The 67,122-nt window shown below is 33.9% G+C and overlaps 1 protein-coding gene and 1 long non-coding RNA gene across 7 annotated transcripts; one reads left to right on the top strand and one right to left on the bottom strand.

Moving 5' to 3' along the window:
- Positions 1-12,172: 12,172 nt before the first annotated feature.
- On the bottom strand, positions 12,173-26,079 carry LOC108468798 (uncharacterized). 6 transcript variants are annotated; one of them, XR_008271749.1, is made up of 6 exons: positions 25,771-26,079; positions 25,493-25,585; positions 25,333-25,397; positions 25,119-25,231; positions 24,485-24,627; positions 12,173-12,438 (listed from the first exon to the last, which is right to left on the bottom strand). XR_008271749.1 is itself a non-coding variant. In XM_017769658.2 (4 exons), the coding sequence occupies exons 1-4, from the start codon at positions 25,726-25,728 to the stop codon at positions 25,124-25,126; spliced, it is 306 nt and encodes a 101-aa protein (XP_017625147.1). In that variant the 5' UTR covers positions 25,729-26,079; the 3' UTR covers positions 24,859-25,123. The 6 variants fall into 6 exon arrangements, 1 of the variants encoding a protein (XP_017625147.1); XR_001868997.2 differs by lacking the exon at positions 12,173-12,438 and adding an exon at positions 18,020-18,289; XR_008271748.1 differs by lacking the exon at positions 12,173-12,438 and adding an exon at positions 18,733-19,097.
- On the top strand, positions 20,492-24,539 carry LOC128281526 (uncharacterized). The gene is made up of 2 exons (XR_008271751.1): positions 20,492-23,206; positions 23,887-24,539. It is a non-coding gene; the product is annotated as an uncharacterized LOC128281526 (long non-coding RNA).
- Positions 26,080-67,122: the final 41,043 nt, after the last annotated feature.

The following is a 67,122-nucleotide window of genomic DNA, read 5'->3' as shown; positions in this document are numbered from 1 at the left end:
TTCACAGCTCATGTGAGCATTAATGTAAAGGAAATATTACAGTTATGTGTAAAGGCACACTATGTGTGAGCTCTCTCGAGTATCCGATGTAATTCTAGATGGTTCAACGGGTAAGAAAATGAAAAGGAAATGGTAAGTGTGTATATGGAATGAATCATGATCTTATGACAATGTTGATGAATTAAGTGTTATGTTTCTATATGGTAAACTTCATATGTTATGGTTGATCGCATATGTATCATGAACAAGTACACTAACTTGTGAGTTTGATGATGTTGTATAGGCTTTTACTAAGCTTTTAGCATTGGTAATGGTTTATATTTGTCATATGAATTGTATTATTGAAATAGTAAGTTACGTTTTAAGTTTATATGAGCTTACTAAGCACTTGTTGCTTACGTAGTTTCTTTCCTTTGTTTTATAAATCATCGGAAGCTCAATCAGTTTGGAAACTCGTCGAAGATCTATCACACTATCCAAAAGTCAATTCGGTAGTTTTTAAGCATATTTGGCCAAGGTTTATAATGGCATGTATAGGATGTTTATAATGGTGCCTTAATATGTTTATGACTTAAAGATTATGTTTGGTTGGTGTACTTGAGTGTTTACTAAACTTAGTTATTTCTGGTCACTTGCTAAGGCTTGTAAATAAGGCTCTTTATGGTATGTTTAGAATAGTTTGATAATGGTCAATTTCTGGAATGTTTTGATAAGTAATTGAATTAGGTTATGATGCTTGAAATAAGGTAATGTTGACTTGTTTTGGCTTGTTTTGTTTTGGTATATTTGTGGTGCCTTTGAATGGCATGTTGGTTAGATAATTTAGGTTGTTTGAAATGACTTATTTATGCATGTTTGAATGGTGTTTAAAACCTATAAATGTGTGTTTAAATGGTTGGAATAGTTATGTATGAATTAGGTATGAAATGACTTGATTTTAGGAAAAATTTTGGGTTCACTCAGCTTGGGACATGGGCGTGCGACACAGCCGTATAAGACACAAGGCCTAGCGACATGACTTTGTGTCATCTAAGGATTTATTAGGGTTCAAGTCAATCAGTTACACGGCCTAACACACGGCATGGCACACGAGCGTGTGACGCTACCGTGTGACCCTACTTAGTGAGTTACACAGGTGAGGACACTGGCTGGGACATGACCATGTGTCCCTTGTTCGAAAGTTACACGGCCTGACCACACGGTAGTGTGACCCTTATTTTTTAATTTTTGTAGCTTTTTCTTAAACTTTCCAAACTGTTTCAAATTAGTCTCGAATTGCTTCTAAGCTATTTCTAGGGCCTTGAAGACTCGATTTAGGGACGGAATGTTTGAGAATGAATGATTTATGATATATTTAAATTATTGAATGTTATGATGTTTAGATGTTTTCAATTGTACAGTAATGCTCTGTAACCCTAATTCGGCAATGGAGATGGGTTAGGGGTGTTACATTATTACACTCCACAGTAGAAATTTCTCAAAACTCCTTTACCTTTACACCACAGTGTGGATGAACCACTAAATGTTGCAAATGAGCTGGTAGTACGGTGTGGATAAACCACTAATCAGTGCAGATAAAAGCTGCTAATACAATGTGTATTAACCACTAAATGGTGCAGACAAGCTGCTAACACTTCCTTCGATCATATCGTCTCACCCCATACAATGCAACATGACATGCTATAACAGATTAGTATGGTAGCATTAACATGCTTACAACATGTAACACCCCATACCAAGCCTAGATGTTAAGACCAAGTCAAGAGGCTGTATCAAACAATCAACCGAAAAGCAGGCTTAACTGTTTAAAGTTTAACAGTCGAAACTATTTATATAATCAAACCAATGTACAAATCCAAATTATAAACGGAAATTTGAAATAAAAACCTAAAAGGGTAAGTTCAGATAAAACATTAAGTAAGCAGTAAAAAGATGATCGAGCTGCTGCCATGCCTACCTGCTTGACCCACTTTAGTTTGTGGGTTACCTGCAATTCAGTTAACAAATAGGATGAGTTTATAACTCAATATATGTAACTAATATAAATGAAAGAAAACAATATAATTATAACAGTAATTTCCCAAATTCAAATACAGAATAAAAAACAGATGATACTCAATATTATCGTAACAGTTCAGATAAGATGTAGAACAAATCAATTATAGATGCAAAACAGATTAGAATCAAATGCAGTTTCCTACCTCCATCTGCTACACACCATCTCTAACCATCCCAACACATTATGTAGGGTATCAAGTACCCATCTAGCCCTACACACTAATTAGTGTCGATATGACACATTTCAGAAGGATTACAGACTAATTGTCAGATCTGTATGCGATAAATCGCCAGAATCATATACAGATTTGTGGCTTAGCCACTCAACTCGGCAGATCATTAAACTGTCATCATTTCCTTCTTTATACCATTCCCACCCAATGCAGATGCAGATACAGATATCATATATCAAGGATGTACATATAGTTATCCAAATACAATTCATAATTAGATAATGTAGATTATTATCGTTTAATAGTTATCATATTAATTATATGTACAAATAATTGATTATACAGCCTTAGAATATTGGATATCAAGTTATACAATCTAATCCAGATCATACGGTCCCTATAGTAGGCCTATGTTCAATTCGAACAACACTTATGACCTTACGAGAAATTTCAGTATTTTGGCCTACACGCCTGTGTGGATTCACATAGCCTGGGTGTCTAGCGTGTGTGATCTACACGGCCTGGAATATGCCCATGTGATTCACAACCCCTTAAACGGCCTAGACACACACTCGTGTGACCCTAAATCCAAAGCAGTCAGTTACACAACCTGTCACACCGTCATGTGGCTCACACGGCCTACGACATAGTCATGTTGCTTTGAGAGCCATGGTTTTCGATGCTCAATATTTGCAGAAAATTGGGTTTTTGTTACACACCCGGTGTAGTTTCAATGTAGGAATAGTGCAGAAGAATCTTGGAACATAAAATGACCATCCAATAACCAATTAAATGACTTAAACGAAACAATTTACACCAAAACACTATTAACCATTTATGTCGAAAACTTCGACGCAAAACCCCTAGAGCGAACCAATGCTTATCGATGAATCACAACAACCCCTCGTGCTAGATAGTTGGAGGAATGTTAAATGTCTCTTGGCCTTCTCCTACAATGTACGAAAGTAACCACAACAACAAAAAAAATTAAACTCAATTTCAAATGAACAAACTAACATTCGAACCATACATCTGACAATTACAGTCAACCTTATAATGATATAATCCGATAATGAACAATGCATAAGAGCAAAAGATGATTACACAAATGTAGGTGAAAAGAAAAATGCAAAGAAAAATAAAACAATAAAAAGAAACAGGGGAAGAAGGAAATAAAACGTAAAAAGAAAAGAAAAATAATTAACTAACATGCGAGTTTAACCAAAACTAACTAACCACCATACTGCACAAAATATATCTCATTGCTTACGTAGAGACTTGAACACATGACCAAAGGCAATATAGAAGCTTAACCATCAAACCATCAGGCTCATTCTTGACACAAATTTACATGAAATTTAATTTAAGTTAGAAAGTCCAGAGTAAGGGTTGAATCAAAATAATAACAAAAATTTCTAAATGCAGAACTTGAACCCTTGATCCCAAACACACATAAACAAAACACTTAGCCATTAAAGCAAATTCATGTCTATTGACATAATTTAACAAACAACAGTCCAAAATTTTGGGGCATTCCATAATAAGTATATACAATAGCAATTACCATGCTCATAACCGATCATAACAGTAGCAATAAATTTGCTTGATGTGGTTTTGGTTTAATTGTAACAATAGGTATGTATTTCATGCAATCAGTAACATAGTGGTATGGAAAACATTATCAGTTCATCAAAATTATAGTTGTAGTAAACAAGTAATGTTCTCATATCAAGCATGTACAATAATAATTTAGTCAATCAGATAATGGATTCCAACATTATTCATATTATCAGTGACTTAATTAAATGAAATAAAACACTAAGACAGTTCAGGAACCATTCAGGGACTAAAATAATCAATTCAAAATAATTGATGTTTGATTTATGGTATGTGGATGAGTGTTCATACGATGGTTGATAACACAGTGTATGAAGCATTTATTTTATATTAACAATGTTTAATTGAAGCTTACCATGGAGTGGATTGCTTGCAACTAAGGTATGTATCTTATGTGAATTAATTGGTGTTTGATAAGCGTGTAATTGGGTTTTAAATTTTAATTAATTCTTTCATATTTGTTGTAAATAAATTAAATTGGAGATGTGTGGATGTTTATGGTAAATAATTGTAGCTATTTCAAGTTCAGTAGGTAAGTAAAATATGTAAAATCGGGTAATTAAAACGAATATGTGAAAAAATAGATGCAGCGGTTTGCACATGGGCGTGTGTATTTTCACACAGACATGTGGGATTTTAGGGGTTTAATTTTTTATTTTTGTAATCTAGTAGTCTAATTTGCTTAATTTATAATTTAGTCCTAAAACTTGATTAGATTAATTGAAATCTTTAATGATAGGGAAACTTGGTAATATTTTAGGATTACACTTTTAACTATTAATATTTGGTAGAAACACTCTTAATTTTTAATTTGGAAAATGTACTAAAAGTTTGTAAAAGTTACGATTTAGTCCCTAATAATCAAACTTGAATTAGACATAGTAAATGAACTTGAATTAACCTGAAATTTTTAGGTCTTGCTTAATTTGACTAAAAGAAGGTTGGTAATTATTAAGAAATAAAATCTGGATAGTTTAACCTTAGGTGGTAAAATGACCAAAATACCCTTAGGTTTAAATATTTAGAAAAAGTTTTAAAATGGTTTACAAATTGCTTCCGCATTAATAAATGATAGTTAGTTAGCCATAAATGAGGAGTTTTAAGGTTGGGGTATGTATCTAATGGTCGTTAGCTGGAGAGTGGCTTCGGTGGCTAATGTAACACTTCGAATTCGGGTTGGTCTGTCCTAGTCAGGTTTAGGGTGTCACACAAGTTCACATATACAGTACTAGATACATATGAATGTGTAGACATAATATAAATCAGAGCAAAATATAAAACAATATGGATAAAGAACGCACTCGCTATAACGTCGGGGTCGTCTCTATCCTTGCAGCGCCTCGTCGCATATACCAGAGCAGGCTATCGTGCCTTAGTCTAAGCCACACCTCTGCCCGATGCTCTCTGACCTCTTCCAGAACTGTTACCACCCCTGGTCATACCACAACCTATAGGTGGTTGCTGAGCGGCCCTCAGTGGTGGAATAGGACCGGATCTGGAACTTGTGCAAAAGCTTGCACCTGATCAGATTGTTGGGGGAAATCCTGAACACGGTGCTCCATCAATCTATATTAAAAACAAGCCCCCAACTTCCTCCAGCACCCGCCTGGATGGCGTCTCCCACAGTCACTACAGACCCAAATCTCCGTTGATACAGCTGGTGCCTCGGTCCTCGGAGACCTATCAAACCTCTCCTATTTCTTATGGAGTTGAATAGAATGAGAGGGAACCAACTCCTTCTTAGCCTTACTTTGACTTCTCTCCCGATGTCTCCTCTAGCACTCAGTGCACTTCGCTTCTTCCGTTAACTTTGCCTTGTCAACCAAGACTACAAAAACCCACTCCCTCTGAAGAGCTATTAGAACTCTCAAGTCGTACCTCAATCCCTCCTCAAACCGAATATTCCTATCATAATAGTTCAGAACCAAACTGCAAGTATACCTACTCAATTTCAGAAACTCAACCACAGACCTCTCATCTTGAACTAAGCTCGTAAACTCACGTCTACAAGCCTCCACATAACTCGTCCCCACATACTTGCTCTAGAAGGCACTCTTGAGGAAATCCCATAAAACCTGTTCGGGTAGTCTGCTCTGCTCAACTGTTAACCACCATTAGTAGGCCTCGTCTCAGAGGAGAGATAGAACACCCCTCAATTTTTGTGTAGGAGTGTAGTAAATATCGTTTATAATATGCTCGATGGACTCCAGCCAGTACTCGGCCACAATAGGAGCGACTCTAGTGACACCTTTAAACAATTCATCATTGTTCAACTAGAGTCGTTCTATAATTGACCCTCAGTATCCGAATCCAGAATGGGTTCCAACAACCCTCTCCAACACAGGCAGTATAGCCTAGGACAATATGTCATCCCCGACCGTTGGAACCTAAAACCCATTCTCAACTGTAGGAGTACCAATGGTCTCGTTGGTCTTTAGATTAGGCATATTGCCCATAAAGAATGACTCTCTTCAAGCTTCTCCTTGGCGTCCACGACGCCTATTGGAACCACGTCCACGACTACCACTCGAACTCATTATAACCACTTATCTACAATGCAAGAAGTTTATAGATCAGTTCAGAGTTCTCATCAAATATCTTATTTCACAAGTCATATCACAATTTCTAACTAAAACTACAAGTTCAATCATTATAGTATCTTTTTCTAGCTAAATAGTATAGCTAAAGCAGAAGTACTTAAAGGTTTGGCGCTAGAGACTCGATGATTTATAAAATCAATTTTCAGAGTTATTTGAATAAAATTTTCTATTAAAACACATTTTAACAAAAATTGGATCCCAGAAATGCAACTCAAGTTTTGTAAACCTGGCTCTAATACTACTAAATGTAACACACCATACCCAGTCTAGATGTTAAGACCGAGTTAGGAGAGCTACATCAAAATGTTTAAGAAAAATCCAACCTTAAATATTAAAATTCCTTAATGGAGAACATTTAAACAATTAATTCATTAAGATAATTCAAACTTAACCACTGTAATCTAAAAAAAAATCGATAGTCTAAGTTTATATAAACAATAAAGATAATAAAAAAGGAGAGATGACCAAGCTCCTGACATGCTCTTAAGTCAATGGGTTACTTGAGTCAACAAACGAAATGAGTATAACTTAGTGTGTAACCAACGTACATATTCAAATCATAAGTATGTATAAAATATATAGGTGTTCATTTTCTCTTTATTCAGACATTTCTCAGTTTTGAATACGAAGTCAAAATTGAGGATATTTGCTACACTTATAGAACATAGTAGATATAGATGTAGAACAGATCAAATACATATGCAGTTTCCTACCCCATCTGGTACATACCATCTCCGACCATCCCAACACACCATATGGTATTGAATACTCATCCAGCCCTACATACCATATAGTGTCAGTATAACATGTTTCAGAATGAATACAGACTAGCTGTCAAATTAGTACACGATAAATTGGTAGAATCAAATACGGATTTGTGGCTCAGCCACTCAATTCGGTAGATCATTAAACAACTAGCACTTCCTTCTTTATATCATTCCCACCCAATATAGATACATATTACAGATGTCAGATATTAAGGATGTACATATAGTTATCCAAATACAATTCATAATCAAATAATATAGATCATTCAACAATTATCACATCAATAATACGTACAGATAATCGATTACTCAACCTTAAAATATTGGTATGAAATTATACAGTCTAATTCAGATCATATGGATCCTACGATAGGTCTACATTCGATGCGAACAACACTTACGGCCCTAGGGAAAATTTTAATATTTTGGCCCACATGCCCGTGTGGATTCACACGGCCTAGACATTTGGCCTGTGTAGCCTACATGGCCTAAGACACGCCTGTGTGACCCTCTTAATACCACACACGACTTGTTGTATGGCCTAGCACACGGCTGTGTGGTTTAAAGCAGTGAATTACACAATCTATCACATGGCTAAACGCACGCCCATGTGACTCCAATCTCAGAATAACACTCACGTGGCCTAGGGACACGCCTGTGTTTATGGCCTATGTGACACTAATTCATAAACAGTAAATTACACGACCTAGACACATGCTCGTGTCCCTAGCTCGTGTGACCCTAAATCACAAACAGTAAGTTACACGAACTGTCACATAGTTGTGTGGCGCACATGGCCTACCACACGGCCTGGTACATGGCCGTGTGGCATTAGCAACCATGTTTTTCGGTGTTTGAAACTTGCAAAAAAATTGGGTTTCTGTTACACACCTGATATAGTTTCAAAGTAAGAATGATACAGAAGAATTTCAGGACCTAAAATGACCATCCAATAACCAATTAAACAACTTAATCGACAAAAATTATACAAATCACTCAGAACTAACTATGTCAAAATTTTCTACACAAAACCTTCGGACGAAACTAACACTTATCGACGAATAAATGACAATTTCTAAAATTATCGCGTTGGGAATCGCTACCTTCAATATCTATGCCTAAAAATGAAAACCAAGCGATCGCTTAACAAATCATTCAAACAAATCAAGCTGAAACCAACTTCAATAGAAACGAATGGAAACAAATGTTTAACAAAAACTATACAACAACTTACGCAATAACCCTTCAAAACACAATGAACAACGTAAAATCCCCAATTAAACCTGGTAATAGTTTACGAAAACGAGCAAAAAGAAAAAGATTTGAAATGTGAAATAGAAAGGAAGAAGAAAAGAAGAAAAAGAAAGAAAATGATAGAAAAAAAAACTTTTGAAATAACCAAAAACTAATAGGCTTTTACAAATAGCATAAATATTTCCTTGACGCACAGATAGAGATTCGAACACAAGACCAGAAAGTAGACAGAAGCTTAATCACCAAACCAGTAGACTCATTCTTGGCGCAAATTTACATAGAATTAAACTTAAGTTGAGGATCCAAGGATAAGGTTAAACCAAAATAAACAAAAAAATTTCAAGAGGGAAACACGAACCCCCGATCTCAAACACATAAATAGAACACTTAACCACAGATACAGAGACTTAATTATTCATAAAAATTAACAAACAACAGTTCAAACATTCAGGGCGTTACATAGTATCTTCCAAATCAGATCTCTAAGACTTCAAAAACTTTCCCTTATTAACCTATATGCACTTTTAACCAAGAAGACCCCCGTTAAAGTACAAGCCCAATTAATTATATTTGTCCCTGCATCTGGATGAGGAGGGGGATGCTCACAATCCTTCTAACAGCCTCTTCTGGAACCCAAAAATGAAACAGATCTAGATTCCACATGCCTCTCTCTGTCACCATTCCACTAAGCAAACAGTCTGAAACAAGATTAGCATAAGAAAGGATAATATTATTCAATGGCCCCACACTTGGAATCCATGAATCTTTCAACATTGAATACTATTGCCATCCCTCACAGACTAAACTACATTATCACTTATCATGGACCATACTTTAGAGAGAGCTCTCTAAAAGAATGAGCATTTTCCCCTCACAATATTCTCAGGTAACCTCTCTTTCATACCATCCCTTGAATAAAATTATTAATAGGCACATGGTTGAAAAGTCATACATTGTAGTTGTCAACCTAACATTAATGAGACACTTCGTCAAAATATATATATACTAGTTTGGATTTTCGTGCGATGCATTGATTAATAATGTATATTAAATTTATAATAATAATTTTTGTTTAAATTTTTAATGAATTTCTTTAAAAATCATTAATAAATTGAAAAGATCATCGAATTACAAAAATACTTTTAAAAATATTTAACTAATTTAAAATCAGTTATATTAATGTTATTTAATTTTAAAAATATTTAATATTAAAATAATACAAAAATAATGATTTGAATATTAATATTAATACATTATAATTTTAAATAATATTATTAAAATTTTTACATGTTATTTATTTTATAAATATGTTGTAATTAATTTGTTTTAATGTTAAAATTGTTAAAATTCTATTTTTGTAATTCTATATTTATCTTTGCTCTTCTTTAATTAATGAATGTAATTAACTCTTATTATATTTCAAAAATATAAATATAATTTGACAAAAGTTATTAATATGTTTCTTTTTCTAAATTATATTTTAAGATTAACAATTTAATATTTATTAATTTTAATATTATAAAATTAAAATTTAATTCAAGTAAGTAAAATATTAAAATAAAAAGATAATTTATTTAAAATCGAGTTAATATTTAACATATAAAAATTATAAAGAAAAATATTAAAATAAAAAAATAATTTATTTAAAATTGAATTAATATTTAACATATAAAAAGTTATAAAGAAAATTTAGACAAAAAGCATGGAATAACTTAAAAAGTTAAAAGGCAAAGAATAAGAGAGCAATTTATCCAACTTATAAATAAGTGTCTTAAATATAGAGTACCATGTGTCAAAAACTATAATATAAAAATGCATATTGTAACATCGTATTGCTCTATATATGATTTGATTAATAAAAAACAATTTCATATTAAATTGAATCAACCTCTATGATAAGAAACTATTATAAATTATGAATTCAAAAAATATATATATTTAATTAATTTTTAAATTTAAAATATTAAAATATTTTTATAATTTTATACATTTTAAATAATTTTGATTTTTTACTTTTTAAAAAATATAATTTTTAAAATTTTAAAAATAATTAAATGTTTACATGTCATCCACATGGCAATTTACGTGTATCGTCAGCAAAATAAAAAAAGTTAACTTTTTCATCTATTTTGAGGTGATTTAATAAAAACACAAGTTTAAGAGCTAAAAAAAAGGAAAAATAAAAAACTAAAATGATTTTTTTAATAAAATTTGAAGGCAAACAAGTTATTATGCCTTTATGATCGTTAACATTTATGTAAACACTTATTTTGATTTATATCTGAGCATAAAAAATTAGTAAATAAAAATAAGATATCAGAGTCGAGGAGTGTTGTACGGTTTGTTGGCTTTGCCCAGAAGATGTTTTATATGCTATTAGGGATTGTTCTATGGCTAAAGGTGTTTGGTCACAGGTCATTCCTATTGACAAACAAAAACAGTTCTTTTCAGGGGATTTATAAGATTGACTTGAATCTAATTTGAGAAATCATCAAAGTATTTTTATGAGGGAGATCGACTGGCCGTGCTTCTATAGGATAGTAGCTTGGACATTCTAGAAAAACATAAATATTTTCATTTTTCAAGGATCGTCGTGGAGTGTAGATATTATTAAATACTTGCATAGTTCGGCTTTACAGTGCAAATCCATGCGCAAGGAATATCATACCAGAAAGACGAAGTCACCCACAAATTCAAGTAGAACTGATAACTGATCTGTTTATACTCATATGGAGCTATTAAAGTTGACTCTAGTGATGCTGCCGCAGGGGGTATTATTAGGGATCATAAAGGGAATTGGATTCTTGGTTTCAATACACGACTGGGACAATGTTCTATCTTTAATGCTGACCTTTGGGTTATTTTAGATAGCATGTCTCTTCTTCAGAGTAGAAAGTACGATTGTAACACCCCTTACCCGTGTCCGACACCGGGACAAGGTACGAGGCATTACTGGACTTAAACATACACATACATGCAAAAACTGGGGCATAAAATTTCTTTTTAATTCAAAACTTTTCATACACATGCATAATGTCCTATACGCGGGCCTACGATGCCCTAAACATGCATTGAAAGTAATCAGGGACTAAACTGAGAACCTTAGAAAGTTTTGAGAAAACATAGAAAATTTATTTCCATGAAACAGGGTCACACGCCCGTGTGAGCACAAGGACACACCCGTGTGCCTAGGACACGCCCGTGTCCTCAGGCCGTGTTAACTCACTGACTATGATGTCAACAACCAAAATTTAACCACATGGTCAAGCCACACACCTGTGTACGATCACACGGCTGAGACACACGGCCGTGTCTCTGCCCATATGGCTAACACTTAGGCTATTTTCCAAGCCTTTTGTTACCATAAATCTCTCACATCCTTTACATATCAAAGTTATACATCATGGCACCATTTTAATGATTTAGCAGACTTCACTAAGGTGTATTCTTAGCTTTAACATGCTATCATTCACAAGTTTCACATACTCATATAATATCAAGCCTAGACACATTAAGCCATATTCATTGACCTTGTCAAGTGACCTTATTTAAACATTAAGCATTCATGTTCAATCATCATCGTCTTATTTATATACCATACAGTTACTTCATGGCTATAACCATTTTAATTGGTCATAAAGCATTTATCATGCATACATGTCTTAAAACCAATCATGCATGTCCCACAAGCATAAAAACATCATCGCATCGCAAACAGTAGAACTTATCATGAATAACTTCGCTTACAAACCACAATCATTATAAGCCACATCTCATGGCTATATACAATGAATCAATATAAGCCAATACATTTGTCTAATCATAACAACATCTATCATAAAAACTAAGTCCCTATACATGCCACTCACTTGAAGGTGCTTAATACACATATGTCATTACTCGAAAGGTGATGGCTTGATAGCGTGATGCTGCCTCCGACGATCTCCAACCCTGAGCTAACCTGCAACACTAAAGAAATAAAAAGGAGAGGGTAAGCTTTATATCTTAGTAAGACCATATGAAAATAGTAAGCAATTTATCAACTTCCTTCTCAAGGTAATACAACCCCATTTGCATTTTTACTTATGTTCTAGTCAAGCTGTTTTCTCAAGTCATAGTTACTAAATTATTTATATATGGAGCTACCAAATTTCAAATTAAGATCCACAAATTTTCCCTAAAACTAGACTCACATATATTCTTACCATAAAATTTTAAGAATTTTTGGTCCAGCCAATAAGTACAATTTATTTCTTAAAATTACCCCCTTTTTTTTGTCTGATAGTTCCGACCCCTCTTTACTAAAAATTAATTATCTTATAATACGGGACTCGGATGATGTTCTTGCCTATTTTTCTTGAAAATAGACTCATTGAGAATTATAAGCATATAAATTATAACCCATAAATATTTTTTACAATTTCCAATGATTTTCTCAAATCAAAATAGGGGATTTTAAAATCATTCTAACTCTGTCTCACAAAAATTTATATATTTCATAATATGAAACTCTTTTTCTTACACTGTTTCTTCTATGTAAAACTAGACTCATTATGATTTAATTTCATATTTTATTAAGCCTCTAACTCAATTTCCACAATTTTTGGTGGATTTTCAAAGTCATACAACTGCTGCTGTCCAACACTATTTTGGTGTAATATAATGATAACTATCATAAGTTCACCTTTGACGAATCATGAACTCATCATTTCATGAATTCCATGTTCAAATGCACAATATAAGTTAACATGATATTGCAAAAAAATTTATAATCATAATTCATACATCTTAGCTCACCGATATCTCAACATTTCAAAGTCTCAATAATCATAAGCTTAGTGTACAAACCTGTACTCATTGTAATATATCATATAACTATACCTCTTTAACATGCCCTCCTCGAGACTTTCATCACATCTATTGCATTATCCGTTGAACCCTCGGAATACTATTGGATACACGAAAAAGTTGCACATAAGTGCCACATATATATACGTAGCCAAAGCTACCTCATAACATGTAACGCTCACAATGGAGCTACTCACGGGTTTGCTCATAAAAGCTATCGGTCAAGGTGTAGCTACACGGGCTGCCCACACAAGTTGTCAGGTATCCGACCAACTCAAGGATTACCTAGCCACCGACAGGACACACAAGACCATTGCCCGAAACCCAATTACATGTATCGCATCCATTATGAACTTGGACCAATTCAATGAGTTCAGATGCTCGCATCCATAATGAACTCGGACCAACTCAACGAGCTCAGATGCCTTATATATATCACGAACTTGGACTAACTCAACAAGTTTGGATTTTTTAATTCCTAGTGACATGTCCCTTGTACTCTAGACTATTCCTAAGGTTCAGACGGAATTTTTCGATACTCCATCTTTGTCGAACTTACTCGAAGTGTCGATCTCACTATCCATAGTATCAATTGCCCTTTCATAGCATAATAAGGCATAACTCAAATAGCAAATAATCCTTTAAGAATTTACATGACATATATCACTTATTGTATATATCACTTGTCATGGATCATCATTTTCTTGTGTTTCATGTAATATTCTTCCATGTCATATTTCCACATCATATACACCATTTCATCAAATTTTCCAATCTATATATTAAATCATACAATATATGCAATAATAGTAAAGAATTATAATTCAAACATAACATTGCACTATTATTATCATACGAACTTACCTCGAATGTAAATTTTGGCCAATTACTCCATTTTAGTCCATAACCTCGTACTTTTTGATTTAAGCCCAAATCTCAATTTCCTTGATCTACCATGATTAAATTCACTCATTTAATCATTACATTAATTAAAACATCCTATAATTCACAATTTGGAAAAATGACTGTTTTGCCCTTATACTTTACAAAAATTACGATTTTACCTTTAGGCTTGTAAATCGATTTTTATCAAATTTCCTCCTTTACCAAGCCTAGCCAAATTCTTTTTATAACTATAGCAACTCACAATTTCAATTATTTCACACATTTACAACTTAATTTACAACTTTATAAAATAGCCTTTTTTAAGTGTTTTCATGCAAACTTCTTTCACAAAAGTTGTTTATTACACAACCAAAACTCATTTTTTTTCCATAAAAATTCAGCAAAAAACATAAATGCTCTCATGGAAAAACCCTAGACTTTCAACCATTTTTGTAAAATAGTGCCCCCATTAGCTAGTTCATGCTATAAGGGTCCCAAAAGTGTAAAAATCATCAAGAAAAGTCATCAAAAGCTCTTACTTGCAAGAGAAATAAGTGGCTGAAAGCTTAAGCTCTTAAAACCCTCTTGTTTGCTGCCATTTTCGATGGAGAAGAAGAAAGGGAAAAATATGATATCTTTTCTCTTTATTTTATTTTTATTTTAGTCAATTTAGTCATCAAACCTACCAAATTTTGACTTTTTGACCATCTTTATCTCCTATGGCCGGCCATGCTTCTTTAAAGAGTCTAACTGCCCTTTAAAGACTCCCAATTTAGGTTCTCTAGCTGTTTGACACCCTTAGCTATCAAAATAGGACTTTTTTACTTTATGCGATTTAGTCCTTTTTCGCAATTAAGCTCACAAACGCTAAAATTAAATCACCAAAATTTTCATGCACCTTTATAAACATGCCATCACATATGAAATAATATTAAAAATAATTTCTCCAACCTCAGGTTAGTGGATCCGAAACCACCATTCCAACTAGGCCCAAAATCGGATTGTTACAACGATAAAGTTTGGATTCGGCTATTTAGGAAATTCAAGCAGCATCTTCAAAGACATCACATTCAATTCTAGTAAGACGCATTCATCAACTTCTATTGGAAACAGGTCTTTGAGAGTTCGAACATATTCCTTGAAAAGAGAACATAGAAGCAAATGGTATCACTAAACTAGCTTTTGACAGGAATGCAAGACTACAGTTGTTTACAGCATGTCCGCTAAATATTTCTAGATAATTTTGTTAATTTCTTTTATTTATTTTACATAAAAAAATTACTGAGACACTTCATTATATATATTAGTTTTTATTCTCGTGTGATGCACAGGTCAATTGTGTATATTAAATTCATAATATTTTTATAATATTAGTTTTTTTAAAAATTTTAATAAATTTCTTTATAAACTCATTAATAAATTGAAAAAGGCACATAATTATAAAATACTTTTAGAAATATTTAACTACTTTAAAATCAATTATAATAATATTATTTAATTTTAAAATATTTAATATTAAAATAATAAAAATATCATGGTTTGAATATTATTATTAATATATTATGATTTGAATAATATTATTAATAATTTCTTACATGTTATTTACTTTATATATATTATTTAATTGTCACGCCCTAATATATAGGGGTTAATTGAAATAATTAACCAAGAAAATGATTAGGCTTGATAATTAGGTAGTTATTACACTCTTTAGAGATCCTTTTTTCAAGTCATTTCTCTTCCATTTTTTTTCATTTTAATTTCAGCAAACTAGGATGAACACCACCTTAAAACAAATATTTTTGGAAGTAAAAACTTATCAAGAATGGGCAATAGTCCAAATGGTTAGTCATTCACTTCTTTCCACTTTCGCAAATTGTGTTTGAGCCACCCCTTACCCATTTCCATTTCAATTTTTTGGCAAACTAGGGGAATTTACCATACAACTCCTTAAGGTCTAAAAACCCTAACTATTTAGTCCAAAATTTCCCAATTAGACTTATATTATGATTTCTCTTCAAATCCTAATTAGAATTTCTCTTCTCTCTCCATATTTCTTCTCATACTTCTTTTCCATCCTCTTCTTTTCATCAAATTTTCTTCCTATTACTGAAATTATTTTGCTTTCCATGTCAAAACAATCCCCGATAAATCGATTCTCTAGTGATTGTTGAATTCATCATTGATAGCCTCCATAATTCCATCAAGTTTGGTAAGTACATCTCATTCTAAAGTTAGGACCCCAAATTTCATAGAATTTCTATCCTATACTAATCTTTCAAATCAAGTAATCAATCTTCTACGGTTCTTGACAAATCTTTCGTTAAAACCATTAAGTCTTGATAAATCTTGGAAATCAAACGTTAATTGTGTGAAATTATCGTTTGAAGGACTCGTTTTAGGTGCATTAGACCAGATTTAAGCATAAAAAATGTCAATCGAGGTCCCGGTAAAATGTGTGTGTTTTTTACAAGTGAATCAAGGCAAAATCGTTCCTAGGATAGGCCCACACAGTTTGCCACACGGGCATGTGGACCACATGGCCCCTCACGCAACCATGTCCCTTTGAAACCCTAAGATAGTTCAAATCACACATGGCCAAGAACCATTGACATAGCCTACCACACGATCATATCTCCCCTATAGGTTGATTTTGCAATTTCCAATCAACCTCAGTCTATTATACGATCATGTAACCCCTCCACACGATCTATAAAATCCCATATGGCCGTGTGCCCCTGTTTTCTCTTCAAATTTTACAATTTTTTCCCCATAATTTTATGTTTTGTTCAGTTTAGTCCTTGGATCATTATTGAACTATTTTAGTGTCTTAAATTATTCAATTAAGTCCTTAATGATATGAATAATATTAGAATCCATGATCTAATTGACTGAATTAATATTATATATATTTAATTGAATAGTGATTAATATGTATGTTTATCTGTATTTGAGATTCTAAGTTCAATATACCTTATATTACTGTGAAACAGAACACATGATAAGCATGCTTTTGGCTACTATATCGAACTATTATAAGCCTAATATTTGTCATTTGTATAGTCTTTATTATAGGCATAATGGCTGCTACATTATTGTTCTGTTAAAAGCCCATTAAATGCTACAGTATTGATATGTTTTGAGTATGCCATATTGCATTGTATGGGATGGGACGTTATGAGCAGAGGAAGTGTTGTCAATTTATCTGCATTATTTTGCTGTGTACCTGTAACATCCCTTACTCGTGTCCTATGCTGGGACAGGATACAAGGTATTACCGAACTTAAACACAAACAATCATGTAAAATCGGGCCATAAAATTTCATTTAAATAAAAAAAATTAATTATATGCATGCATATCGTCCCTTATTTGGGTCTATGAAGCCTAAAACATACATTGGGAGAGGTCCGAAACTAAACCAAGAACTTTGGAAAGTTTTAGGAAAAATTTAGAAATTTTTTCTCATGAAACAATATCACATGCCCGTGTGGACACAAGGGCAAGCCCGTGTGTCTTTAACACGTCCGTGTCCTCAGGTCGTGTAACTCTCTGTTTATGATGTCAGCAAATAATTTGAACCACACGGCCAAGCCACATGCTCGTGTGCTAAGACCGTGTCCCCTACACGGTTGAGACACATAGCCGTGTCTCAGCCCAACACTTAGGCTATTTTCCAAGCCTTTAAGTTACCCTTAATCCTTCACATATTTATTTTCATATTACACATTTAATTCATGGCCATGACCATTTAGATTGGTCATAAAACATTCATCATGCACATATTTCATAACACCAACCATATATGGCCAACAAGTATAATCACATCACAAACATTAGAACATTGCATAGATAGATAAGTTCACAAACCATAATTAATATGAACCACCCTTCATGACCATATACAAATAACTCAATATAGGCCATTACATTTGGCTAGTCATGTTAACACATATCATAAAAAAAAAAAAAAACTAAGTCCATATATATGCCACTCACTTGAAGACGCTTAACATATATACCAATATTCCAAAGGCGATGGTTTGATAGTATGGTGCTGCCTACGACGATATCCAACTCTGAGCTAACCTGTCAACACTCAAATGCAAAAATAGCTAATCATTCCCTTTTTGTCCTAAACTACGTACTTTCTCAATTTAAGCCCGAATCTCAATTTTCTTGATTTGTAAGGGATATAAGTTGCTGATATTTTTGAGCTTTCAAAACCTCCTATTTGTTGGTATTTTCGATGGGGAAGGAGAAAGATGAAAGATGATACCAATTTTCTTTATTTTATTATTTTACTAGTCAAAATAAGTCACCAAACTCACCTAACCATTGAAATTTTTTATCTCTTTGTCTCTATAGCTGGCCAAGCCTTTCTTAAAGGTCTATTTACTCTTTAAAGACCTATAATTATGGTTTTCTAGCTATTTAACACATTTAGCTAGCAAAACAAAACTTTTGTCCTTTATGCGATTTAGTAATTTTTCTCAATTAAGCATTCAGACACTAAAATTAATTCACCAAAATTTTCATGTACCCATATAATCATACTATAACACCAAAATAATATTAAAAATAATTTCTCAACCATCGAATTTGTAGTCCCAAAACTATTGTTCCGACTAAGCCCAAAATCGGGCTGTTACAGTACCCATAGCCATAAGCATATTTCATCTACGACGGTCTTGTTGTGTACCCACAACCATAGGTAGATCCTATCTATGATGTTTTTGTTGTTCATCCACAACCTAGTGACAGTTATTGCCTGCAAACATGTTGTGCATCCATAGCCAGTGACAAATTTTACTTGCATTATTTTGTTGTGTATCCACAGCCATAGGCAGATTCCATTTGCGATGCTTTGATGTGTCCACAGCCACTGACAGTTATTCTATAAACCATTGGTGGTTAAACCACAATTTAGTGTGTTGGTGGTTGGAGTTCAAAAGAACTACCATTGTGGTGTGTAGCGGTGAGGTAGGATTTTTTCTATTAAAACCAAAACTGTATGACATCCACAAAAACATGTGCATACAAATTTGAAATTTCTAATATGACATGTATATGTGTATATTGTTGAATGATCTGAAACATCGATATTATGATATTGCAATCGTAAATCATTTCTATGCGGTATATTTTCGTATGCTTAATCATTTGTACTAATTATTTGTAATTGAGTTCACCTTGAATGTCATAGGTCACTCTCCCATTTAGTTCCATCCTTATAGATAACCCACCAGGTTAGGATGCGTAGGCAACAACCGGAGGGTCTCGGCTCGGTTTTTAGTAATAAAATATTTTAGAATTATTAATTGATCTTTTAATTATTTAGAGATTGTTTTTATTTTATTTTGAACTATGACATGAGACTTAAGATTTGTTTTCTTTTGGCGTGCATAACAATTAATTTGATTTTAGGATATTGAAATATGAATATTAATTAGTTGTGCATGAACTTGGTTTTATTAAGAATACAAACAATTATCACTTTTCTACTATTAAATTATAATTAAGAATTTTGAGTAGTAAATAAACTAGTAATATTAATTAAGTTTTCTTCCAAAAATAAACAAATATTTTAAAATAATTGTTTTCAAAACTCTAATAGCTTCTGTAAAAGTAATTTTATATTAAAAAAATTATGCAAATATATAAGTATTTAGTTAATTTTAGTTCATCACTAATAAAAATAACATCAATAGAAAAGAAATTAATAATATGAATTAAGTACAACATATATAAGTTTTCATATAAAAATTCTCTTACTTATCATACAAAATAAGACTATAATTGGATGATGTTTTACCAAAAATGTGAAAGAAAATAAAATAAAATAAAAACCAAAAACAACTCATAATAAATAAAATAATCACACTGATGCATACGGGACCATCAAAATATGACCAAAGACTTTGGGATTCGAAGCCATTGATGAGAAAGTAAAGAAGGTCGTTTTGAAAGAGTAAATAAGATCTGTAAAGAATCAAATTATCTATATTCAAATTGTCTTATTTATATACAAGTTGAAGATTTTAGGATTAAGATTTAAAATCCCAAGTAATGAGTGATTTATGAAATTAAATAAAAATTTTAACATTTTAAAACAATTATCATTTAAATATAATTAATTCAAATATGTTGATTTTATTGGCATATTTACTCTTTTCAAATATAATTAAAGTCTATATAAAATATATTCAAAAGAATAAAATGTATTATTTTCCAAATATAATGAATCGAATTAATTAAAATATACCTTGTAATTAACACTGATTTAGAGCATTATTAACTAAATAACTTGTATTGAGACTGCCTTTTAGCACGTCTTCGTTTGCTTTCTAGCACGTTTCCTTTTCTCTTTTGTTTCTCTGTTATGCTTTTTTCCCTAATATTCTAGTCAAACAAAATCTTGTTTCTGTTTATGATTTTTAAGTTTTGAGAGAGTTGGTTACTTTTTGACGTTTGTTAATGGAAATGAGTTCGAAGAATTTGAGTATTGATGAAGGGGAAGACGAAGTGTGGGTGGTTGCTTGGGAGGAAGATGCTCAAAAACTTATCTGTGAATTCTATCTTGTGGGATTCTTTTTGACGGCCAGTGTAGTGCGTTTTCCAGCAATAAGAAACACTATGGCAAATCTATTGACATCCTCTTGGTGGGATGCAGATCTCAGATCTGGGAGAAAAGAGATTCTTATTTCAGTTTTTCAATGAGATAGATATTGCAAGAGTGGAGAATGAAGCACCATGGACGTTCAACAATAATCTATTAATTAATCATCGGCTGAAGGAAGAGGACAATCCGATGTTGATCCCAATGATACATGACAATTTTTGGGTCCACGTGCATGATCTACCTCCAGGTCTTTTTTCAGAATTAGTAGCAAAACAGTTCAGAAATTTTATTGGCAAATTTGTCGATTACGATACTAAACAACTGAACAAGGGAATGAGGAATTTCTTAAGAATTCGAGTCCAGTTGGATGTGTGAAAGCCATTGAAAAGGAGAGAGAAATTGATGATTTCATCTTTAAAGTCCATTTATGCCAATTTCAGGTATGAAAATTTAACTCTATTTTGCTTGGGGCATGGTGATAGTTTTTGTTCAGTACATCTTCATCATACAGGGAAGGAAATTGAAATAGGATGGGATCTATCATTGAGGGCACAACCAAAGAGTGCGATGAGCACAAACAATATCTAGCTAAGGGAAAAAGGTGAGTTCAAATTTTTGGGAAATAATTTAAGTGGGCAAAATCTGGGTGATGATTCGCTGCATAATTTTCGGAATCAAATTAATCTTATTTTAGGATTTAATCAGGAAGGCAAATCTTTCAGGCATAATCCGAATGGACTCTCAAACATAGAGGCCCAAAAGGTAATGGATCAAGAAGAAGAAAATCCATTAGAGTTTATGGAAGAAAAAAAAAGGCCTCACTCTGAGGTAGGGTGTTCAAATGGGCCGAATGTTCCAGCCCAGATTGGGGAGTCCAATATAATTGGCAACGACAAATCTTAACTGATATTAGCGGCTGCCAGCTGGCAGGCCTATCGGACGCCATGAAGTTGTTATGTTGGAATGTTCGCGGTTTGGGGAATCCGCAGGCGATTTGAAGATTTTAGCATTTGCTGAAAATTTATAATCCCCAACTTGTCTTTCTTTATGGAGACAAAACTTGATTCAAAGAGGATGAAAAAAAGTAAGAAAACATTGTGGCTTTTTCTGTGGAATTGACGCGTCGGCTAAGGGCACGAGAGGTGGCTTATGTTTCAGATAAAGAGAGGTTGTTTGATTTCCCTTCAAAGTTTCTCAAAAAACCACATTAATGTTGTTAGACAAGAAGCCCCAATTAGTCAGGAGTGGCATTTTTTGGGCTTTTATGGTGCACCAAATAATAGAAATAGGGTGGAAACATGGACTCTTTTAAAAAAAACTGAGGAGGGCTTAAAATTTCCCAAGGGTCGTTAGTGGTGATTTTAACAAAATTCTGTTTGATTATGAGAAGAAAGAGGGTATTCCTAAAGACGAAAGGAGAATGAAAGAGTTCAAGAAGGTGTTGTTTGAGTGTGGTTCGGAGGATATTGGTTATACAGGCCCATGGTTTACCTGGGAACGTGGAAACTTACTAGAAACCAATACCAGAAAAAGACTTCATGGGGATGTTGCAAATGATGAGTGGATTCAGAATTATTTGAAATTTTTTTCTGAGGCATCTTACTCATTCATTTTTTTATTATTGCCCTATATTCATTCAAATGGATCAAGAGGAAAACAGAAGAGCAAAAAATCAATTTAGATTCGAAGCATGGTGGTGCATGGACGAGTCATGTGAGACAAAAATTAGGAAGTTATGGGAATCTAGCTCTAGAGAGCTAATTGATAAATTGGGGTGTATAAGGGCAGAATTGAAGGGTGTGGTCCAAAGGAGTAAAAACTAAAAAAAGGGAGGTAACAACGGGGCTGAGGAAGAAACTGGAGGAATTGGACTGTCAAGTAAGAACGGATGATGTGATGTCAGAAATGATCGATGTTAAATTGCATCTTAATATGGAGGATGATCAAGAAGAAAGTTATCGGGAGCAATGAGCGAGAGAAATTTGGTTAAAATTGAGTGAAAGAAATACCTCTTTTTTCCATAATTTTGCCATACAAAGGTGTCGACAAAATCAGATTAATTGGTTGCAAAATGAGGGTGGAATTCTAGTCACTGAACGGGGGGATATGGAAAGGGTTGCTCGAGATTACTTTTCTGAAATTTTTGCGAGTAGAGGAGAAAGCAATTCTGATAAACTTTTAGTAGAAGTTCAAACTTGTATTACTGATGATACAAATAGAGAATTGACAACTGAATACAGAGAGGAAATTTTCGAAGCTTTGAAGACGATGGGGCCCAACTAAAGCATCGGAAGAGGATTGATTCCCAGCTTTGTTCTTTTAAAAGTACTGACACATTGTCGGAAGGGATATTTTCCAATTCTGCCTCAATATTTTGAACAAAGGTAAATCTTTGGAACCTTTGTATAGAACAAATATTGTTTTAATCCCAAAAGGAAATCACCCTACTAACCTAAAAAAGATCAGACCAAATAGCTTATGTATGGTGCTTTATAAAATTATTGCGAAGAAAGTTGCAAATAGATTACAAAAGGCTCTAGAAAGATGCATTGATGAGGCTCAGAGTGCTTTTGTGCCCGATAGACTAATCATAGATAATGTACTCCTGGCTTACGAAGTTTTACATGCTTTTAGAAAAAAAAGGACAGGGAGGAAAGGATGCTCGGCTCTAAAATTGGATATGAGAACGGCCTACGATCGTGTGGAGTGGAACTTTATTGAAAAAATGATGCTGAAAATGGGCTTTGCGAGATCTTGGGTACAGTTTGTAATGTACTGTATTAACTCTGTTTCATATTCTATCATCATTAACGGTGAATCTGGTGATATCTTTAGGCCAAACAGAGGACTGAGATAGGGTGACCCATTGAGCCTATACTTATTTATTTTTTGTAGTGAAGGCCTTTCGACCTTGATAAGAAGGGCCTTACATGTAGGTCATGTTAGGGGAGTGAAGGTGTGTAGGAGGGGTCCGTAGATAACTCATTTGATGTTCGCAGATGACTATATATTGTTTGGAGAAGCAACTTCTAGAGGGGCTAATGTTATAAAGAATATTTTGCAGGAATATGAAGAAAATTCTGGGCAATGCATAAACTTTGATAAGTCTACTGCATTTTTCAGTTCTAATGTTTCTACTAGGGACAAGTGGGAAATTTTGCAAATCCTAAAATTCAAAGTATTAAGAGTATCCAGAAAAATATTTGGGTCTATCAAATATGGTGGGAAGGGGCAAAAAATAGCCTTTTCAATCTTTGAAGGACAAGATGCGCAAAAAGTTAAGTGGATGGAGTAACAGGTACCTTTCACAAGGAGGAAAAGAGGTATTCATCAATCTATTTTACAAGCAATCCCTACATACTCTATGTTATGTTTTTCTGTTACCAAGTTCATTATGTGCTGAGTTAGAGAGTATCATTGCGAATTTCTGGTGGCAAAAAAATAATACTAAGAGGGGAATTCACTGGTGTGAATGGAAGCATATGTGTGAATTAAAAGGGCAGGGGGAATAGGCTTTCGCAAGTTGTCAAAGTTCAATTTAGCCTTGTTAGCAAAACAAGGGTAGAGATTGCTTAACTATCCAAATTCTTTACTTGCTAGATCATTGAAAGCAAAATATTTCCATAACATGAATTTTCTAAACTCAATTTTAGGAAGTCTACCTTTTGTATACGTGACAAAGTATATGGGCTACAAAGGGTCTGTTGGCTTCGGGGCTACGATGGCAGGTAGGAAATGGAACAGGGGCTACGATGGCAGGTAGGAAATGGAACAGGCATTTCGATTTGAAATGATTGTTGGATACCTGGGAGGGGCAAAATTGCAAATCAGTATCCTGTGGACAATCAAATATTACATAATGTGGTTTGATTGATCATGACACTAGAAATTGGAAAGTAAACCTGGTTAATGGTACTTTTATTATGAATGATGCGAAAAGGATACTTGGAATTGAAGGCTTTCTTGTTTGGAAAGGGGAGGCCTTTGGCGAGTATTCAGTGAGAAGTGCCTATAGAATGCTATTACAAGATGAACAGGGGCAACTTCTAATGACCCATTACTTTATAAAAAATTTTGGTTGCTGGATTTTCCCAACAAAATTAAAATCACAATCTGGAGAATTATTAAAAATTTCCTACCCACTTTTGCTAATCTACATTACAAAAGATTAACTGGAAATCCTGGATGTCCGCGATGTGCAGGTGGTGCGGAAACGGTGGAACATATTTTCAAATACTGTAAAAAAATCAATTGAAATTTGGATGTTAATGAATTTTAGATGGCCAACGATGTTACCTAATTCAAACATCAAGGATTGGATGGCCCAATTCTTTTACAACCATTCCAATCAGCTTGGCAGAGTTTTTGGATGTGCACTTTGCGCAATTTGGACTGACAGGAACCAATTCCTACATGAAGATAAATAGTGGCCAACATCAGAAATAGTTAATTTCATTAGTTCTTATAGTCAAGAACTGGATGGAATGAACAAGAGAGAAGGCATAAATACCATAGAAGATACAAAGTGGAAGGCTTCGATGCGCAGACTACAAAGATTAATTGTGATGTAGCTTACTACCAGAAAGAGAATAAATCAAGTTTAGGCATTATCATCAGAGACGCAAATGGTGAAGTTCTACATTCAAAAGTTCCATTGCATGTAAACATACCGACTTCCTTTGCGGCCAAAGCTGTGGAGTGTATGAAGGCAGTGGAATTGGGATTGTCCGTGGGTCTTTCAGTGGTGGAGGTTGAAGGTGACGCTTTAACAGTGATCAGGAAGACGCGAAAAGACAAACGATGGATAAAAATCAGGGCTTACATTTTTTAAATCAGATCTATGAGCAAAAGATTCCAAAAATGTACCTTTAAACATGCATTGAGACAGGAGAACAAAGCAACTCATGTTATGGCTATAGAAGGCCTCAAACGGCAAGAAGAATTTTACCTGAGAAATGCAGTTACTGATTATGTAGAACAATCTGTGGTATTTGACAAACGAAGGTTAGGGCTTTCAGCAAGTAGATGATCAATGACGTGGTTCGAAGGAGTTTCTGGAAAGACACACAAAGCTATCAAACTGGAAAACCGGGATTCTTGAGAACTTGCTGCTTCAGATCCTTGGACAAGAAGACTGTCGATTCATGTGGCTAGATTCCTTGTCTGATTAGAGTTTCATTTATGATTTTTTTTTTTTTTTTTAGTTCATTTATTTGGTTGTCATTCGACTTTTTTGTTTTAGTCGTTTCTTTCTATTTGGCCTTTTGAGCCACTGTTTGGACTTTATTTAATAATAATCCAGCCACTATTCATGAAAAAGAAACTTGTGTATTTAATAATTTAAAAATATTAATTAAATAAAAAACAATGATTATAAATTTTTATTTTTTGTAAAATTTAAATGTTTAGTTATTAAAATTAAAAATAATTTGAATGAAAGTATTCCAGCAAAATTTGTAATATGGTAATTAAATTAAATTGATTTAAAATGATTTAAATGGGGAGGTGTATCAAGTAAACATTAGCTATAATATATCTATATCTATAATAAAATCAGATTCTTGGAGACCCATTAGAAGTAAATTGCGGTAGTTTAGTATAACACTCTTTGCCTGACCCAGACGTCAAGTTTAAGCTGTAGAATGTTACATTAACTATCACATCAATAACAATCAAGTAAATATTCAATTCATGTCATTATTCATTTATATCCAAGCAAAGCATGCACATGATATGATACATAATCAATTTCGACACTTACATGGGCTTGTGAATACTCTTACACTAGTCTGCACTCAAATTAGGACCAAATTGTAAAATTTTTAAATTTTTTTGAACATTTCCATCATATGAACCAATATGCCACATTTGGCACCAATTTACATCAAAACTATTTATAACAATTCAAGCTATTTAACATTCACTTTCTCAAGTCAATCTTAATATATCCAACATTGGGAACCAAATAAACATAACACATTATGTTCTCTAGTATGCATACATATATCATTACCATTAATAACATAAGTTGAATTCAAGTGAAGTTCCAAACAAAATAAACATTATAAAATATTATGACACTCTTAAGTACATGTCATATATAATCGAACTCGAAACGATTTAAAGGCTACCAAAACAAAATATCGATAGTGTGAGCTTCAAAGGGGTTCGATTATCACACTCCGCTGTCAACAATCTACAAGCTAAGTCAATAGTAAGTATAACAAATACTTAGTAAATCCATACGAAATTTAACTTAATTTACCTAAGTTTTGTATCAGTTATTCAATAGAAACTCAAAGTTGCACAACATGGTAATACTTTGGCATCCTTAAGCCTATTTATACAATTTAGAAAGCCATCATCAAGTTAGAATATTAGTACCATACATCAAAGTGTTTAGATCACTTACATATACCTAATAGTACTATACCATCCCAACATATACAATGATACAAACATGTCAATTGTGTTCCTTATTAGTCTTTCCAACCATTCCTTTATCAATTTGTCAACATCCTTGACCAAAGAACTATAGTAACTTAATTTCAGATACTCAGGATTGGATTGCTTACATGAGCAGTAGGTCAAGATTGTTCATATAAGTGTTATTTGATGCTGCTCACTCAAGCCATCGAGAATTTACAACAACTGTCGGATCTCAACCATTAATAAACAAATCCCTGACCAATACCCGATTTATATCATTTGGGTCTATTCTCACAAGCTGTAGGTTGGGATTGTTATGATAACTTAATTCAATACGGCTCACTCAAGCCATCGAGAATTCACAACACACGCTAGATCTCAACTATCGATAAAGAAATCCTTGACCAACACCCAACCTTTCTAATGGCATGTCATTCGTATTTAAATCGTTTACTGAGTTTACACAAGCCTATTATCGAATTCGTACCAATTCAATCTCTGTATCCATGTACATACTTATCATATTTCAAATAGCAATCTATATACATTTAAATCGTGTAATATCATCATATTCATATCATCTAATACATTATATCCATTTTTATATTGTTTCAAACCCAATAATTATGCACACACTTTTTTTTATATATTTTGGATAGCAATCTATAAACATTTATACCTTGTAACATCATCGTATACATACGATAAAATCACATATCAATTCCACATTCAATCAAAATCATGTATCTGTACATATCATTCTTTTGTTACATATTTACGATTCAGTCCATTTGTTGCCAAAAGACAATATTTATAAAACAATTCAAACAAAAAAGCAGAACGATATACTAAAAACATAACTTGAATTAATAAAGTAAGTTCTATATGAACTTACTTGAGAAAACAACAATTAACAAAACATCAAGGACTAATTTACAGTTTTCCCTTTTCCTCGATTATCTTCCAATTAATTCAAATATCGATATATAATAATTCATTACAATTTATCAATTTTAAACATCTTTTAACAACCTATTAGGTGCATATGACAATTCAATTTCATTTTACAAAATTTCCCTAATTTTTTTTTATTTTATTCAATTTAGTCCCTAAAATCAAAACAACTATAACTTTCATATTGGAGCATCATTTTTCATCCCCATTTCAATTACATCATTCTATAACCCTCTGCTATTAGTTTCTATCAAATCTCATGACATTTTTACAATTTATTCATTTTAGTCCTTGTACTAAAAAAACTAGTATTTCACTTTACAAATTAGTCCCTTTTTCATTTCTAAGCTTAAAAGCTAACCTATTAACATCAAAAGCTTCAAAAATCATTCATGGTAACATTTTGAATCTTTAACAATTTTGGAAAATAAAACACGATTTAGCTAAATTGAGTTACAACGATCTTTAAAATATAAAATTTACGAAAATCGAGCTTGGTTTGCCTTACAATGCAAGGATCGATTGCTTGAGCTTACCTGTAGGCCTATTAAAGGGTAGATGCTGGCCACGAGATCTAAAGTTGTTCCATACCTAGGGTATTGATCGAACCCTTAACCACTAATTATGGTAGGAGAGATCTAACTGCCATGGTTATTTATTTTAAGCAATGTGTGAAATAGCAAATGTCTTAATCCAATTTTTACGCCTAATACTTTTAATAATATTTTTAAATGTATACAACGTAAACATATATATTATAGCATTTCATTATAATACACAACTAATGCTTTATTATTAATAATTACTCATATATATTTATTTACATGATTTTTTATTTAAGAAATTCAATATTTTTTTAATAGTATACCATTTAGTATTAATATATGGGCCTGAAAAAACAACATACAGAAAGTCCAAAAAGAACTAAAACTAGGAGAAACCTAACAAGCACATCTACAAGTCCAAAAAAATAAGAAGCATGGAAAAAACAAAAAAAATGAAATAAAAGATAAAGCGAAAGTCTAAAAGCTTCAAAATAAGCCCCTTCAGATACCATATACCCTAAATGGTAGCAAAACCTCCCCTTGTTTTTGGTGAACTAAGAAGCAATTGGAAGGGATTAAGTTTACATTGCTTTAGATAAAAAATGTCCCCAACCCACCACAGAAAAGAGAGTTGGATGGCTACGATGGATGAAAAAATCGGGGGTTAGAATCTTCCATCTCCTTTGTTTTCATTGCTCGTCTTCAACCTAGAAACAATCCTCAAGCCTCCTTATACCTTCCTCCACCAATGCATGTGCGAGGGAGTTTCCTTACCTCACGGTGTACTCAAATCGACAATCAGAGAAGTTTCTTGCCCATGCCTTTACATCTCAGGTAATTGGTCTCTTCTCTGAATAGTCCTCACTTGGGGATGTAATATTTTTTATTGTCATCTTTGAATCGCTTTCTAGAATTACTTGCATGAACCCCATTAATAGCTCTTGAAAAGAGTTATATTTTATTTCTTTAGACTTAGCTAATTGCTGGTACTTGGGTACATTTAGTGGCATTTTAGGACATTTTATTAGTATTTTTATCATTTGTATTAGGAGCTTGGACTGTGTTTACATGTTAGATACTTTTAATTGCATGTGGAAGGGTTGTGTTTGGTACTTTTCCAGGTGTAGGATATGCAGAAAGAAATAAAGGAGTGAAGGTTTACTGGGGCAAAAAGGATAAACAGTTTGCCACTTTATATGCTGTGGCAATTTCAAAAAGATGACCGAGTCAACATTTAGTGAATACCAGTCTCAGCCTAACTCTACTTGTCCTAAAAAAATTTTGCCTAAATAAGAGAAAAAGATACCGTGGGTTGTTGGAGTTACTCTAGGAAGAAATGCTTATAAAAAGTTGATGGAGGAAGATCTAAGTGTGGAGATCAGGAGGCAACAATAGAGGGTAGTAGCTGAGTAGAGACGGAAAGAGGAAGCTGAAAGCAATCCCTTTCAGCCACCACAGAACACAATGCTGCTAGATTGTGGATTCGTTTGGCGACAACCATTTTCCTAATTTCTTCCATTATTTCTTATTTTGTTCTCCCATAAATTTATTTGATCGAAACGATGTTGGATGTTATTTTGAACTTGAATTTTAATCGCCAACCCATGAATTAAATCACATAGGGTTGGGATTACATAACAAAACTTTTATGTTCTTTAATGGTTGAAGCATAATTTGATTTAATCTACTGTCTCATTCAATTGCTTTTATTTCCTAATTGTATGTGTACATTCTCTAGATATAGATAAGTGTACAGTATGCCTATAGACTGAATCTAATTTTGAAAATGTTGGATTAGTTGGACTGAAATTGAATGATATAAGTAGGTATTCGATCGAATACCTGCAATAGACTCTAGACATAGAGCAACGTTTGTATAGAATGAAGAAAAAATAATGCAGGGTGCCATGCTAAGGCCTATAGACGTATGCCAGGTAACTTGAAATGTTGCTCTCGAAAGAAGCAGGTCACTTTAGGTCTCTTTTGAGCAGTAAGTTAAGTATGATTTTGCTTAGGCATTATTGAAAGTAATGACAGATTCTTAGTAATCCCAACCTTCCAATCAATATCGTAGACCTTCTATCATTTGTCGTAGTATCTTTACCATAACATTCTTAATTATTTATTTATTCACTCGCATTTTATTCACGTAATTATTCTTGTAAATGCCATTGCATTTTTACTCTTTCTTTGCCTTAACATTTTCTAATATTAGTCAGTATACATTTTGCACTTATCCTTATTATTTTAATTTACCATTACATACTTGACTTGGTTTTGCCATAACATTAATCATTATTATAACTTGACCATTTCTATACCTAATCCGATCCATGTGGAGACGATCTCACTTATCACTTTATTACTTGATTTGACATGTATACTTGTACAATTCGCATATCATATTCACACGTTACACCCATCTCTGAGGCGAACTGAATTCCATGAAGCATTGTAGCCACTTCTATCATTGCAATTGTTGTGACAAAGTTATGTACTTGAAAACCAGAACCTAATGTGTGCCTCTCTTTAATTCTTATGATAAACCCTGAAATTGCTAATTATTTTGTAGTTGAGACCCAGCATCCGCATTAACTTTAACCCATTTCGATGGATCGGGGTTCCATCGGATCATCTCTCTTGGCCCAGGGTGTTTCAAAGTCACTAATAAATCGTGGTATTCACTCCCAAAACCTCTGATAAAGGTAATAACTTCTTCTACAGTCTACTGTTGTTTATCATGTAGTAATTTGTTTCGGGCAAACCAAAGGGCCCAAATTGTAATAACAATTTCCTCTCTTTTCATTTTTTATATTTTCAAAAGTCCAAAATAACCACTCTATAAAACTTAAATTTGCAAGTAAAACTAGCCACTGGTTATTAAGTTTTGACCACACTTGTTTTGCAAACAAACAATCACAAGCAACATGAACATTTGACTCACTATAATTACAATAATGCAAGCAATGATTCTCCATCATAATTCATCAAAAATGTAAATTTTGGATGTGGTAATGTAATTTCAGACAAATTTCCAAACCAAAATTTTTATTTTTGTTGGGTAGTTTAGGCTTCAAATCCACTTGCATAAGTTTCGCTCCATATCGTTTGCGTTTGAAGTCTCTATAAGTGCTTTATACCCACTTTTTACAGAATATATACTAGATTTTCCCCAAACCAAACTAACTTATTAGATTCATTAGTTAGTGGAATAAGAATACTTACAATTTTCCTTGCTTCTTCATCAGAGAAAGTTCTAGAGATTAGAGCATGATTCCATCCACTTGAATCGAGTAATCTTAAGTCACTAATTCAGTCCAGGCCAAGAACTAGGCTTGTAGTGATTCTCACTTGGTTATGTCTTGGTAGCTAAAAATCATTCCAAATCGAGATAGAGTGTCCCGATCTAACCTTCTATCTGAGCCCAAATTTTAGTAAATCTTTACACAACCAAATACTCTGCGTTATAAGAGATGGATTTAAACCCAATGATACCTTTATAAAATTTGAGTCATGATAGTACTTAGCCTGAATGATACGTGTTGTTAAAGAAGTAGGACTCTCCATTAACCTTTACCCTCGCTTAGCTAACAATGCAATGTTGAATTTTGATAAATCCCCAAAACCCATACCCCCACCAAGTTTTGAAACACATAGTGATTTCCAAGAGCACCAATATAACCCAGTCTTTTTGGCTTTTTTCTGCTACCAAAACTTTGCGATCATAGCTTCCAGTTCTTTACACAAGAAGCTGGGTAAAAGGAAGCATGGTGTTGCATACAATGGGATTGCTTGAAGAACAAATTTAATAAGGACTTCTTTACCCCAAATGGACAACATCTTCGCACTCTAGCTAGCCACCTTTTTTACTCATTTTCTCTTTAATTTTTTTGAACGCCAATCTTTTGTTTTGCCCATAATCGAAGGAAGCCCAAGGTACCTCCCAGGATTATTGAATGAAGTAACTCTCAATATTTGAAAAACACTCACCCTGATTTCTATACTCACGTTTGAACTAAAACAAGAGATTGATTTGTTGAAATTTATTAATTGCCTCGAACTATTGGCATAAATCTTCAATATGTCTTTAAAAGCCTTAGCCCCTTACATCATGGCCTCACTGAAGATCAAACTTTCATCCACAAAAAGTAAATAAATGATGAGTAGGGCATGTCTATTCACACGGACTCCCTTGAGTGCACCCATTTTGAAGGCCAATCGAAACAGAGCCGAAAGTCCTTCACTACATATGAGAAACAAGTAGGGACTAAATGGATCTCCTTGTCTAAGCCCATGAGTTGGAAAGAAACTTTCTCCTATCTACCCATTCAGAACCATGAAATAATAGATTGTTTGAACACATCTTATAATTTTTTGAATCCACTCCTCAGAAAAAACCATTCGTCTAAGAATGATCTTAAGAAAAGATTATTCCACTCTATCATATGTTTTGCTCATGTTAAGTTTCAAAGTGAAAGAACCCAGTTTTCCAGTCTTCTTTTTGTCATCGAATGAAGAATTTCATATGCAGCCAAGATATTATCAGAGACGAGTCTTCCAGACACAAAAGCTCTTTACGTTTATCGATGTAAAAATGGAGTACATTCTGAAATCTGTTTATTAACGTTTTTGCAGCAATTTTGTACAAAATATTTCAAAGGCTAATAAGTCTAAATTGAGACAAAGAGCTAGGATCACTGACCTTTGGAATTAGGACGATTCATGTCTGATTAATTTTTGAGATATTGTGGTCTCTATTTAACAAATCTATTCAAAATTCCACTACCTCTTTATCTACATTGTAATAGAATCTTTGATAAAACACCACACCAAACCATCCTCACCCGAAGCCTTCAATGGGATCATATTTTTAAGGGCCAGACATGTCTTCTCATAATAAAATACCCTTGTGAGATCACCATTCATTGATGCAGTAATGCACGATTCAACTCCTTCAAGAATGGCTTTGGCATTAGCAATACCATTTGATGAAAATAAGGATTCAAAGTACCTGGTGGCAAGTGACAAAAAACCTTCATTGCCATCATGAACATCCCCATCCCTATTTGAGTCTATCAGCTTTTCCACTGTGTTTTTTCTCATTCTCTTTGATGCTGCTTTGTGGAAAAAAAAATTATGTTTCGATCACCATTCTTCAGCCAATTTGCTCTAGGTTTTTGTTCCCAATAGAGCTCTTTTTTGTTAGCTTCCATACTAAGAGCTAGTTTTGTATCGATAATGTCCCCTAATACCTTATCAGTTGGAGTTAAAGTATTTAATCTTCGGAGTTGTTTCTCAAGGTCCTTCTTTGTTAGGGCTCTTTCTCGTTTAACTTTTTTGAACCACTTTTCAAGACCCTCCCCAACCTTCTGTATCCTTTTTGGAATAGATCTTGAACTAACGGCCAACAAGTTCTTAACCTCTATTTCATAAGTCTCCTCCAACAGCCAAGCCGTCTCAAAACAAAAATGATACACTCTTGTGTTCATACTATCCACTTTCGAATTGAAGAGCAAAGGATAGTGATCTAACATGAATTCAATAATTTTACATAAACTATTTAAAATAAAGAAATAACATACTAAGTATATATTGTCTATAGATATCACGATATAACAAGATTACTTTTTGCAATTAAATAATTTTATCAATTTTTATCATAGAGATATCCTTAATGTAATATTCCAAAAATATATAAACTTTTTTTATTAATCTATTAAAATTTTGATGTTGCATGGAGAGATTATATTTCTAGTATATATATAAAAGATATAATTACATTATTTGACTTTTTAACAAAATTATCAATTGACAATTTTTTTGGTGAATTACAATAACAAGACAAAGCCCAAACAACCAACTAATAAGTCTTGAAAAGAGTTATATTTCATGCCTTTAGACCTAGCTAATTGCTTGTACTTGAGTACATTTAGTTGCACTTTAGGACATTTCAGTAGTATTTTTCTTGACCCCGAAATTTTGACAAATTTCTTTTCTTTTCTTAGGAACACATACAAGACCATTGCGTGTGCCCGAGGTAGAAGTTTTGTATAAATGTATCGCCATGCTACTAAGTATTTTGATTTAATTTCTTTTCGTTCTAAGAGGTGGAATAGAATAACCCGGTTGAAGCGTAATGACCATACGTCTGTAATGCATTGTATGTCCCATAATAGGTCCCATTCTTCTACCCTTTCCAGGGAGTCGATGACTATTCATAGCTATTACCTTGACACCAAAAAAGAGTTCGACCCAATGCTTTATTTCTGTCCTAGTTGATCCTGATTCAACATTAGAAGTATATTAATTTTTCACCAATAACCGAATACTTTTGTCTGTAACTACTACATATTTGATTCCATCCATAAATCTATTTTCTTCCCTATGAGTTCGAGTCTCAATAAGAATGCTAGTTCTTACTGTTCATATGTTATGATATGAATATACCACACCAATTCGTTATGTATAGATGATGAGATTCCATTGATACAGAGCCAATTCCAATAGACTTATTGGAGGGTCCCATTGGCGTGCATCCAGTAGGAATTGAACCTACGAATTCGCCAATTATGAGTTGGACTGTGTTTAAATGTTATTTGCTACTTTTTAATTGCTTGTGGAAGGGTTATGTTTGATGGATTTGCAGGTGCAGGATGAGGAATGAGAATAAAGGAGTGAAGGTTTGCCGAGGCAAAACAATAGACAGATTGCCAACTTGTATGCTGTGGCAATTCGCGATTCCAGGAAGATGACCAAGTCAACAGTCAACGCATACCAGTTTCAGCCAACTCTACTTGTACCAGATAAATCTACCTAAATCTTGGGCTGTTGGTTTTATCTTAGAGAAAAAGAATTTAAAAAGAGGAAAAATACTATGATATAATGAGCTGATAACCACTTACCCAAAAGGAAGGGATTTTTAAACGAAAAAAAATTTAAAAAGAGAAAAGATAATCTTCGACTGTTGGCTAAACCCTAGTATACTTGCTTATAAAAGGCCAATGAATGAGACCTTAAGAGAACAAAAAACACAACAAACAAAGAACAACAAGACGGGAAGATCCTAAGGCAAGAGTAAGAAGGTTCGATTAAAAGAGGAAGTCATCCTCTCGACTAACATAAGGTACTGTACTGCTAAAGTGTAGACCAGTGAAAGTTGCTCTCTCGACGTCCTTCCATTATTTCCATTATGTGCTCTTGTAAATTGATTTGGTTATAAACGATTATGATGGTTTGGAATTTTATTTCCCAACCAATGAGTTAAATCTCATCGGGTTGGAATTATTTTGATGACACTTAACAATTTTTAATTTTCATGGTATAAATCTTATTATCTTGCTGCTCATTCAATTGTTTAAGAGCAATCCTTGGAAATAGCCGATGGCATATTATTCTTGTTAAGTTAATTTAATAATGAAAAAGTTAAATTAATTTAACTAATATTGCATGGCATGAGCAAGCATTCGAATGATGCTTGCGTCATACATAGAGAATTACACGGGCCACTATAGTAAGATCCTATATAAGCAGGGATAGTAATTTGAGGTTTTGCCCCCGAAAGAGACAAACCATTTTTGTAGCACCCCAAACCCGGCCCAGACGTTATGGCTGAATCCGACATGCCACATCGAAGCGTTCAAAACATTTTATATTGTTGATCCAGAAAAACCTACTTAGTGTTTTAAAAGATAATTTCATTATAGGTTAAAGTGAATGGAAGCTGGACACTAGGTAGGTATCCATAACAGCGGAGGTGAGCCATGAAGGCTGCTTAAGTACCAAGCTCTCCGATTGGATCCAATCCTAGACATGTCCACATTCATTGCCACACTTGGTTATAACAAGTTGAAATTTCTTTGGTAAATCGAATATTCGTGACGTCGTGTTATTTAAAAAAAAAACAAGTATCGTTTTGAAATCACGCCCTAAGTCTAGCCCATTTGAATTAGTATCCATCAATTTAAAGTTGTTTTTAATAATATAATCCCAGAAAAATCAAATAAGAAAATAAAGTTAAAATGGCCTTATTACAACCCAAAAATTAAATAGTAATTAAAAATAACTTAAGAAAACCAGTCTCTTTTTTTTCAAAACCAAAAGTATTCACCATGGCCACTCAATCCCTCCGGCTCCAAGTCACCCACATCAAGGCTCACCGCAAGGTTAAAGAAGGGTGAGTTTGGGAAACTCAGTGTGTAAGGAAAACCCATTCAAAGCCCAAGTCACTCAAGCCCATTGGGCCTAAGCCCATTCAGTAATAATGGTATCTGGCCGAGCCCTTTCAGATTATAATAAACCGGGCCTTAGCCCTTATTCAGATAACAAGATGGCCCATAGGCCCATTTCAAAATACATGCAACATCAGTAAACATATGTAAGCCCATTTGAGGAGACTACTCAACCCATCAACCACTACACTCCACCCGTACTAGCCATACACTCCATATGGGGAATAGCTCAACCCACCCAAATTTCAACACTCCACGATTTGCAACCTTGCTTTTCGAGTTATCAAAGAATTGAGGCAAAGCCTCCAAGACGTGGACAAGCCACTTTCAGTGCTTCCTCCGTCAATATCCCATCCCATGCATCAGATAATAGCAATATGGCATGCAGTAAATAACAACAGTCAAACATGCATTTAGGTCAATTTAACCCTAGGGGTATTTTGTAATTTATCTCCTAAGGGTAAAACGTAAATTTTCCACTTTTAAAGGTATTTCAGTAATTTATCTATTTTAGGTTTTTCATGCATATTCCTACCTTTCACATACTAATGTAATCACTACCGAGGGCTCTTATCGAATTGGGCCGCTGGCCCATCATTCCAATTTTGGCCCATTAAGCCTAAAAATATCGAGGCACGTAAATCATGCACTTTGCGTCCAAACATTGCAGCTTACCAAAAACATTAATCAATTTACCTCACGAGCATTCGCGACACTCGCAAATCTACAAAATACTAGTTTTCAGCATTTCGCTTTTCGACTTTTGCCGATCTAGACTAAGAAAGAGGGTGTTAGTTACAAACCTGCTTATGACGATATCTTGATTGAGATCCACACACTAACCGCCTACAATTGGATTACTAACACGTTAATCTAACTATTCAAATACAAACTACGTATTAACCCCTTAGGATATTCGGCCAACCACACCTACAGATCATAGTAAGCTTATAAGAAATCAATAAGCAACTCATTAACAAATTTTTGTCAATGTTTACCACATAATCATAATTTCACTGCAAGCTGTCTTCCTGAGCAACAGTCACTAAATCATTTATAACTGGAGCTACGAAACTCCAAATCAAGTGCTTTTAATTTTCCCTGAAAATAGACTCATATATATTCTATCCATAAAATTTTCAGAATTTTTGGTATGGCCAATCAATACCAGATTTTTCTTAAAGTTTCCCATGTTTCACTGTTTGACTAATTTGACCACTCTTCATTTCAAATCAAATTTCTCATTGTACAGAATTCAAAATATGTTCTCGTTTATTTCATTTGAAACTAGACTCATTAACCTTTAATTACATAATTTATTCAGCTTCAATTCATCTCCCACAATTTATGGTGATTTTCCAAAGTTACGTTATTGCTACTGTCTCAAGCAGATTTATTACCAAATCACTCTTTCATACACCTATCTTGCATGCATGTTATTTAAACATGTATATCACCAATCAATCATCATATATCTATGATTTTTACTTAAGCATAATCTCCATTTCATCATTTTAAAGCACAACATGTTAGCCAATTTTTCCTTTTAGCATCTAAGGCACATGCATGATCATTTGTTTGGCTCAACTTCACCTATCTTCCATTTTTCATCAAAAGAACATGAAACAACAACCAAAAACCAAAATATGCTTCACGAGTTAGGGTAGAATCAAGAAGAACTCATGAACATCAAGATAAAAGCAAAGCACCAAGAACTTACCTTTAATTTTTCCCCCTCCTAGTGACCGAATATTCAAGGGTTTCCTCCCCTATTTGCTCTCTCTCAAATTCGGCTATGAAGAACAAAGAATGAACAAAAACCTTCATTTACTTCCTTTTGTTATTCTTATCACTCAACATTTTATGACACATAAATGATATACTAATATTTGTGCCATACTCATGCCATAATTCCAATAAAAATATGCCCATAATGCTTACAATGCCCATCATCCATTAACTATTAAAATGCTAATGCCCATCATCCATTAACTATTAAAATGCTAAAATGCATACATTATCAACTATCCATCACCTTGGCCGCCCACTACATTAAAAGTGGGGAATTTGACATGCAAATCCTCCTATTTTGCACTATTATTTATTTGGCCACTACAAATTAGCCTATAGCATTTTCAAACATTTTCACATAGGTTCTATTTCATAATTTCACTCCCTTTTTCTTATAGAACAAAAATTAACTAAAATTACCGGGTTCTATCTTAAGCTTGGGCCTTCTAGAGGCCCACTAACATAATTAAACCTATGCCAACATTCACAGAATTCGTGAAAATTGGGGCGTTACAACTCTACCCTCCTTAAAGAAATTTCGGCCTCGAAATTTACCTAATCCAAATAGTTGAAGGTATTGTTGACACATAGTCTCTTCTGATTCCCAAGTAGTTTCTTCCCTTCCGTGATTACGCCACAGTACTTTTACCAACGGAACCGACTTCCTTCTTAGAACTTTAACCTCTCGATCTAAAATTTGTATGGGTTCTTCCTCAAAGGTCAAATCAGTCCTTACTTCAATCTCCTTTACTGCACAACATGTGAGGGATCCGATCGATATCGTCTTAACATAGACACATGAAAAACGTCATGGATTCTGTCTAACTCTGGTGGTAATTCTAACTGATACGCTACTGGCCCTACCCGCTTAAGAACTCGATAAAGCCCTATAAACCGTAGACTCAATTTGCCTTTTTTGCCGAATTTCAAGATCTTCTTCCAAGGTGAAACCTTTAAGAAAACCATATCCCCAACTGCGAACTCTATCTCTTTGCGCTTTAGATCCGCATACGACTTCATCGTCATCGATGCCTCCTTTAATCAATCTCTTATCAACTTAACCTTACTTTCAAGATTCGCCACCAACTCCGGTCCAAGCACTTGTCGCTCACCCAACTCGTCCAACACATAGGCGCATCGACATCTCCGCCCATAAAGTGCTTCATATGGAGCCATCTGAATACTTGCTTGGTAGCTGTTATTGTATGCAAACTCTACCAATGGCAAGTAGTCCTCCAAACTCCCACGAAAATCGATGATACAACCCCTTAACATATCCTCCAAAATCTGAATAACCCTCTCCAACTGTCCATCTGTCTGTGGGTGAAAGGCAGTACTGAAATACAAACGTGTACCCAATGCCTCCTGCAACTTCTTCCAGAATCGAGATGTAAACCTAGGGTCTCGGTCGGAAATAATCGACACTGGTACTCCATGTAGTCGCACTATCTGTGCCACATACAACCTAGCCAACTTTTGCAGAGAGTAATCAGTACGAAATGGTATGAAATGGGTAGATTTTGTTAACCTATCCACCACTACCCACACAGAATTTTTCTTGGTGGGTGTCAAAGGTAGCCCACTCACAAAGTCCATAGTGACTCTCTCCCACTTCCACAATGGAATTTTCATCGGTTGCAATAATCCAGAAGGAAATTGATGTTCAGCTTTCACTTGCTGGCATGTCGACATTTCCCTACGAACTCGTTACTTCTCGCTTAAGCCTGTGCCACCAAGACAGCTTCTCGCAAGTCGTGATACAACTTATTCCTCCAGATGCATGGCACAAAGTCCCCCATGAGCTTCCTTCAATATTGATTGTCTCAAATCAGAGTCCTTCGGAACACAAATTCTTCCTCGGAAGCATAAAACTCCTTCAGTATTCAGTCCAAAATCCTCATTCTCACCCTTCTCAACTTGCTAAAACCGAAGAACCAACAAGTTATCCTTCAACTGTTTTTCTTTAATCTGTTCAGTCCAAATAGGCCTCACTTGTAATCCTGCTAACAGACTTCCATCATCAAACAAACTCAAACGTGCAAACAACGCTCTCAAATCAGAAACAACCCTTCGACTCAACGCATCAGCCACCACGTTAGCCTTTCCTGGGTGGTACTCAATCGAACAGTCTTAATCCTTAAGCAACTCTACCCATCTTCGTTGCCTAAGGTTTAACTCCTTCTGAGTTAACAGATACTTTAGGCTCTTATGGTCCGTGTGTATGATTCACTTTTCTCCATATAAGTAATATCTTCAGATTTTCAACGCGAAGATCACTGTTGCTAGCTCTAAGTCGTGCGTAGGGTAGTTCGCTTCATGAGACTTAAGCTGCCGCGAAGCATAAGCGACCACCTTACCCTCTTGCATCAGTACACATCCTAACCCCACATGTGACGCATCGTTGTACACAGTGAAGTCCTTCCCAGACTCCGGTTGAATCAACACCGGTGCTTGGTCAATACCTTTTTCAAATGGTCAAAAGCTTTTTGTCGACTCTCGGCCAGACAAATGCTACCCTTTCCTTAACAGCCATCAATGGTGCAAAGAATCGAGAAAATCTTTCACGAACCTTCGGTAATAGCCCGCCAAACCCGTAAAACTCGAATTTTCGACATCGATTTTGGTGGCTTCCATCCCAGAACTGCCTCAACTTTTCGAGGATCCACTCTAATTCCTTTAGCAGAAACCACATGACCTAGAAAAGCCACTTCTCGCAACCAAAATTCACACTTACTAAACTTTGCATACAGTTCCTTCTCTTTCAGCACTTGCAGCACAATACGTAGATGCTCCTCATGTTTCTTCTCGGTTTCCGAGTATACCAGAATATCATCGATGAAAACTATCACGAATCGGTCCAAGTAAGGTTGGAACACTCGATTCATCAGATCCATGAAAGCGGCAGGTGCGTTCGTCAACCCAAATGGTATAACCAAGAACTCGTAATGACCATATCGAGTCCTGAATGCTGTCTTATGAATATCCACTTCCTTTACCCTTAACTGATGGTATCCAGATCAAAGGTCACTCTTGGAAAATATCGAAGCTCCTCTAAGTTGGTCAAATAAATCATCAATCCTTGGTAGAGGGTATTTGTTCTTTATCGTCAGTTTGTTCAATTGACGGTAATCGATGCACATGCACATTGTCCAGTCCTTTTTCTTCACAAATAGCACCGGTGCTCCCCATGGAGACACGCTTGGCCTAATGAAGCCCCTATCTAACAACTCTTGAATTTGAGCCTTTAACTCCACTAACTCCTTCGGTGCCATCCTATACGGTGCGATGGACACAGGCGCCGTTCCAGGCAACAAATCTATTCCAAACTCAACTTCTCGGTTCGGAGGCAATCTTGGAAGCTCCTCCGGAAAAACATCTTAGAACTCCTTTACGGTCCTAACCTTATCCACTGTCAGTCCCTCCTCTTCTGACTGACTTACAAATGCCAAATAGACCTCACAACCTTTCTAAATCCACTTTTCAGCTATTAATGCCGACACCACATTGGACAAATAATCCCTTCGCTCACCTATCACCATAACCTCCTCATCCTTTGTGGTCTTTAACACCATTCGTTTAGCAGCACAATCCAGATTCGCTTTATGGTTAACAAGCCAGTCTATTCCCAAAATGAGATCAAACTCTCTGAATGGTAACTCCATCAGATCTCCAAGAAAAATCTTACCTTGAGTTTCTAAGGGTACATCCCTATACAGTTTGTCTACCCTAACCGAGTGACCCAAATGACTTAGTACAGATACCCCACTCACAATCTCCTCAGAGTGCACACCCAACGACCCAGATATGGCACATGCAACATAGGAATGAGTAGATCCAATATCCACAAATGCAGTATACGGCATGCTAGAAATAAAAAACGTACCATTTATGACGTCAGGTGCGTCACCCTCCTCGCAACAACGAGCAGCATATACCAAAGCTGGCTGACGAGCCTCAGTGTTAATAGTACCCTTGCCAGGTGCCCCACATCTATGGCCATTACCACCGCGACCTCGGCCATGACCTCTCGACGGTGACGTTCCCCCTCGTGCTGTTTGCACGGGTTGCACAGCCCTTTGTTTAACCACTTGAGCCTGAGCTGGCCTCTTAGGACAATCCCTGATCTTATGTTCCTTTGATCCACAATGAAGACAAGCCCCAGAACGTTTCCAACATTCCTCCAGGTGTATTCTACCACAATCTCCACAAGCTTGTGGTCTAACAAGATTCACCGTAACCGCCGAATCGGTTCTTCCATCCTAGCTCTCTTAACATTCCGGTTTAAAGACCAGTTGGTCCAAAGATCTCTCATCGAACCGATTTCGATCCCTGTCACGATTCTTTCGTCTATCTTGCTTCACCTCTTCGGCTATCTTAGCCTTTTCTACCAGTGCAGCAAAATCGCGCTCTCTTTGTGGAGCTATGAGCACCCTTAGCTCATCCCTGAGGCCATCCTCAAAGTGAACACTGCGCTCGTATTAGGTAGAGATAATACCATTAGCATACCGGCTCAATCGCAGAAACTCTGCCTCATATTTAGCAATGGTCTTACCACCCTGGGTCAGGTTCAGGAATTTCTTCCTTCGCGCATCCACATAGCTAGCTCCGACATACTTCGCCTTAAAGGACTGCTTAAACAACTCCCAAGTTACCCTCTCATCTAGGGTACCCTCTGTCACAGTGATCCACCACTGATACGCCTCGTCCCGTAGTAAGGATACTGCTCCTTTTAACTTTTGCTCTACTGAGCAGTCCAAGTCATCCATAATCCGCTCCGTGGCTTCCACCCAGTACTCAGCCACATTTTGGGCTACTCCAGATACACCTCTAAAAACTTCCGCTCCGTTGGCCCAGAGTCGCTCAGAAATGGACCTCCTATTTATGGGTCTGATATTAGCTCCGGCCACCCTTTCCAAAATTCTTAACATGGCCTGGGACAGAGCGTCATCCCCCGCGGCCCGATCATACGGCCCATTCTCATCCACCGGTGGTGGTTGTGCTACTCCAGCGGGTATGTGTTTAGAAGACGAAGATCCAGCTTGAGTACTACCTCGGCCTCGACCACGGCCTCGACCACGGCCTCGACCACGGCCTCTTCCCCGAGTAGCTCTCGTATTCATATCGATTTATCTTATTACGAATTTTATGCAGTTAGTTTACTGTTTCCACTGTTTATTACAGAATATCTTATGAATAGATAAGGTTTCAGAGTTGTTCTCGCGTAATCACAGTTTAGCTACTGTCTCAGTTTCCTAGGGCTTAGTTTACCCTACGCCTCGGCCAGAGCCTTTATGCTATATTATCTATAGTACTATCTCTAAGGTTTAGTACTAACTACAGTACAGTTCAGTATATAAAATAGAATAGTACTTACAGCCTTGGTGCCGGGGATTCAGTGTGCCACCTCATCAGTTTTCAGATAAACTCAAAAGATTTAGACTTTTTGAAATCTATTTTCCAAACATTTGTGTTAAAAAAAACAAGTTCGTAGATTATCTCCTTTAAACAGGAAATTACAAAAGTCAGATTTTTCCAAAAATACCCTCTCTCTTTTTTTGGCATAAAGTTTTGGAAACCCTTTTTGAACCCGATCTACAACCGAGTTGTTGTAACTGGGCTTTGATACCACTAAATGTAGCACCCCAAACCCGGCGCAGACATTATGGCCGGATCCAACATGCCACATCGAAGCGTTCAAAACATCTTATATTGTTGATCCAAAAAAACCTACTTAGTGTTTTAAAAGATAATTTCATTATAGGTTAAAGTGAATGGAAGCTGGGCACCAGGTAGGTATCCATAACAGAGGAGGTGAGCCATGAAGGCTGCTTAAGTACCAAGCTCTCCAAATGGATCCAATCCTAAACATGTCCACATTCATTGCCACACTTGGTTATAACAAGTTGAAATTTTTTTGGTAAATCGAATATTCGTGACGTCGTGTTATTTAAAAAAAACAAGTATCTTTTGAAATCACGCCTAAGTCTAGCCCATTTGAATTAGTATCCATCAATTTAAAGTTGTTTTAATAATATAATCCCGAAAAATCAAATAAGAAAATAAAGTTAAAATGGCCTTATTACAACCCAAAAATTAAATAGTAATTAAAAATAACTTAAGAAAACCATCTCTTTTTTTCAAACCCAAAAGTATTCACCATGGCCACTCTGAATCCCTCGGCTCCAAGTCACCCACATCAAAGCTCACCGCAAGGTTAAAGAAGGGTGAGTTTGGGAAAACTCAGTGTGTAAGGAAAACCCATTCAAAGCCCAAGTCACTCAAGCCTATTGGGCCTAAGCCCATTCAGTAATAAATGGTATGGGCCGAGCCCTTTTCAGACATAATAAACCGGGCCTTAGCCCCTTATTCAGATAACAGTATGACCCATAGGCCCATTTCAAAATACATGCAACATCAATAAACATATGTAAGCCCATTTGGGGAGACTACTCAACCCACCAACCACTACACTCCACCCGTACCAGCCATACACTCCATGTGGGGAATAGCTCAACCCACCCAACCCAACACTCCACAGCTTGCGGCCTTTTCTGCTCGCTTATCAAAGAATTGAGGCAAAGCCTCCAAGACGTGGACAAGCCACTTTCAGTGCTTCCTCCGTCAATATCCCATCCCATGCATCAGATAATAACAACATGGCATGCAGTAAATAACAACAGTCAAACATGCATTTAGGTCAATTTAATCTTAGGGGTATTTCGATAATTTATCTCCTAGAGGTAAAACTGTAAATTTTCCACTTTTAAAGGTATTTCAGTAATTTATCTATTTTAGGGTTTTTCATGCATATTCCTACCTTTCACGTACTAACAGAATCACTACCGAGAGTTCTTATCGAATTGGGCTCGTTGGCCCATCATTCCAATTTTGGCCCATTAAGCCTAAAAATATCGAGGGCACATAAATTATGCACTTTGCAGTCCAAACATTGCAGCTTACCAAAAACATTAATTGATTTACCTCACGAGCATTCGCACACTCGCAAATCTACAAAATACCGGTTTTCGGCATTTCGGCTTTTCGACTTTTGCCGATCTAGACTAAGAAAGAGGGTGTTAGTTACACACCTGTTTGTGACGATATGCTGACGAGATCTATACACGAACCGCCTACAATTGGATTACTAACACGTTAATCTAACTATTCAAATACAAAATACGTATTGACCCCTTAGGATATTCGGCCAACCACACCTACAAATCATAGTAAGCTTATAAGAAATCAATAAGCAACTCATTAACAAATTTTTGTCAATGTTTACCACATAATCATAATTTCACTGCAAGCTGTCTTCCTGAGCAACAGTCACTAAATCATTTATAACTGGAGCTACGAAGCTCCAAATCAAGTGCTTTTAATTTTCCCTGAAAATAGACTCATATATATTCTATCCATAAAATTTTTAGAATTTTTGGTACGGCCAATCAATACCAGATTTTTCTTAAAGTTTCCTATGTTTCACTGTTTGACTAATCTGACCACTCTTCATTACAAATCAAATTTCTCATTGTACAGAATTCAAAATATGTTCTCGTTTATTTCATTTGAAACTAGACTCATTAAGCTTTAATTACATAATTTATTCAGCTTCTAATTCATCTCCCACAATTTATGGTGATTTTCCAAAGTCACGTTACTGCTGCTGTCCCAAGCAGATTTATTACCAAATCACTCTTTCATACACCTATCTTGCATGCATGTTATTTAAACATGTATATCACCAATCAATCATCACATATCTATGATTTTTACTTAAGGATAATCTCCATTTCATCATTTTAAAGCACAATATGTTAGCCGATTTTTCCCTTTAGCATCTAAGGCACATGCATGATCATTTGTTTGGCTCAACTTCACCTATCTTCCATTTTTCATCAAAAGAACATGAAACAACAACCAAAAACCAAAATATGCTTCATGAGTTAGGGTAGAATCAAGAAAAACTCATGAACATCAAGATAGAAGCAAAGTACCAAGAACTTACCTTCAATTTTTCCCCCTCCTAGTGACTGAATATTCAAGGGTTTCCTCCCCTATTTGCTCTCTCTCAAATTCGGCTATGAAGAACAAAGAATGAACAAAAACCTTCCTTTACTTCCTTTTGTTATTCTTATCACTCAACATTTTATGACACATAAATGATATACTAATATTTGTGCCATACTCATGCCATAATTCCAATAAAAATATGCCCATAATGCTTACCATGCCTATCATCCATTAACTATTAAAATGCTAATGCATACATTATCAACTATCCATCACCTTGGCTGGCCACTACATTAAAAGTGGGGAATTTGACATGCAAATCCTCCTATTTTGCACTACTATTTATTTGGCCACTACAAATTAGCCTATAGCATTTTCAAACATTTTCACATAGGTCCTATTTCATAATTTCACTCTCTTTTTCTTATGGAACAAAAATTAACTAAAATTACCGGGTTCTATCTTAAGCTTGGGCCTTCTAGAGGCCCACTAACATAATTAAACCTATGCCAACATTCACAGAATTCGCGAAAATTGGGGCGTTACAACTTTAGGACTCTTCTGCACAGTAAGTTAATCAAGATTTATCCATGGCATTATCGACAGTGAAGGTTGATTCTGAATAATCCCAACCTACTGCATAAATTTCGTAGACGTTATATCTTTATTCTTTGCCGAAGTATCTTTGCCACAACATATTTAGTAATTGTTTATTTATAAAATATTTGTAAATCACTCTCATATTTGCCATTACATTCCTACTATCACCTTTGCCATAGCATTTTCAGTTATTTACTAATTCCATATATTACTCATCATTGCATATTTACCTTAGTTTTTCCATATCATTTCATTCAATCATTTTGCTATAGCATTGACCCGACTTTACTAAAATAACTTGACCAACTTTGTGTCTCAATCCGATCCTCGCGGGAAAGATACTCACTCATCACTTTATTACTTGAACTGACATGTTTGCTTGCAAAAATCGCATATCATTTCACATGCGATATAAACGCAATTAGCACAACTCGAACCTAGACACCAATTAAAAATTTAAGATAGCATGTAGTTATCTCTTTTGATTTTTTTTTCCTTTTAATAACAACATTGATTGTCTTTTTTTAAAAAAAATTGGCGAGAGTCTAAATTTAAGAGTATTACATTAATTAATTAATTTTAATTTTTATGTCAAACACAAGATGATGCAATATTATTGTTGGACAATTTATTGGAACAATGGATAATAAAATTAGAAAAATTAAGGAAATCAATAATATTTAGAATGTTTTTAGATGAGTGTTTTGTTAGATTTGTAAAATAAATCTAAAAATAAAACTTAATAAACCAAGATCTATCATGTTAAATCATCAAGAATAAAACAAAAAATGGAAGCGTATCTGAATCCATGAATTCCTTGAAGTTTTTCCTGATTTTGGGAATTTGATCTTCCAAATTAGTACACAAGAAACTCAAAGAATATTTACTCTCTCCTTCCTAATGATAATATATTAGAAAATATATCTTGTGTGTAATGTGGGGACCATAACCCTAATATTTATAACATTGACATATTAGTTCTAATTCCTAATTAGCCCATCATTAATTAGAATTTGATTAGAACTCAATTACTAGAGTACCTACACATATTTGACCCATACTTTATTTAATAATTAAAACCCAATAAAATTTTAACCAAATTAGATCACTTTTAATTTGGGTTAACCTATCATTATAGTAAATAATAACATGTAATTACCCTTATTATATATGTGATGTTCATATTTTCTAACAATCTCCCACTTGGACCATATATATACTAATTATTCTATAATTAGATGTCATTATATAACCTTATGAGCTAAAAATTTTACTATCATATTCAAAAGGTATTCGAACAATCTTGTCCATTAATTATGTTAACATAGAACCAAGGCAACTTTCGTTACATATATCGTAACTAAGTCCATCCCTGATCACATATATTAACACAAAAAAGATGACATAGATCAAGTATGGATGTGTAGCATGGAAATTAAATGCAATATGATCTAAACATGTCTATTTCCAACTTGTCCTCTTAAACCTTTGTGAGATCAAACCTTACCAAAATTAAAGTGTGAATAAACCAAAATAAACTTTATTTCTGTAGAAAATAAACTTAATATCTTTAAACTGAAATAACTGAAAATATGTTTATAATATAAAAACATTTAAAAATACAAACTCCCACTAAAACCAAATATCCTTTAAATGACATTACACACCCATATGAGCAGTGTGCTATTATAAAACCTTAGGTGTAGTTCCCTAGTAAGCGGATCCACAATCATGGAGTTTGTCCTAATATACTTTATAGGCACCTAGCTACTCTGAAATTTTACTTTAAAAAAAAGTCTATGTGTTTTGACTTTGATGTACTCCTGTTGCTATTGGAATAAAAAACTGTAATTTGTTTTCACAATTTGCACCTTAGTGACAAAATATTGTTTCAATATTCCATCAAAGTCGGATATTTGTATACATGATGATCTCTAACTGATTAGATCTCTGATATGTGAACATGTAATCTTTTGTTCTCTGAAAATACCTTATAACTCTCTTGGATACTATCCAATGGTCCAAACCAGGGTTGCTTAAAATATTTGCTTAACATCCCAATAGTGTACACAATATTCCAATGTATACAAACTTAAACGTACATTATACTTTCCACTACTAAAGTGTAAAAAAATCTTATGTATTTTTGTAATCTCAAAATCATTTTTAGGGAATTGATTGAGGCTATGCTTAATATTGACAAACAGTATGTCATTAATATATAAAATCAAATATAGAACCTTACTCTCACTAAACTTATTGTATATATGATTATCAACAAAATTCATCTCTAAACCGAATGAGATAATCATTTGGTAAAATTTGTAATATTACTAATGAGAAGTTTGCTTAAGCCAATAAATGAAGTTATTTAATTTGCAAATCATTACTTTTGCATCATCAGGCACAAAGTTTTCTAATTACACCATATAAATGTATGATCAATGTTACCATTGAGAAACCATTAACTTAATATTCATCCGATGTAGCTTAAGGTCAAAATATTCCACTAAAGCCATTATAACATTTTCTCTAGTGGACCTTTTTAATGACATTCATTCTTGAGGTTGTTGAGTTTGTTCTTCTGGAACAATTACTTCATCTTGAATAGGAAGTTGTTCAACATTGTGTTATTGAGGCTCTGGATTCACTTCTTAATCAATGATAGGTATGAGAACCTAAACATCGCCAAAAGTGATAGTAGAAACTGAGTTAAAATTCAATTCATCCTTAAAAGCAATGTCTCTAACCTTATTTCTCCCTTTAACATCCTAAAAGAATGTTGCAATTTTCATCTAAAAAATATTAATGTTGCAATTTTCATCTAAAAAATATTCCTAATTGTAGGATCATAAAACTCATAGCCTTTAGATCACTTAGAATTTCCTTGACCCTTATACTTTATAGACATTAAAGAAGTTAAAAGTGATGTCATTTCAACCTTATCGTTTTTAACAAAACGTTTTTCAATTTCGTGAAGGAAACTTTGGCTTGAGTAATCTTTTTAGATTCTTTGCCCCTAAAGGCTTCTGAAATGATGTACTTCATTATCATTAGACTCATGCAATTTGAACAATCCCACCTCTTAAAATCCATTTTAACATAAGGGTTTTTTTCATGAGAGTTGGGGGTTGTTCTCCCTTTAGTGCAATGTCTATGTTCATACAACCAAACACTATAAGTAAGTGTCTTTTCCATTCATTGAAATTAGTCTCATTAAGCATGGGTATAGAATTTATATTAGCAGATATTGTGGCAGTAGAAGATGAATTAGTTGAATATAGAATAAAAAATAAATAAAAATAAGCTCATATCAATATTCATAAGTAAACAATAAATTTAGGATAATGGCTAATCTCATCTCAAGATACCTAACACAACATTAATATTATAACATCCCAATTAATTTAATTCTATTTCTGTGAATATCTGACGTAAATAAGTATCTACTTCAGTGGTTAAGTGTTCTAGGAGTGTGTATGAGGTCTTGGGTTCAAGTCTCAATTCTGTCAATTTTGGTTTTTTTTTGGATCTAAGCCTTATCTTTGTTCAGTGCGCTTTTATTAAATTATCTGTAAATCCATATTAGAATGAGCCTGCTGTTTCGAGTGGTAAAGGAGTCATTATGTTGGAGGTCCTGAGTTTGAATCTCCGTGCGAGTGTGGGTGTTATTTTTGGCTCGATTGTGGGTAAGTATTTCAGTGGAGTTGGGATTCTGAAGTGGTTGAGATTAAGGTGTTAGTGGGAAGTTAAGGGATATCTGATTAGTTTTAATTTTCTTTTCTTTTCTTTTCTTTTTCCCCAAAATTCTCTCTATGTTTTGACGTTTTTCTTCCTTCAAACAAAATCCCTATTATTCCTATTTTTGTTTTTATCTACTCACTGTCGGAGTTAAACTATTCTCTTTGATCTTTGGTTCTGCCATTAATCCTTATTTTGGGCGTTTCGAATCTTTAGTTTCGTGTAATCGGTAAGTGGGCTTTGGATTGTTTCTTTTTAGCATTTTTTTCGTAGGTTGAAACTTTGCGTATCTTTGTATAGGAGAAGTGGGGGAAACATCAGTTTCTTTTCAATGGTCAAATATGTGTGAGTGAATGAGTGTGTTGGTGGTAAGTGTGTGCGCACCTTTCGGTTAAATTTCAAAGAGTTTGCGAATTGTTGGCTAATTTCATTGCGGGTATTCTATTTTTATTTTCTGGAGGGCTCGGGATTGTTTTTGCATCGAATTGATTCCAGGTGTGTTCCCGAAATATAGAAAAATAAATTTCGACGAAAGCTGAAAAACTATTCTGTCGACACAACACGGGAATATGGATGGTCGTGTACGAGACACAGCCGTGTGGTCGACGAAGGCATAGCTATGCGCAGCACACGGCCATGTGGTGAAGTGAGTGTGGCCGTGTGGGCGACACGGGCTAGGCCAAGTTGGGCGTGTGGGATACACAGGTGTGTGAGTTTTGGGCCAGGCCATGTGGGCCACACGAGTAAGGCCAAATTTGGGCATGCGGGCCCATAATTCTAAAATTTTCCCCAGGTTCGATCGACTGTAGGCTTACTGTAGGATCGGTAAGGGCTATTTAAATCCTATTTTGAATGCTATGATATTCTGATAGACTGATATGAGTAGGATGATAAATGTATGTCTGACTGTACTGACATATGTATATTTGTTATCTATATAAAAACATGTCGAGCATGTTTAATTTGATAAATCTGTATCTGATTTGGGGTGGGATTTGTATATGAGGAGAAAGTATTCTGTTCGACGTTAATCGACTATATTCTGGCAACTTGGCTGCATATATTCTGATATGTGTCTTAATGGCACAATGTGGTGTGTAGGGATGGGTGGGTGTTTTTAACCCCACATGGTGTGATGGGATGGTCGGAGATAGTGTGTAGAGGATAGGGGTATGCATATCTGCTTCTAGATCTAATTCTGAATCTGAAACTGTATTTGTTTCTGACTGTGCATATAATTTTGTATGTTTGCATGTTTAATTCTGCTAGGTTATACACTGAGTTTTCGTAAACTCGCATCTGTTGTCTGTTTTGTTAGGTAATCCATATACTTAGGCGGATCGGTACGACGGAGTCTCACGATGACCACAAGTTTGTGAATTGACTTTAAATAATGGTTTTTATTTAATTACGGATTCTTTCTGGGAGTTTTGTAATTATTGGATTATCTAGGCTATTTGAAATTTTATTTTGGTTTTGGTTATGTTTTAACTTTTAGTGCGACGTTTGACTAAAATTACAATTTACGAAATCAAAGGTTTTTCCAAAAGTACGAACTAGATTTCTAAAATATAACGGTTTTAAAGACTTCCACTGTAAATTATGTTTTGGCAAAGGAATTAATTAAATAACGTTTACAGTAATAGTTATAAAACTTGGATGATTTATCGAAACATCACTGTTGTCAAAACCTTTCCATATAACACTCTCGGATTCGGTCATAACGTCTAAGCCCGGTTTGGAGTGTTACAAGTATCAAGTCTTTGGACAATAATATTAACAGTAAGCGATACTATTGTTGTAGCAATAAAATATTGACAATAAGTTATGTCAAATAATGAATTAATCTTTGAACTAACATATTGCTCAGATAAAGTACCTTATAATTGTCATACATTTATCACCATAGATGTCGTTGAAATTCTGTCAAATATTAACTTACTTTTAGGTTAATTAATAAACGCATGAATCACAAAAACATATAATCATCTTGATATTTTAAATAAACTAATCTACGCAAAAGAAGTCACTTTGGTGGCATTTTGTTTCAACTAATCTATTTAAAATATTAGACGTCCTTAATTAAAACCTAAAGCCAAAATTTAAATTTATTTGTTTCAAAATATTTCTTTAAATTTCATCTTTCAATCAAATTAAAAGATAATAGTATAAATATATATATATATATGTATATATATTTATCCTAGAACAACATACAATGATGTTGACAAATATAATAATAGTTGAATAAATCATAAACCAAAAACAACCTCACATAAGACTTCAAATTTAAACCAAAATAATTTGAATAAAGGTAAACCTCATCTTAAGATATCAGACACTCTATTAATATTTTATTTTTGGACAAAGTATTAACTTGTAAGTGAAATATTGGTGTAATAATCAAACATTGACAATAAGAACATGTCGAACCATAAATCTTCCCTTGGGTCAATTTATTGCTCACATGTAAAACTGAATAATTGTCACGTGTTTACTACCATAGTTGTACATGTAATATTATTAACCTTCATTTGGGCCGATCAATATTAACATAACTTAAGTTACATGCACACAACCTTTTATATTTTAAAACAAAATTATTTATACAAAAAAATCACTTTGGTGACTTATTGCTTTAATTAAATTATTTTAAAATATATATAAACATACCAATATTCAAATTTAAAATTTACCCAATAGTCAAAGGTCAAAACTATTTTATTTATTGCTTTACAGACTCCAAAATAACCCAAAATAAGGTTATCTTAATAATGCAATAAAAAACCGAAAACTTTAATATTTGACTCTCTTTTTTTCTTTTTGTTCCAAAACCATATATATCAAAACCAAACAGAAATAATGTAGTGGTTCAAAGCTAAATAATTAACAAGCACATGTATTCATAATTTTGGTATGGATAAAAAATACCAAAGTAATTCACGATATACATATATTCATAATCAAATAGAAAAACTTACCTTGAATTTACCATGTAAATCTAAAGTTGTATTTATGATTAAACAGATATTCACTTGAATACTTGAAAAATATTTTCAAGCCAATAAATATATAAAAAAACAAAATCATAATAGTTGGCATATCCCACAATTCATACAATAAACCATATCATCATAATTGAACCAAATATTTGGAACCACAAGGTGCCAAAACCTAAGATTATAGAACCAAACTTAAAAGCAAAATATTTAAGTATGTATATAGTTGACATGAATTTGCACCAAAGCACCCATAAAATAACAAAAAAATTTTTAACAACTTCAACGATATCCATCAAAACTTAATTTCATCAATTAAACTATAAAAGATATCTTATTGAATAATGGTTATAAACACCTATTCACACAAACTATAATCATACATTAATCCTCAAAATCATTGATATGCATATAATATATACACACACAATATATACGCACAATTATAATAATATGAAAATAATATGGCTTGCCTTACATATTTCATATAAACTCAAATTTATATTCATGACTAAAGACATTATCATAAAACTTCTTTATACGCACAAATGTTTTAAAAAAATCCATAACTACTAAATATAAAAAGAATCTCAAATTATATAAAAGCCTTTATATGCTCAACTACTTATGAAAATTCATAGCCACCATATTTTTAAAAAATCCCAAATATTTTACTTTTAGTCGGGTTCCATAAGGACTAAAACTTATATAAAATAATTATAGCGAAACCAAAAGTAATCATTCATATATATGAATTGAATTCAATGGTGAATATAATTCATCATGAATAAAGATAAAAGATGATAATTCCATATACATTCAACCACAAACAAAACATTTAAAACAAATAGTGCGGAAAAAAAACATCTTAACAACATTTATTTATTCAATTATCAAATTAATTAACTTTCAAAACCAATTTTACAACCTAATTGAAATTCTTCAATTGTAAAAAGTTGTAAGTCTGTAACTTTAATTTAATAATGACTTTAACCAAAGTTTATAAAATAATTGTGTAAAAAGAAGAGAAAAATCACGCAAATCAATTTTTATCAATTGATTATAAATAAATAAATAAACATTCATCTTTCGAATAGCATATGCAAATATTAAACTAGATTATATTTATAAAACCTTTATTTAAAAAATCAAAACCCAAAAATTTATCAAGAATCTCAAATATTCAACATAAAATATAATTAAAATATCAAATCCATAAAATTAAAAAGAAAACGAATCAATCCAAAATTAATAAAGAATCAATTCATTCTCAATAATTCAATAGACAAAGCTCGGATGCCATTTGTTAGATTTGTAAAATAAATCTAAAAATAAACTTAATAAACCAGGATCTATCATGTTAAATCATCAAGAATAAATAAAGAATAAAATAAAAAACGAAAGCGTTTCTAAATCCATGAGTTCCTTGAAGTTTTTCCTGATCTCTCTTTTCTAAGGATGGGATATTAGAAAAGATATTTTGTATGTAATTTGGGGACCATAACCCTAATACTTATAACATTGACATATTAGTTCTAATTCCTAATTAGTCCATCGTTAATTAGAATTTGATTAGAACTCAATTACTAGAGCATCTACATATATTTGACCCATATTTTATTTAATAATTAAAGCCTAATAAAATTTTAACCAAATTAGATCACTTTTAATTTGGACTAACCTATCATGATAGTAAATAATAACATATAATTACTCTTATTATATATGTGATGTCTATATTTTCTAACATGTTTATTTTCATTATGTGTGTTTAAATTTCTTTTTAATCTCTCGTTATAATATTTAATCTTATTGTCACTATTATTTTTACACTAACAGTGAAGTCAACGCTCAACTCATGACCCTTATTCTTATATTTTAATCTTCTTACACGTGATTTAAGGAAATTAAAATTAAAGGAATCAGAATAGTAATATTTAATATTAAGACAATCGTCGATTTTAAATGCGATATGTTTTGGTGTTTTTTTTTTTTTAATTTACTTGTGTTTAAGGTTAATTTAGACGTGGACGATGGAGTTCAATATAATTTTAAGGTTAAAATTGTTCTATATTCAAGTTTTATTTGATTTTAAAATCTCTTGAACTGAATTTATAAATTTTAAAAATAGTGCATTAATAAAATTTGTATGATGGTAAAGAAAACATTAAAAATTGTAAAAGAGTAACTATTATTGATTTTAGGTTTTATTCACCGTTTGGCTCTTGAACTCTCTCTTTTTTATATTGGTACTTAAATTTTTTTGTTTTATTTTAATATCTAAATTATAATTCCATTACACTTTTTTGCCTCTGCCAGTGTTAATAGAAAACAACCATCAGAACATGCTAAGTGTCCTCGTTGACCGCTGATTTGGACTATGATGAGGTTGTTGACCACATTGATTGTGCGTTGACCAGATCAAAAATTGTAAAAAATAAATATTGTAAATAATTATTAAATATTGTTAAAATATTTTAAAATTATAAAAAATTATAAAACATTATTTAGAATTTGTAAAAATTATTAAAATTATAAAAATTTAAAAGTTTCAAATAATTATTAAAATTGTAGTAATTATTAAAATTTTAAAAATTATTTAAAAATTGTGAATCTATGATATTTAATCGATAATTTCACAATTTTAAATAATTTTACAATTTTTGATCAAATCATATGTTGTTATTTTTTCAACGCCGCAAATTTGAGAATAATATGCCAAAAAATCAAGAAAAAGAATAGATAACATCATAGAAAATCACATTGTATTCTTTTAGAATTTGTAGCGAAAATCGAAGAAGAACAAGAAGAAAAGAATTTAGCTTATTACTTATTTACAATTTTTAATAATTATTTATGATTTTAATATTTTTAAAAATTAAATGATGTTTTATTGTTTTTAATATTCAATTGGGACATTGGCATATTTTGATTGGTTGCTATTTTTTTAACACCGTTAATGGCATGGACCAAAAAAAATTGTAACGGAAAGTTCAGATACGTAGAGGATAAAAAAAGTTACAACTGTAAAAAATAGGTGTAATTCAGATGCTAAACAATGAATAAAGCTTTAATTTTAATGTAAAAACACATGTCACTGAATGAAATATATCGCTTTTCAAAAGAAAAAATTATTAAAAACTCAGAAGTTATAAAAAATACTTAAAAACCTATATTAGATTTATGAGACACGTGAGTAAATAAATAATGGGCCCATTTTGTAGATATGAGCCGAGGCCGAGGAGAGAAGTGAGATGATGCAAAATGAATGGGTGAGATGATGAATCCATGAATTAAATGCTCCCCGACGTGACCGATCCACTCTATGCTTATCTTTAACACCTTGAACATGGGGATGTCCCACTCCAGATTTAATCATAAAATTATTGTGATAGGATATTTGTTTCAAAAACGATAAGATATTAGCTCGGGCGAAGTTAGAACAATTTTTAAGGGGTATCAGATGAAATTTTAATTTTTTATAGTCTATATCTTTATAATTTTTAAAGGATTAAATCGAACTTTTATAATTTTAGGAGGCAAAGTAAAATTTTACCTTTACTAATTTAAAATTTTTAAAAAATTTCAAAGGCCTAAATAACAATTTTACATTTTAGGGGGGCCAGGGCCCCTGCCAGCCCCCTAGATTCACCACTGCTCTGACAATCAATCGTCTGGTAAATATACGTTGTTTTCAGCCACATCGATGATACTCATACATATATCATTCAAACAAAAACATTTCACTCAAAAATATAGATATTACATATATATAATAAAGATAATTACATGTTGTTATTTACATATATATGATACTCATACATATAATAACATGTAATCATTTTTATTATATATTATTATAATAAATTAGTTCAAATTAAAGGTGATCTAATTTGGTTAAGATTTATTAAGCTTTAATTTTTAATTAAAGTATGGGTCAAATATGTGTAGATACTCTAATAGCTAAGTTCTAATTAATGATGGGCTGATTAAAAATTAGGGCTAATGTGCAAAAATTATATATTAGGGTTATAGTTCTTAAATTTCATACAATGTAACTTTTTAAATATCCCATCTTTAGAAAATAGAGCAAATTTTCTCTGAATTTCTTGTGTGCTAATTTGGAAGATCAAAACCGTAAAATCTGAAAAATATCAAGGAATTGATGGATTTAGGTATGATTCCACATCTAGTTTTTTTTAATAATTTATTCTTGATGATTTTATATAATAGATCCTGATTTATTAAGTTTTTATATCAAGTTTTTTTTATCGATTCTAACAAGTAGTATTAGAGTCTCGTCATGTCGAATAACCGGAAATTGATTATTATTATTTTTTGAAATGATTGATCCATGAAATTTCATGAGTTTAATATTTCGGATATATATTGATCTTTGAAGGTTTATATTAAGTTTTCTTTAGATCTTGGTTATCTTGGATTTATATTAAAAATTTTAGGGTTTGAAATATTTGTGTGATCTTAAAAATCAAAGACGATTGAAATTCTTTCATTATTGTATGATTGGATTGAATATGCTTTATTTGTCATATTCTATTGAATTCAATCGTGTCCATGTTTCTGTTCGGCTATTGTATTTTTTTTTCTTTTGTTTGAGTTGCATCCACTATGATCTTTGTTCCTTATAGGTATTGCAGCACATTACGTTTTTGTTTCGGATCATTTATGTGCTTATTATCTCAATACTCTATTTGGTCCAATTTTTTACATACGAGTTCATTAAATAATGGTGTAAAACATGTTTTAATCTCTACTTTTTGCTATTGTCAAGTTTCTTAGTTGAGCGTATGACCTTGTTATGTGTAAAAACTTACCAATGAAAGAGAAAAGCATTCTTACCTCGTTTAAGTGGTGTTTTATATGATAATTAAAAAAAAAAAGAAAGTTGATAGTATAAAAGTTTTCGTGTGTTAGTAACTATATCAAAACTGAATAACAAAGAGTAAATTTAGAATATTGAATGAATGACTGAATATTTTTGTATTATTGATTTCTGAATCAGTACAAAGATATGACTGCTAACCAATTCTACTAATAATATACCAGATTGTATAACAAATTAATAACAACCTAACTAATTCTTGTAATCTAACATTCACCCAGTTTCTCAATAGGTAAGACCCGAAGCAGACTATGAAATCGAGTAAACATAAAGACAGACAAGGGCTTTGTGAAAATGTCAGCAACCTGGTCACAGGCTGGGACCTAACCGACAACGAGCGAGCCATCAGCTACCTTTTCGCAGACAAAAAACATATCAAGTTCAACATGTTTGAATTTGGAATGTAAGACCAGATTGGCAGCAACCACTACCGCACTAAAATTGTCACACCAAACGGTAGGTGAATCGACAGAATAAACTTTTAACTCCATTAGCAGAAAGAATAACCAGGTAATATCACTGGTAGCTACAGCAAGACTTCGATATTCAGTCTCTGCTGTCGAATGAGAAACAACTTGTTGCTTTTTTGAACACCACGAGATGGGCGTATCACCAAAATACACACAATACCCTATCTTAGACTGGCGATCATCAAAATCCAATCCCCAGTTGGCATCAGTGTAACCAACGAGAGATAGTTTGTCAGATGGACGGAAAATCAACCCATGATCAATAGTCCCACATAAATACTGTAAGATTCTTTTTAATGCCACAAAATAAACTGAAGTAGGTGCATGCATAAACTGACAAACACGATTCACAGCATAAACAATATCAGGTCTGGTCAAGACCATATATTGAAGTGCACCAGCAAGACTTCGATATTCTATAGGATCAACAATATGATCACCCTCATCTTTATATAACGCGGACAAACTGATCATTGGTGTGTGGACACTCTTTGTATTAGTCAAAGACCTCCTGTCAACAAGATCTCTGATGCACTTGTACTGTCATAAGTGTAGACTCCCAATGGAAGATCGAATGACTTTAATACCTAAAAAGTAGTGAAGGTCTTCCATGTCCTTTAGGGAAAACTCATTATGTAACAGTTGAATAAAACCACTTATACTGTCAGCCATACTTCTTGTAACAATAATATCATCCACATAAACCAGAACATAGAGGACAAACTCGGTCGTTACTTGAAAAAACAAAGACGTGTCGGATTTGGACAATAGAAATTCGGTAGAAACAAGAAACCATTTCAATTTTTCAAACCAGGTGCGTGGAGCTTGACGTAACCGGTATAAAGCCTTTGTCAGATGATACACCAAGTGCTCACCAGTCGGACCAGACTGAACATAACTTAGAGGTTGGTGTATAGTGAGATCACTATTTAAAAAGGCATTGTTGACATCAACTTGACGAAGTTGCCAACCACGAGAGACAGCAACTGCAAATATGGTTCGAATAGTCGCAGGTTTGACCACTAGGCTAAACGTTTCCTTGAAATCACACCTGGGAACCTGTGAACACCCTTTTGCCACCAGTTGAGCCTTTTACCGAGCAATGGTCCCATCAGGATTTTTCTTTATTTTGAAGAGCCACTTACATCCTATCACCTTCCGTCCATGAGGTAGAGAAACAAGTATTAGAGCATCAAACTCAGTTTGGACTGCTAGTTTCCATTCTAGATTAGAAGTGTTTCCTCAATCGTGCGTGGTTCATAATTAACGGCTTTAACAAACAGAACCTTGGGTTTAAAAATCCCAGCCTTAGATCTAGTAATCATAGTATGAGTATTTCCCAGTGGAACAGATGAAAGAGCCGAAGAAATCATGCCCGGAGCAGACGAACCACAAGTATCCATTAGGACCGAGGCCCGAAACTCCTCATGAACAGACCCCAACTCGATTAATAAATCACTTGATGTAGATTGTATGGAACTATAGTAAGGAGGAGAAGGCAAAACAACAGTGGGTCTCTCGATTATCGTAGTAGGATGGGAGGCAGTAGACTTAACAAAAGGAACATACGTGAAGACAGACGAACTAGGCTCAACAGTGTTTATGGTAGGTGAAGAAAACAAGAACCGACATTCATCAAAAACAACATGACGCGAAACAATTACCTTATCATCTGGTGTAAGACAGTAATAGCCTTTATGTTAGGAGCTATATCTCACAAATGTACAAGGTTGAGAACGAAAATCCAACATGTGATGCATAAATGGACACAAATATGGGAAACAACAACACCTAAACACCCTTAAATAATCATATGTAGGCTCACAACTATGAATGATCTGATATAGAAACTGCCCTTTCAAGACTGGAGTAGGTAGACGATTTATGATATGAACGGCACTACAAAAAGCATAACCTCAATAATCCATGGGCAAATTGGCTTGGGCTAAGAGAGTAAGGCCAGTCTCAACAATGTGTCCATGTTTTCGCTCAGCCACTCCGTTTTGCTTAAAAGTATGTGGGCAGGATAGACGAAGAAGTATCCCAAGATCAGCTAGAACCGATGTGAATGCACGATACTCACCACCCTAATCACTTTGAAAGCTTTTGATATTTTTTTTCCAAACTGAGTTTTGACCATTTTCTAAAACTGAAGAAAATATTCAACTACCTGAAACTTACGTTGAATGAGATAAATCCAAGTGAATCAACTACACATGTAGATAAACGTAATATAATACCAATTATTACCACATACAACTAACGTCAGTCCCCATAAGTCAGAGACAAAAAAATAAAAAAATCCTTATATTCAGTAGCAGAAGTTGAGAAAGGTAGTTTATGAGATTTCCCCTTTTGACATGCAATACAAACATTATCAATACACATTTTATTGGAGATAATTTTACACTTATCAAGAACAATTTTAACAATTGAAGCAATCAGATAACCAAGTTTGCAGTGCCATAATGAAAACACATCATCACCATCATTGCGAACTTGAAGTCTAATGTTGTGGACAGAAGGAGCATCGACAGATGAAGCATGAGTAACCCGCAAAAAGTAATAGAGCCCGTTACTAGTGTGGCCTCGCAGCAAAATTTCTAGAGTTTGGATGTCCTTAACAACACAATAAGATGGATGAAATTTAAAAAACACATTATTGTCCTTAGCAAACTGAGAGATAGACAACAGATTCTTCCGTATATTTAGAACGTATAGAACATTAAACAGATGAAGCATCTTACTTGTTGTAGGTAAAATAGAATTCCCAACACATGATATTTCTGTAGGAGTCCAATCATCCATGAGAAGATGAGATATACCTGAATACGACATGGATTTATGCAAAGCGGTGGCCTCGCGACAAACATGATGTGTAGCCCTTGAATCAGGATACCAAGATTTGGTCCCTACAGGCATAGGAATATAGAAATTATCATTATCAAAGTTATATTGGCATTGGACCTAGATGTGGTAAAAAAATCAAATGCATAAAAATTAGGGATATGAGGCATCTCAACGCATAATGAGGTATCAAAATCATGAATACGTGCCCTTAGTTTAGTGCGCCACACCACACCAAACCCATAATTTTGTACTAAAATATTTCCAGTGGGCTCAAACCCAACAAGGTTGGCATTCGACCCATTATGTTGGCCAACATTAGAGGCTGTACTAATCGACCGACCATACAGCCCAACCCCATGGCCTGAAGAAAATGGCCTAGAAACACCAAAATAACTAAAGGTATCCGGCCCATATTGCTGACCCAAGGCTGGCAGCAAGGGAGGAGCACTATAAGACGGGCCTGATCCAACAACGGGCCAACCGTTTAACCTTCCCTAATATCATGAGTAGAAGTAAAATGGTTAGAAACCCTAGTAGGTGGCTGAGTAGGCACAGAAAAATTATTTTGCAATTTGCCCCACGAAGAGCTAAAAGAAAACGCTATCAGAGCCACAACTGAAGGACTGATGTATTGTCTAGGTCCATCGAAAGAGATCGGACCTTTGCAAGTTGACGAACACCAGCCAGGTTCGCCAAAAATAGCTTTATGTGATCCGAGACCAGCACATCTAAACTGCACCGGTGCCATGAATGGAGCAGATGAGTCATCATATTTACGATCAAATCTGTAAAAACATCATTGTGCCATATGGCCAAACCTACAGAAGATTTGGCATTAAAGCCAAGTCTGAAAACCTCGTCCACGAGTAGTAGATGATGGACAGCTACCACGCACGGAGTCCGCCATCGGTGTTGTCAGAGTGGACTCCACTAAATGTGCATGAAAAGAAGCGTTAATCACTGCGCGAGCTTGAAAACTCTTAAATTCCATAAGTACATTGATCAGTTTTTATGAAGAAAGAGTTTCAGTCGAAAATTAGGCCAAGGTTAGAACAGTGTCATAATCCAACGAGAGCTCGGTAAGGATGATCTCTACCTTCTCTACCTCCGGTTCTACAGATCTAGACGCCTAGAGCAACGCGCAAGTATTCTATATTTTAGTAACATATTCTTTGACAAACATTACCCCTTTCTTGATGGAGTGGAGTTCGTGCCTTATTCATGATAACTTTGCTTTAGTGGCAGCACCAAAGAGGTGATTTTCATTACTCTAGACTTCATACGCCTATTTTGCAGCTGTAAAATAAGATAACAAAGAAGAGCTAATGTAGAAAGTAACCAATAAGCAAGAAGCTTATCTTGCTGAACAAAGAGAAAGGCATCGATATTCAGAGTTAAACTCCATTTAGAGAAGAAACAAATCGAGGCAGAGCAAGTAACGTCCCTTCTAAATATCCTAACAATTCATATCCTTCAACTATTTATCTGATATATTGTTGCCATTGCACAAAATTTCCTTTATCCAACTTTACTGTATCATGACAAGGAAAAGTCTAAACCAAACGAGAGCTGGAGAAAGTGGGACTACCAAGGTTAGTAATGGTGAATCAGCAGAATTGGCCATGGATCGACAGTGGGAAGGACCTCCAAGAAATCAGGCGACTGATACCATGTTAGTAACTATATCAAAACTGAATAACAAAGAGTAAATTTATAATATTGAATGAATGATTGAATATTTTTGTATTCTTGACTTCTGGATCAGTACAAAGATAGGACTTATATACATGAGTGAGTGTGACTAACTACTGCTAACCAATTCTACTAACAATATACCATATTGTATAACAAATTAATAACAACCTAACGTATTCTTATACTCTAACATCATGCGTGCTTAATTCATATTATATGTTTCAATTATATATACATATATAATATACACATGTTGTGATAGTTCAATGTATGAAATGCGTTTCTATATTAAACTCTATTAGTTGAGTGTATGTTTTATGAATTTTGATAGGTAAGATATGATATATGCTGTTTTGGAAAATTATATAAATTTATATATATACACAATTATCTTTTAATTTGATTGAAAGATGAAATTAAAAGAAATATTTTGAAACAAACAAATTTCGATTTTGACTTTGGGCTTTAATTAAGGATGTCTAATATTATAAATAGATTAGTTAAAACAAAAACACTACCAAAGTGACCTCTTTTACATAGAATAGTTTGTATTAAAATATCAAGATGATTATATATTTTTTATTCATGCGATTATTAATTGACTTAAAGGTAAGTTAATATTTGACAGAATTTCAACGATATCTGTGGTGATAAAAGTGTAACAATCATAAGGTACTTTATGTGATAAATAAGTTAGTCCAAAGATTGATTCATTATTTGAAATAATTTATTGTCAATATTTGATTGCTACTTAATATTACTGTCCAAATACTTGATATTAATGTTGTGTTTGGTATCTTAAGATGGGATTGTCACTATCTTGAATTTATTGTTTACTTATTAATATTGATGTGAGCTTGTTTTTTTATTAATTTTTTCTATATTCAACTAGTTCATCTTCTGTTGCCACAATATCTGCTAACATCAATTCTATATCCATGCTTAATGGGACTAGTTTCAAGGAATGGAGAAGACACTTACTTATAGTGCTGGGCTGTATTAACATAGATCTTGCACTGAGAGAAGAACAACTCGCACCTCTCACTGCGGAAAGTAACCTAATGTTAAAAGGGATTTTAAGATGTGGGATTGTTCAAATCGCATAAGTCTAATGACCATGAAGTATAGCATTCCATAAACTTTTAGGGGCATAGAATCTGAAGAGATTACTCAGGTCAAGTGTTTCATTGACGAAATTGAGAAACATTTTGCTAGAAATGATAAGATTGAGATAACATCACTTCTGGCTTCTTTGATGTTTATGAAATATAAGGGTAAAAGAAATGTGAGGGAGTACATTATGGAGATGTTCCATGTTGCTTCAAGATTTAAGGCACTTAAGATCGAGCTTTTAGAGGAATTACTTGTTCTTATGGTTTTGGTATCACTTCCTACACTATTTAATCAATTTAAAATTAGTTACAACTGTCAAAAGGAGAAATGGACTCTAAATGAGTTCATTTCTCATTGTGTGCAAGAGGAAGAAAGGTTGAAGCATGATAAGTCTGAAAGTGCTCATTTGACCAATGCTTTTAAAGACAAGGGCTAGAAAAGAAAATATCAGAATGAAGCTACTAAGGGTCTAGCTCAAAAGAAAAAATAGCAGGTTATAGAGAGTTGTTTCTTTTGTAACAAGTCTAGACTCGTGAAGAAAGAATGTGCCAAATATCACGCCTGGTGTGCAAAGGAAGGTATAATTCTTACTTTGGTCTGTTTTGAGGTTAATTTAGCTTCAGTATCTAGAAACATTTGGTAGATAGGTTTTGGTGTTACTACTCACATAAGTGTTTCTATTCAAGGTTGCCTAAACTATCGAAGCCAAGTGATAATGAAAAACACATCTTCGTGGGTGATGGAAAATCGATGGAAATGGAAGCAATTGGGCATTTTAGGTCGTTATTAGGAACTGGGTTTTATTTGGATTTAAAAGACACTTTTATTTTACCATCTTTTAGATAGAATTTAATTTTTGTTTCTTTGTTGGAAAAATTTGGATTTTGTTGTTCACTTGGAAAGAATTAGTTTACTTTGTCTTTAAATTTGAATGTTTTTGGAAATGGTTAGTTAAATGCTTTTGACAACCTTTATTTGTTAGAAACAGTTGAATCCTATAATGAAACCTAGCATGTGGAATCACTTGGTATTAAACACAAATTAAATAAGAAAATTCGACATCATTATGGCATAAGCCCTTAGGTCATATCTCAAAAGGTAGAGTTGAACGCCTTATGTCTGATGGTATTTTAAAGTCTCTTGACTTCACAGACTTTGGTGTTTGCGTCGGTTGTATTAAGGGAAAAAAGACCAAAACCAAGAGATTGGGTGCCAACAAATCTTCAAATGTCTTAGAATTGATTTATACTGTTATGTGTACCTATATCTCATTCATGAGAAATCTTAGTCTCTAGATGTGTTTAAAGCTTATAAAGCTAAAGTTGAGAATCAGGTCAACAAAAAGATTAAGAACATCAGATCTGATCGTGGTGGTGGGTACTACGGTAGATATGATAGCTCAAGTGAACAACGTCTAGGACCATTTGTAAAGTTCCTAGAGGAATGCAGTATTGTTCCACAGTATACCATGCTAGGATCACCCAATATAATGGTATAGCTAAAATATGAAATAGGACTCTTAAGGATATGGTAAGAAGCATGATTGCTCATTCTACCTTACCCGAGTCCGTTTTGGGACAAAAATTAAACACAACAACTTACATTTTGAATAGAGTACCCATTAAAGCAACTGCAAAAACATCTTATGAACTTTGGACAGGTAAAAAACTTAGTCTAAAGCACTTTCACATTTAGGGATATTTAGCTAAGGCAAGGTCTTACAGGCCACATGAAAAAAATATTAGACTCCAAAATAGTGGGAAGCTACTTTATTGGTTATTCTGAGTGACCTAGGGCTATAAGTTTTATGATCCCACAATTCGGAATATTTTTTAGACAAGAACTATAACATTTTTTAGGATATTAAGTTTGGAGGGGAAACAAGGTTAGAGACATTGCTTCTGAGGAGGAATTAGATTCTAACTCAGCTCTTGCTATCACTTTTGATGATGTTTAGGTGCTCATGTCTATC

The sequence above is a fragment of the Gossypium arboreum genome, chromosome 10, assembly GCF_025698485.1.
Source record: "Gossypium arboreum isolate Shixiya-1 chromosome 10, ASM2569848v2, whole genome shotgun sequence".
NCBI lineage: Eukaryota > Viridiplantae > Streptophyta > Magnoliopsida > Malvales > Malvaceae > Gossypium > Gossypium arboreum.
The sequence above is the reverse complement of the archived record's forward strand: the minus strand, read 5'-3'. Positions and strand labels throughout refer to the sequence as shown.

Coding starts and splice junctions, on each gene's coding strand:
- LOC108468798 (XM_017769658.2), bottom strand. CDS start 25,728: ATGAGTTGCTTTGTTCTCCTGTCTCAATGCATGTTTAAAG. Junction 25,398..25,492: donor TTTGGCCGCAAAGGAAGTCG/GTATGTTTACAT, acceptor TCTTTCTGGTAG/TAAGCTACATCACAATTAAT. Junction 25,232..25,332: donor TCCACTTTGTATCTTCTATG/GTATTTATGCCT, acceptor ATCTTCATGTAG/GAATTGGTTCCTGTCAGTCC.